The 65,174-nt window shown below is 39.8% G+C and overlaps 2 protein-coding genes and 1 long non-coding RNA gene across 3 annotated transcripts; 2 read left to right on the forward strand and 1 right to left on the reverse strand.

The window, feature by feature from the left end:
* Nucleotides 1-11,428: 11,428 nt before the first annotated feature.
* map1b (microtubule-associated protein 1B) lies at nucleotides 11,429-38,687 on the forward strand. Its single transcript, XM_061263737.1, has 7 exons — nucleotides 11,429-11,622; nucleotides 13,987-14,088; nucleotides 27,418-27,500; nucleotides 28,568-28,708; nucleotides 28,956-34,812; nucleotides 35,053-35,291; nucleotides 35,663-38,687. The coding sequence occupies exons 1-7, from the start codon at nucleotides 11,442-11,444 to the stop codon at nucleotides 35,816-35,818; spliced, it is 6,759 nt and encodes a 2,252-aa protein (XP_061119721.1). The 5' UTR covers nucleotides 11,429-11,441; the 3' UTR covers nucleotides 35,819-38,687.
* A 1,962-nt stretch (nucleotides 38,688-40,649) lies between these two features.
* mrps27 (mitochondrial ribosomal protein S27) lies at nucleotides 40,650-58,377 on the reverse strand. The gene is made up of 11 exons (XM_061263198.1): nucleotides 58,239-58,377; nucleotides 57,701-57,778; nucleotides 55,612-55,682; nucleotides 52,616-52,674; nucleotides 50,885-50,999; nucleotides 50,024-50,102; nucleotides 49,724-49,839; nucleotides 48,716-48,818; nucleotides 48,035-48,177; nucleotides 45,488-45,646; nucleotides 40,650-41,364 (listed from the first exon to the last, which is right to left on the reverse strand). The coding sequence occupies exons 1-11, from the start codon at nucleotides 58,333-58,335 to the stop codon at nucleotides 41,125-41,127; spliced, it is 1,260 nt and encodes a 419-aa protein (XP_061119182.1). The 5' UTR covers nucleotides 58,336-58,377; the 3' UTR covers nucleotides 40,650-41,124.
* A 177-nt stretch (nucleotides 58,378-58,554) lies between these two features.
* LOC133141407 (uncharacterized) lies at nucleotides 58,555-60,685 on the forward strand. Its single transcript, XR_009710098.1, has 4 exons — nucleotides 58,555-58,666; nucleotides 59,842-59,933; nucleotides 60,339-60,430; nucleotides 60,590-60,685. It is a non-coding gene; the product is annotated as an uncharacterized LOC133141407 (long non-coding RNA).
* The last annotated feature ends 4,489 nt before the right edge of the window (nucleotides 60,686-65,174 follow it).

Genomic DNA, 65,174 nt, shown 5'->3' on the forward strand with positions numbered 1-65,174 from the left:
ATTATTATGGGCCCTGTAAGGTTTCCCGCTACTGGTACACTCTGGAGTCATTCAATACCAAGCCCTTGGTCTGGTTTTTAGGTTGCAATATACAACACACCACAAGAGAGCAGTATTCTTCAGTTTTTATCCAAGCTCTTAAAGTTATTTTTGACCACATAATAGTGACATAAGCAGAGCCATCTTCCATTTCATTACTGTGTGAAATTATACTCTGTCCTGCATTATGTGCTAGGTATATTTTTTGAGATAAGGGCATCTGCCAAATTCCAATAATGTAATAATAATAATTATGCAACAAATAATTACTTTGAACCTCCAAAACCATTTGTGCATTAATAAGATTACTAGAATCAAACTGGATAAATGAGTTAAAAATAGCTTTTTTACTGTTTAAAATTTGAGGAAATTAGTCATATTTAACACTGTACCATTTAGAGGTCAGGTTTGCTTCTGTTCTGTTAGATATTAATTATAAAATACTTTTTAACCAGGGGTGCCCAAAATTTTGCACATTACTGTATCTATACAGCACAGTACGGTTTATTGGAAATTCAATGAATGATTTTGTGTAATGTATTTATATACAACACAGACATTATTTCATAATGAATATCCTCCCAGTTCTGAGGTACATTTTACTGACACAAAGTAGAGGGATATCCTTCAAAGAAAATGCAATCTGCGGCCCCTTGGAGAAATCATCTTAGTCTCTGAATAAAGCACAGCTGATCAATATGTATCCTCAAACTGTAATTAATGAGCCATTACCTGGGACTAACCCCAACAAAGAGTGGTGTTCCAGGAAATAATGATCATCCTTCCCTTGTGAATTCCCTTATGATGCACAATTCCCTTATACAGCAGCCCCTTCATATCACAAAGACAAGGAATTCTGAGAGGGGTTCAGAACAATAAACATATTTAAAATAAGGTGGATAGATACGATGTGATTTATATGATTTTCTTTTCTTTTTTTTTTACACAAACCTCCCCAATCTTTCCTGCCCTTCATAATTCATAATTACTTGATATTTCTGAGATGCTTGAAGGTCTTTTGGTCTTCATGTTTTTAATGTATTGTGTATGTATTATGTGTTGTATAATGTGATATATAACTACACAGCAAAACAAAATACATGCCAGGGGAAATATAGATTTATTTTCCAAAATGCAGCTTTAAAAATGATACTGAAAGAAATTGATGAAGCACAGAAAGCCTTGATTCCCTTTTTTACTGTTACACACCACATCTCTTATTTCTCCTGTCTGCAAGAACGCTGTCACAGGGGTGTGTGATGGACCTTCTGGAATACTTTCACAATGGTGTGTGACAGATCTTCTGGAATACCGTCACAATGGTGTGTGACAGACCTTCTGGGATACTGTCACAATGGTGTGTGACAGACCTTCTGGAATACTGTCACAGGGGTGTGTGAGGGACCTTTTAGAATACTGTCACAAGGGTGTGTGACAGACCTTCTGGAATACTGTCACAAGGGTGTGTGACAGACCTTCTGGAATACTGTCACGATGGTGTGTGACAGACCTTCTGGAATACTGTCATGAGGGTGTGTGACAGACCTTCTGTAATACTGTCACAAGGATGTGTGACAGACCTTCTGGAATACTGTCACGAGGGTGTGTGACAGACTTCCTGGAATACTGTCACAAGGGTTGTCGTGTCTAGGAAATGACAGAGTCCAAATCTTCAATTTGTCCAAAAACATGTTCACGAGGGAAAAGACGACACCACGGCAGCAAGTTCTTCAGGAAAATCAGACTTTATCAGCACACGTGCATAAAGCCGGATCAGTTCTCCAGAACTGAACCCCGACTGTCATTTTTACACCCATTTTATACAGTTACTCCTCCTACAACCCCTCCTCAAACCTCATTGTGGCAAATCACCCACACTGTTCTTATCTTAACTCCTCCCAAAGCTCCTCCCACAACGTCATTGTGGCAAATCTCCAACGGTCCTTATTCTCTGCCAGCTCTGTACAAAGTTCAGGGCATTCTGCCAACTACAAACAAAGTTCAGGACTCCCCCCATCCTCACTTCACCCCGCACCTGCTCTTGGCAGAGTGGAAAACTACCAGACCTCATAAAGTTCTGGATGCCCCCCCTCTAACACACAGGTCATCCATACACGTCACTCTGTATCTTTCGCTTTTATAAGACGAACTAAGCAGCAGTAATCATTGAAAATATGCAGACATACTAAACATTTGATTAATATTATCTTCTAATATTCTTTTCTAATATACAGACATACTAAACATTTGATTAATTATTCTCTTCTAAGTGAGTAAATGTACATTGCATTCTTTGCATTCTTTGCTCTCATTTCAACAGTTTTCACTGTGGTTTCTTGCGTTTTCATAAGCTCAGCTATAATTAATGTTCTAGGTTCAATTGATTTGATAACAAGCACCGTACATGGGATATAGTGATTATAAGTCACTTGAATATAGATACACTTCTGGCATAAAACATCGAGAGTCCTGGAAAAATCAGCTGTACAGTCATATCTCGCTCTGTGTCCTTGACTACACAGTTCGAGATGCCTCCCCCTGCCAGCTGGCTGCTTTTAAACTCCGGTTACATATGGGTCACTGTGTAATTCTAGCATAATTTAGCAGTTTGAAACTATACAGGGTACATATCATACTTTAATATGGATATATTGATACACTTTTAGCATATATCGTCGAGAGTTTTGGAGGAACCAGCCTGCTCACTGAGGTGGAGTCTGATTTTGACTTGTGATTGTTTATCATGCTTTTGTTTTGTTGTTTATCAGGAGGGAGATCTTTTGTTCTGTGAATTTTCCCCTACAGGGTGTGTGATGGACATTCTGGAATACTGTCACAATGGTGTGTGACAGACTTTCTGGAATACATTCACAAGGGTGCGTGACGGACATTCTGGAATACAGTCACAATGGGATTGTCACGTTTCAGGTCTGTCTCGCCATGTTTTATGTTTGTTCATTTTGTCTTAGTCTTGTATTGTCTTATCATGTATTATGTTAGTCTAGGTTTGTCATGTTGTTTAGTTTATTTCTTGTTACGATTTATTTTCTCAACATGTCTAGTTATGTTTCGTTACGATTATATTCCTTGTTATGTTGAATGGTTATCGTCTTAGTTTCGTTTTGTGTTATGTTTTGATTTATGTTTATTGTTACATAGACTGGTTTAAACATACACTTTTACATGTCTTTCCGCAAACCTTGCGTTCCGCCTTTTCTCTCTCTCTCTTTCTGTCATTCACTCCCTAATTGTTTTCATTTGTCCATTTACTAAAACTACTAACGCTAGATCAGGATTGGGTAGAAACTAACAAACTAATCATGTGTTCATGTTACCTTACGTTTCTCGTGCATGTCATTTACTAATTTACTAATGCTAGGGCAGGATAGGTTTATTACTAACGATTACTAATTACCTTGTTAAACTTGTCATCCATCATGTCTACACCTGTCTACACCTGCATTTATATCCCAGTCGCGCTACTGTTCACTGCGAAATTGTCTGCCTCTAGTTTACTACGCAACTCTTGAGCATTATTTCTGATTGATTCACGTTTAGATCCAAGCCTGTTTACCGACTATTGTTTATTGATTTCTGTTTCGTTGACCATCGTTAGTTTTTGACCACGTCCTCGCCTACCGTCTTTGTACTTTTGCCTCGCTGATTGTTTTATGGTTTCGACTTCTGCATCGCCCTCGACTACGACTCTGCCTGCCATCCGCCTGTACATCTGCCCCGCTGACAGCTCTCCTGCTACCGGACCTCCCTGCACGTTTACCGACTATGAGTTTGCCTCTTCCCTCGGCACCGTGCCTTTTGTTTGTTTATCGTCTGTTTGGCTGGATCTACGTGTATGGACTTTGCTTGTTGTGACTACGCTCCTGGGATTCGTCCAAAATAAAGCCCTGACGGGACTTTATTCCATTATTGTTTCTGAGTCGTGCATTTTGAGTCCGCACCCGTCTCAGGGATGAGGTCACAGAGAAGGCTGTGAGTGGGGTGTCATGGTTTTATCTGCATCTTTCCCCATCCAGTGGAATACAGTAAGCTGCTGCTGTACATGTATGCTGCGTTAGCTTATTCCTACTGTATATTGATTATTGTAAGAAGGTTAATGATATAATTGCATTGTAGGTGTATGTTGATTATATATGAGAGTATTTACTTTGAAAACGTTATAGAACGGTCTCTGGCAAAAAATATGAATATTAATGGAAGTGTAGGCTATATCAAGCTCAGTCTATACTTGGGCTATATTACATTTGATTTAATGCCTTGAAGCTATTACATTACATTACATTATTGACTCTTATCCAGAGCGACGTACAGTTGATTAGACTAAGCAGGAGACAATCCTCCCCTGGAGCAATGCAGGGTTAAGGGTCTTGCTCAAGGGCCCAACGGCTGTGCGGATCTTATTGTGGCTACACCGGGATTAGAACCACCGACCAGTCATTTACCTTAACCACTACGCTACAGACCGCCCCTACACGTCTCGTCCGTAAATTAATCTGCTGCTCCCCACTCGTAATCGCTTGATTCAGTCCTCCCTGTGTGAGGGACGGCGGAGGTCTCGCCAGGCGGTGCAGAGAGGAGAGGGGCAGACATGCCACATGGCAGAGGAGCACTGAGCAGGCAGCTTCGCCTGTCTAGCTCCACGCTGGCTGCCAGATCTGCCTTCCCCTTCTAGCTGGACAGGTTTCCTCCTTGCCGCCTGGGAAGCGTGCTGACGCGCTCATGGCAGCCCCTTCTCCCCCTTTTCCGCAGTGTGCTGACATCCCCCGCCGAGGATGTGGGCTATGGGGGATGATAACAGGGAGCTGCTTGCCTCCTCTCTTTCTCTTACGATGATTGGGGAGCTCACAGCTCCGATCTTGCTGCTTCCAGGGAGATGCACGTCTGGCACATTTAGGAGCCTCATCCTCTGACTTGTCAGTGGGTTTGCTCGGTCTGGAGCCCAGGGGAAACCTAGCGTTCGGCCGGTCTGCCTCATCTTTGGCCTCCCGTTTGTTGTAGTCTTGTTCCCGGGATCAATAGGAGGCCTCTGCTTCCCCTCGGCAGAGAGCTGTCGAGCCGCCGTCGTGTTTGCGGGTCTCATTTCTGCTCCGTAGCCCCGTGTAGGGGGCGGAGCCTTCTGCTCATGGCGTTAGGAATTCCTAATATGTCCTATTAGGAATTTTGGAATCAGTAGCTACTGTATAACTCTGGAGAGAGTATCTCTACAGGTCTATTCAGCTGCCACTATTGCACTGGGTAAGCAGTTTTAATCCATTATGGAAAAAAATCACTCAGAGATCACTCGGTGGAAATGTAAAACTTCAGTGATGCTAATGTATAATAATCTGTGCCCCTCCAATTTCATACACAGCAGTTCCCTTTCTCTGAACACATGACCAAATGTGTTCAAATGAACACATGTACAATGTAAAACCTTTCAATAACATTTTACCACCTTTTCTTGTTGTTGCGGATCAAATTGCACAGTTTCACTCGGTAACGCTGTGTGTATACAAAAGCAGCACTGTCATAAAGTGCACATTCCCAGCATTACATTTTGTATGTTTTCCCTCATTTTCCCTCACAAGATTGCCAAACAGTTGTTCTAGTCACCCTCTGTCAGTCTGTGATGAATGTTTGATATGCAGCATCAACACCCAAGTCCCAAGTGGGCTTAAGATTCAAATTGAATAGCCTCTCTTTAACCTGACTTTCATCATTTTGGTTGCTCAATAATGTGGGGAACATTTCCATTTTTCTTCTGACAAGGACAAATGAGTCGTAACTTTGGATTGCACCTGTGAGAAAGAAAAAAAAAAAAAGCACATGCAAGAACCACTTTTACAAACTTATTTGTTCTTAAATTGAGAGAACTTGGAATAGTCACCACTTTTCTCCTACTTTAAAAAAAAGTTGGAACAATGAGTGACCTAGCACAGGAATCATATAAGCAATGCATTCCATTCATTTTCTATGGAGAGTGCAGTAGGTTTGTAGAGCTTGCCTGAGTGCTGTGGTATCTTCGGCGGTTTTGTATTTGCATGGGCTACATGCAAATGAAATGCACCCAGCACAGCTCACCAGGCTCACACAACCCGGATCAAACCAGGCATTGTGAATTAAATATGAATGAATTCACCAAATGCATTACTTATTTCTTGCCTCAGAAGTGTATTTTAGTGGTTCTTTTATGATAAGAATATGAAAATGTTCTTACATGAGGCACATTATAATGAGAAATGACAGCCTACGGACTGATTACAACAGGCCAACTCATGCAAGACACAATAGGGTTAAAACAAGAAACAGAAAACTGGAGTAGCATGACAAGGTCTAGCTATTCTGACTCATTAGTCTTGTGGTCAATTCACTTACCTCTCCTTAAGTCCCCTCCGTTAAAAGAAGCCATCGTTATTTTGGGACCTGTCATGAAGTTCCAGCTCCTGTGCTTCACACGATCTCAGGACATTTGCTTCGATAAAACCCCCCACTACTTGCAAATCTGGCATATATCATGGCTTATATTATGCTGCTGCAGTCAAATTGATTTTGTCTGTTAATAGAAACAGTAACCATGGCGATTCAGAAGAAGCTTTGTGTGTAGCTCCAGAATGTGATTACATTACATTACATTACATTACATTACAAGGAATTTTAATTTAAATGACATAATACATTTTTTTTTCGATGATAGTTACAGGCAAATTGAGACAGAAAATTGCTATAATACAGTAGTCTGAAATGTAGTATCAGTGGGCGAGATTGACAATATAAATTATTCTGAGATGGCAAAGAGATTCTCTCAGGTATAACTATTGCTGACCTTTACTTACTTGCCGGTTCAACAGCAAAACTTCTGTTTCAGTGCTTGACAATTGTTTTGTATAATTTATAGAGAAACAGCTACAGTATACCTAGATGCTTTGATACACTATGAATACTACGTGAAAATACTACAATTCACTATATTGCCCTTCTCATAATTCACACTAATCACGTGTGCTGAATAGTTATAATTTTCTGTGGAGAGTGTTGTTGAACAGGGAATGATCTCTGCTTGGCCAGGCCTGCACAGATGGGACAAAAGCTCTTGCAGAGACCAGAAATATTCAATCAAATTTAAATAAAGATGCAAATATTTGTGAAGTAGCTCTATATGTATATGTACCTACTGTGGTCATTTGTTTATGTTGTGCATAGGAGAAGTTGTGCTTGGTAACCCCCTCTATTGTCCCAATTAAACTATGAAGTAGACAAGGGGGTGGGGCTGAAATAATGACCTATATGATACATACACTACTGTGCAGAAGTCTGAGGCACCCAAGACTTTATTATATATATGTTTATTTGTTTGTGTGTGTTAGTATAAAAGAACACATTTGAACCAAATATTCATTTTCCAAAAGATTTAATTTTATAGAGACATTTTTGTATTTCATTGAAAAAGTAACATATTACTGTAAATAATTGACAAAAACTTGATCAAGGTTGTCTGAGCTCAGAAGCAAGGAGCCAACCAAAGTCTGCAGAAGAACTGTGGCAAGTTCTCCAACATGCTTGGAACAACCTCCCTGCTGATTGTCTTCTAGAACTGCAGGACAGCATTGGCTATCTCAGAGAAGTGATGCAGTTTTATCTATTCTGCCAAATTACTAAAATGTAATGTAAAATGTATTGTACTTTTATTTAGGACCTTTCATTTAATTATTTTTGAAAGAATCCTATCTGTACACAATGTTATACAGGTGCCTAAGACTTTTGCACAGAACTGTACATGAATGAAGACTATGCAAAGGGGCTGATAATGTGTTTCTCAGGCTCTACTGTCTAGTTTTTGAAGACAAATACTTGTAATGATACAAGTATTGTCTAATACAAGGGAGATAGTAGTAAGCATATCAGCGGAGACAGAACAATGGGCTGCTTGAGGATTTATTAGAAAATATTAGCCATCCCTGAAGGAGCTAATTCACTTTCAGTCATGTTCAACTGGGGGGAACGCATTGCAACAATAAAATAAAGGGATGTCACAGTGACATACATATGTATATATATGGTTGCTGCTATTAAGTGTAACGGTTTGTCTAATTAGGTATGTTCCATTTGTTTTCCAGTTTTTAATTGATGCCATTTGTTGGTAAAATACCAGGCATACTGAGAGTCATCATTCAGGCCTGAGGTGATGATTTTGTACATTTGAAATATGTCTGTATGTTGTGTACCCGTGGCAAGGTTGTTTTTCTATTTTCTGGTTGACTGTTGCCCGAATTAGGTTAATGTTGTAATTACTAGGACAATTATCCTTGTGTCCTGTTGTCTCATAGTTAGGCAGGTTTTCCTGATCCATCTGAGGAAAGATCGGGAACCCTTGTTTTAAACGCTCAGAAAAGTTTAACCTGAGTGATTGAATGTGATCAGGGCCCTGTTTTTTGGGTGGAGACTGCTCTTGTGTAATAGTCATACAGTGCAGTCCATAAGTATGTGGACAGTGGTACAATTTCTGTTCTTTTGGCTCTGTACTCCAGCATATTGTATTTGGAGTGAAACAAAAATGAAACAAACAAAAGAGCAGGCTGTCCCCCTTAATATGAAGGCATTTACATCAATATTGAGTGATCTGTGTAGGAATTGCATCCCTTTTTATACATAGTCCCTCCATTTTACAGTAGGAGACCAAAAGCAATTAGACAGTTGGTTTCTCAGCTGTTTCTGATTAGTCAGTGGTAATTCTAGGCTTTTGAGACATGGGCTAATAATAGGGCTACCAAAATAAACAGTTTGAAACATCCTGGAATAACACATACAAGTGAGTGATTGTATTGTAGCTATGCATACAAAGAAGAAAAGAAAAAAACACAAAAACAAATATATTCTACTAACACATTTATAGGGGAATACAAATATGCCTCTTTTAAGAATGCAACCAATACAAGAACTGCACTTGAAAATATCTTTAACTATTTAAGTTCATGATAAACAATTCATTAAAATATAATTCTAACCGTGAGGAATCACATTCACAAAATTGATTATTTTGAATTGTTTCAGAATTATATCATCATAAGGGATCACCATAGAAAATATAGCCCATTCTTGCTTTGAGGTACAATATGTTCCACCACTTACCAGTATTTGAATATATTTTTTAACAGAACCAGCACATAATATAATGTAATATTCTGGGGATATTACAGAGAATTTAAATCTTCTCTGATAGCATTAAAATCTGTCTTAGTTGAGTGAGCCAGGTGATTTGTAATGACATTTAGCTAGGGCAGTCATTGTCCAGCTGAGACACAGCCTTCACTTGGCAGAGACATTGACATAACAGTTACGAGGTTTAAACACTTAAAGCTTTTCGGATTCTCCTATCTCAATCACCTGTCAAGATCATGAAGTAAGGTGTCACCTGTCATGATCGGGGATTCTGGTTCTGGTTCTGGTGAAACACATGTAGATGTCTGCTTGAATGGCCTACTCATGCTCAGTTTGTTCAGGTCAGGTTTGTAGCTGCCATACTCGGTGAATGCTGGTGATTAGAACAGCCCTGAGAACCATCTGCTTTATTCAGGATATTATAACAGCACTTCCTTATGATTCCCTTGTTTGCAATACAACCCCTGCAAAAGCAACCAACAAAAATTCAATGTTATATATAACATATAATAAAGATAAAATACATAAATACATTTTGTGAAACAGCAAAGTGATTAGTAAACAGTGGTAAACAGATTAGTAAAAATACCAGTTGGTACAACCCTGCTGAAAAAAACTACACAAGCTAGGTTTTGAAACAGCTGGTAGCTGGTTGAATAATTCAGACCAGCTCCATACTCAACACGGTTTGACCAGCTGGTAATTTCATCGCTGGATATTACACCGGGGAAATGAAAGAAGAGAAATGTATAGTATTCACACTAGTGTCAACTGCCATTCAGATTTAATATTAATTTATTTTTTGTGCTGGTTCTTTTATAAATATATTCAAATACTGGAGTGGGATGTAGACCTGCAGACTTTCTTTCAAATAGAAACAAAATACATGTGCCATCATACAGGCAAACCTAAAGCCAAGTAAATTATTTATAACCAGTATTTAATGAGCATTAAGTTGGATGAACACCAACCTTAAAGTTGAATATTTAAGGTGATAAGTAGGTAAAGATGTCACTGTGTAATATATCATAATGTATAAAAGTATGGTAGGTTGTATAGGATTTTCGGTGGAATTAAATAAATTGGGTTTGTTATTCTGTTTTGCTGTGTTTTTCCGTCTGGCTGAAAAGGTCATAGAGTTGAAAGCACTGATTAATTCTGATTGCATCAGGTGCATAAAACAATAAAATGAAATGTGTCCTTTAATAGCAAATCACCCACCAGACATGCAATGTTTTCAATAACAGCAGGCTGTAAATTAAAACAATTCCTGATATTCAATTTCAAAATACCAGGGAGGCTTTCAAAGGAAAACACGCAATTTATCTGAAATATCCATTTATAGTGCAGCCATGCATATGCCAAAAATGTAAAATAAAAATAAACAGTATTTTAAGACAAATACAAATATATGGTAAAAGAAAGTTTGTCATAAAAACCTTTTGTGACAGTAATGCTCTGAATCATCCAAGGCATATTTAGAAAACAAAGGATTCACTTAATCCGGCTTTATATCCATGACAAAGGATTGGTGCAGTGTGCCACTGAACAAAGTTAATTGGGGAGTAATCCTGTGACCTGTGTTCTTTGCCCAAGCCCTTCCGATTCAGACAAATAGTTCACACAAAGACTATTGCTTATGCAGGGAACCAAAATGTAATTATTTCATTTCACAAAATGTTATTATTTATTTTCACAAAATGAGGTCCTGCCATTATGACAGTCCTGGATTGCACTACTGGCATGAGACCTGTCAATCATTACATGGATCCTAGTAAATCAATTACAAATGTCTAAAATGATGGTGGCTTGTCAACTCCTGGGGAAGCCAATCTGGTAGGTTTTACAGATCTCTTTCAACCACAAATACAATAAACTGTGTTATTTCATTATTTGAAAAACTATTTACTACCTCTAAAACTGCATTTTTTGCTTATATTTCAGCACTGCCATGTAGCAATAAAAGCATGTTTCATTTGTGAGAGGTCGGGGAAATTAAGACATTGTAATAATTTGAAATTGTTTACACCTTTTAAAATATCCTGCCATTTGCTTCTGGTAGGTTTGATTCGCTGCGGATGACATCAGCTGAGAGCATGAACACCGGCTTCTAATGGGTCCTCTCCTCCCTGTGTCCTAGTCATGACACAATGTCTGCGGGTATAAAAGCGAGAGCCACTCCTTCGACGCCTACTGTACGCCTGGTGGTAACCGCTAGTTTCGTACAGTAGAAGGACAGGGGTTTGAGGATGGCGACGCTTGTGGAGTCGGCCGATACCGAGCCTGCATTCAGTCGTAAGGCGATGGCATCTCCTACATCTGCCAGCCTTTCACACCGATTTCTCGACAGCAAATTTTATCTGCTTGTGGTTATCGGAGAAATTGTTACAGAAGATCACCTGAAGTGCGCCATTGCAGATATAGAAAAGGGTGAGTAGGCTAATAGCATAAATGCCTTCCGTTTCAGATAGGCTATGTTTAGGCTATTTCGCCGGCAGTGAATGTAAAAAAGCCGAAGAAAATGCCGGCTATGCCGGCTAACCCATCATCATGTCCCTCAGAACAGAAAATATAATTTGATTGTGAATGCGTTTGGGTGTTTGGTTGTAACCTTGAGCGCATATCGCATCAGTCACATACTATTTTGCTGTTTTTATTTTGTCATCTTTAGGCTATATCCTATTTTTGCTACAGCTAACTTCATATTAACTAACATTTCAGCGTGATTTTATTGTGTGTCATTGTGGGGATGGAAAACTGGTACATAGCCACTCCCTTTTGATAACTGCTAAATCTCCGCTCCGGGTATCGCAGATTAAACAGCTGGCCTTGGTCTGAAATTTAATTTGTACCCCAGTAAAGTATTTCCACTCGAGCTTTAAATTCAGGGAGGACCAACTATCTCCACAATAAAACGTAGTTATGCTGGGTTGCTGTTTCAATTCTCCATGATAGTCGATGTAGAGAAGTTATTGCACGGTAGCTATAATTCATGAATCAGCATCTTACAGCTTTTCCAATGCGTCAATAGTAGACCAGTTGTTTTCACTGACAGTTCAGAACACTTAGAATGGCCCTGGGAATATTGGGCAGCTATGCGTTTTGTCTTCACTGGCTGCACTCGTTCTTTGTTCCATAGTTCTGGGTTTTAATGCTTATTATAGGCTATTGCAAGTTGTCTCTACTCGTTAGCATTACATTGCAAATAAACAGTCATGAATGGAAATATTCAGAACAGGCAAACGTCCAAGGCACGTTTTTTGTCTCTTACTGACCAAAATGAACTACGTTTTCTTGATGAAAAGTATCTGTCAATCATGCATAACAATAATAATTTATATACAGCTTAAATTGCTCATATTGTCATAATTACCGCATAACTATCTGTTAGGTGTGTATCATATAACTTTAGGGATATAGGAAAAAAGCACTTAGGGTAGTTTAAAATATATTAGTAATATAGTTGAATTTTGGTATGTGATTGACAAGGTGCGTCTTAAATCATTCCATCTCTCCATCCTCACAACTGAGGCGCTCTCATCCCATACCGGCATGTGGGCGTGGCTCAGTCCGCACTGCGGTCCCCACGGAAACTCGCAGTGGACCACTCATTTTCGAGCAAAGGGCGTGTCTAAGAATCTTATAGGTCAACTGGAATCTTAGCATCGTTGGTTGGATCCATTGTGATAGGACGAAGTAACACACAGCACACACAGACACTCACTCTATATTTATATATATATAAGCGCACTGGAAATGAATGACATGTCATTGCCAAATCATAACATAATGAAATTCAGTTTTTTATTCTATTTGTATTGAACAAATTATGTGATATCTTGCACTGCGGAATTGATTTGACAGCATAGTTTCCATTCTTGTGGACCATAAGTGGAAATAGTTGAACAGTGCTGAACATGGCAGCTCAGACCTTTAAGCATTTTATCACCTGCTGTTGAAAATTACAGTGAGTGAGCTGCATATTGTTATGAAATTATGATACATTGCAAAAAAATAGTTATGTGCAGTATAATTTATGAATGGCCCAGTAACAGACTTTTCTTTGTTTCACCCCTCTTCCCCTACAGCTGACAATATTAAAGAATAATATTAGCTCCTTAGGGCTCTGGGTTTGATGACCTTAGTGTCTGGCGCCATAGTGACTGTAGGGACTGTATTCATACTGTATGCCTTTGTGGAGGAGACGCTGTGGGGGATTGCCTCATTGACATTTAGACTTATTTTTTATCTTCTGCTGCTGTAGCCTATCAACTTAGAGGCATTATGCATTGCACTATTGACACATGCTTGGCTGATAAGATAATCGCATAAATAAGTACGTGTACAGGTGTTTCTAATAAAGAGCTCCAAGGGTGTATTTAGGTATATTGTGATTTCTCACAATGGTTATATCAATCAGCTGTGCTTTGGAGTACTGATTTTCAAATAAAGCAATGGGATTTAAACCAAAATGACAACTAGAAACAAATAGTTGCCACCATGACTCAGCTAAAGTTCCATTATTGCTTTAGTTTCCTTGTAGGGAAAAAAGGCCTAAATCACTTCTAGGAAAACAGATTAACTACTGAAATATTATCCTCAACACTGACAAATCTAGGTGATATTGAGCAGTTGGAAAAAATAGACCTTGCAGTGATGACTGTAATGCAAAATCTATAGGTGATATTGAGCGAGTGCCAAATAGTGCCACATTAGCACAACCATGGAAGGAGCACCACAGATGACATCAGCAGTTTTGAAATGATGATGTTCTTTTTTAACTGGTCCCCACAGGGATCCGTTCATGGGACACAAACCTCATCGACTGCAACTTGGACCAGGAACTCAAGCTCTTTGTTTCTCGGCACTCAGCACGGTTTTCAGCAGATGTACGAGGTAAGGTTACATTTTAATCACACTCTTCACTTTCCACGCTCTTCTGGTTATCTGAGTTCATGCTGCTACAGTATTTTGCTTTAGAACTATTCAAATTCTGAGAAATTTACTCTGGCCAATGAGATGACAAGGCACAACAACATACATGTATACCTGTGAAATATTATTTCTCAATAATAGAAAAGCTACTGTAAAGATACAAGGGATCATGCAAATATAAATCATATTCTTCACACAGCTCTATCCTACACATGAGAATAGCTTGGACAGAAAACTTGACAGCACAAAAAATGAATGACATGACAAGATATTTCAGCATTGCCTATCCAGGGATGGGCAGTTCTGGTCCTGGAGGGCAGGTGTATGCAGGTTTTTGTTTCCACCAATTATCCTGGCTAACTGAGCTAAGTGGCTGCCCACACCAACACTGGTTCACTCGTAGATTAGATCACAGTAAAACATGTCATATATAGGGACACAATAACGGTCTTCAGCTGTCATTCATGTGCTGATCAAGACATATAGATAAGATGCCAGATGGTGGAAATGTAAGGGCTAATTTCATAAGACCAGAAGTTGGCATGGAAACCAGAAACAGATATGGCCCCTATTGCCCACATCTGACCTAGACCATAATGCTCAGCACAGAAACAAAGGAATCAGACACATGCCTTGTAACAGGCTACAAGTGTGGTGTTATGGCAAACACTGTTCATAATCACACTGTGGACATTCTTTTTCATTTTTACATTTATTTTATTAATATAAATAAATATATAAAAAATAATATAAAAAAATAATATAAATATATAAAGAGCCTTAAAATGGCTCCATGAAATATTGAGAGAATGAAAGAATAAGGACCAATCCCAGAAGGATAGGGTATTTTTAGTATGTTGTAAGATCCTGTTAATTGTAACCTAATTCTGTGTCATTAAGGAGTTACAGAGTCAGGATTACAAATAAATAGGGTTTAAAATCATCTTAAAGTATCAATCTGTTCTTAGAGTGATGAGATACTTGCATCTTCAAAATAAGGCATGCAAATAATGTGATCTTTATAACAGTGGCATTTCTTTTTCTATTTTTAAAATATATATTTCTGGAAATAAATTATTAATGTGGTGCCTGCCATGGGGTTGGGCATATCCGATTCTTAACCTAAATTGGAATGGCCAATCTATCTGCAAGCTACATTCATGCGCAAACCCCACTGCCAATTCTGGAGCGTAGACATCCACTGTTGCCCACCAAAAATAAATTCTGAGCCTTTTCACATTAGACTAGAAGCGAGTTTGCATAGAGTGCAGTCGGGGGAAGTCCAACATTCATATGCGGCTTTACCATGCAGCCCATGGGTGGCTGATCACCAGCGGGGTCTCTAGATAGTAATGAAACATAGACCCCTAACCCTTAAGAGAACAGTCCCATACCCTGGGCCATGCAGTCCCCAGGTGTGCTTCTATCTACGCAGCTACCAGTTGACTCGGTTTAGATTCTATCTGAGATTATGGGGATTACAGTGGAATTTCAGACTAGATGAACCCAATTTATATTTATTACAGCATGAACTGAGTGACATTAATATGGTCAGGAAAAATTGGGAAATGGTAGCAAAATACAGTTCTTTTCTACTCAGTCCGGCTATAGTTGACAATGGTGCTTTGGCTCTGAATCTTGACATAATGATTGTTTTCTGTTACTGAATGCCTCTGAATAACCCTTTTGCGATGTTGTGAACAAAAGATTATTCTAACTGCATTAAAAGCATTAATAGTGGCTTGCATGGAACTGAGATTTCAAATTATTCAGTGACCGAATTATAACCAAGAGGAATCCGTGGTCATCTTAGGACATATATATATTTATAAATCTACCTAATAAATATACATAATGCTCTAGTAGCAGTATTTATGAGCCGCACCTCATTCAAGACAATGGAACGGATCTGTGGTTTCTACGAATAGTGGACAACGTTACACAAAATTAGGATTTTAAATAATTATTATAGTGAATTTTACTTTTCATATAGATGGCTCATATTACTATATACTGTAGCATGTTGGATAAACCCAGAATCAGAAGGTGTGGGTGTGTGGCACAGATGAACAGTGTCCTTGAATTATCAACAAATATATAGCATATTAATGGTATGCATTTGTAGATTAATTGTACATGTTATGGCCTACTGTAATATCTGTTATATTAATTGTAATAAAAGCAGTCAATAATAACATAACATAACATAGCATAATGATTCAGCCATTTTTCTTACCACTAAAGTGTAGGCTACCTAATGAGCTAAAAACTAGATAGTATCTATCACTGTATCAAGCCTTGTGTTGAAAGCCCCAGAGTTTCTGCCTCTGCAAAAAAGGGAAAGGCACATAATGAAAACATGAAAGCCTATGTCAATGGGCCATAATTCTTAAGTGCCATTATCATTATTTAAGGATTGAGGCATCTGTTTTACATCAGATAACAAAGCAATTAGAATGTATTGTGTGGTGTACTGATGCGCTCCTATTTTCCTCTCAATAACAAATATGAACAGTATGTATTTCCTGGAAACAGGCTACAGTGACTGTGTCGTTTGAGGGGGTGTAAAATGGGCCCCTAGAAGAGAAAATGCCTGGCTGAGATGCATGTTTATGTGTATACATGTTGGCCCTTAGCAAGTTAGACAAGGACATATTGAGCACGAAACAGATTCAAATCGATGAACTGTGCTTCTGCCGTAAGCACAATTAGATCAACAATTTATTCACACCTTTTTATGTCAGCTAATGGCTGCCACCAACTGACTCATGTATTGAATTCTGCGGATGTTACAGATTTTGAAATGCAACGCTTAAGCTGTGTGCATAATGCAAAGGATATGTTCAGACTTGCAGTGTATAGTTGTGATCACCAAAGCACATTTGCAAAATCATTGCTAATTTGCAGCAATTTTGGGTGATGCATTCATTCTAGATAAATGGCCACCCAGCTGGAGATCATGTTATTGCTTGGTGGAGCCAGACATAAATGAAGGTTAATCTTCACAGAGAGATTACCCTGTTGGCTGCACAGACCAAGAGGGGGACAGTGCCACCATGTACATGAATCTGAAATCGCTGCTGCAAACCTCTGAAATCCTCTGCAAGATTGTTTTTCTGACATTACTTTTTCTTACGCTTGTCTGACTTCGCCCTTGAGTTTGAAGTGCTGTGCCCTGTGATGGCACAGAGGGGAGACCTGTGCCAGAGGCATCCCTGCGCGTATCTGGGTTTGTATCTTTCAGTCAGAGACTGCAGTATAGCAGGGGGAAATCATGGAAACATGCCACTTTAAGCACAGCACGCACTGATGATTGAAGCTAGTTGATGTGATTTTGTTGAAGGAAAACAAAGGAAAAAGAGTTAATAAAAATAAACATAGATTTTTACTACTTTTTGCTAAGCATAGTGAAAGGTAATACATTTGAATTGTTCCAGTCTTTCACCGCTTTGGTCTGAACACTGCCCTCCTGCTTGGGTCAGGACATATCACAGTGCATTATGGGATACCTGTGCGAGTGTAGTGTCCAGTGTTCGCATACTATGATATTCCACTGAATGTATTATGACATCTAGTTTTAGCATTATATTTCATGCAACTATGTAAGTAGTATTTGTATGTACTAATACTATGTTGAGATACTAAATAGTAAGCTAGTATGCTATTTTAGCTACAGCTATAGTAAGTACAAACCCTGCTTCCTGGTCCTCTTGGTTGGCTGAATTGCACCAGGCAAGCTCAATCAAACACAGCAAAGTACTTGAATCTAAAACAAGGTCTGGTGTGTTTGTTGCAACGGTTCCTGGTAACCTAATGTTCATAGGGGCAATGAGATTAAGACACGGACTAGCTGCACCCGGCAGTGGTTCTGCAGCCACAGACTTTAACCTCCCAGGGGAAGGCTTTACTGCATGGCCAGTAATACACTCCTTAGGAGGGATGTCAGGCATGCAGAATACAAGCTGACAGGACTGCAGATCTATAGGTCTCTTTCCATCTGCTCTGGCATCTCAGTGTTTCTGGGTAAAGCAAATGTAGGTGTCGGGTCCAAAAAAAAAGAGTGATTAGCTTATTCGGACTTTGCATTATACCCATGCTTGCCAGTAATACATTTTTATTCATTAAATGTTCAAAAAATAGCAACAGATTTACAAAAATTCCATCAATACATTCTTATTTATTGAAATGAGTGCAATTATGCTTAACATTTTGAGAGTTAGAGAAAATTGGAGCTACCGCTACGATAACCAACGTGATTCAAAGACGGTACACACAGCTGCATTATTACAGCTATGCATTTCTTAATATTTACAACTGAAGGGGAAAAATATTAATACCAAAAGTTTTGACTATTTTTTCTGATGCGATTATTTGTTTTACTCGATTTTTGTCATTTTCCTTCAAACCCATATATTTTACATCATTAGTATACAATATGGTTTTTGGCTGGCAGGGCAGATTCATAATAATGTAAACTGATACCTTATTTGGGCCATAGAGCTAAATCAGGACGCGAAAGAGCTGGATTGGTCTCATTTGCTCCGATATCATAGATGTTGGCACATTTCATGTAATTTCATAGTCTAAGGAATCATATAGTCATAAGCCATTAGAATTTATTAGGTGGCATCAATCTTCAGTTGACATTGTTGTGGTTATGTGAGTGTCAGGAGAGACAGGACATTGATTCATATTGGAATAATTATGCATGATGGTCCATTGAAAGAAATGAATGGCAAGGGTAGTTTTTTATTTGTTTTGTCCTAACTGTGTATATTTCTTGGTTGTACATGTTCTTGTTCATTACAGTAATGAGAGTAAGGACACAAACAGTCACAGCAAAGTGTTCAGCGTAAAGTCAACATGGTTGCTTCTGTACGTACTTAGAAACTCTGTCAATGCTTTTCGTTTGAATAAGGATTTCTTATAGGTCCTATAATCTCAAATGTAATCTAAAACCTTAATTTAAAATTTGCTTTAAAAAAGTACCTTCTTAAATTTGTTATGAAACTGTGTGGACCAAGTTTGGCATTAACAGGGCTGTGAATGCATTGAACTGTAGCTGCATCTCAATTGGCTTCATTATTTGTTTATGTTGACCTGCTTAATGCCTGCCTGAAGGCTAGCAGAACTCATGGAAGTCAGTGGATCTAGTCATAAACAGTCCACTGGCTTTAGTCATCCTGTGTGACTAACTATATGCACTTTACTTAAGCTGTAGTAGTGAGTTAATGGGCACCCATAAATCATGTTTACTCCTTTTCAAAAGTGAGTTAAGGACTCCCAAGAGTTAAGCATATTATCGCATCAAGGAATACTCTTTACTATGTATGATCGATCGCCTGAAAAGGTTAGTAAATGTTGCTGGAATTCACATAGGATATAGTGTAACTATGATAATGGATTGCTGTGCAATGTCAATGTCATATGTTTTTTGTTATAGACTACATTAGGAAATTACACAATTTCCTATGATATATTGAACTACACTCAGAAAAAAACACACCTTTATGTTTTTAGTTAAATGAGGCCAGACAATTCAGTGGGATATTGTGCTGCTATGGCCAAGGCACCAGTCCGCAGTGTTTCCGCCTTACGCAGCACAAAAAACCCAGACCACTGACTGTTGGAACAGCCAATACTATAAAATTATGGTTATGGTTGCACAATGTATTAAGTATATGGCACTTGTATTAAGTACAAGTACATCACATACTGCATACTTAATAATTTTATTTGCAACCACTGTATGTATTATGCATCAGCAAAATTAGAGTAAATTATTTTATTTTCCTTTGTGGGGATGAAGTGTATTACCAGACTCTGAGCTAGTGGGTCAGGGTACTTAATTCCCTGACCTAATGGCCAATACATTTTTTGACTTCCCACAGTTTCATGAGATCTGTATGTAGAGGTTTTTTATAGAGAGATTTGGAGCTATGTGTTGGCACATTGGTGCAGTGGATAACAGCATCACCTCACAACAGTAACGTCCTTGGTTTGAATCCTGACTGGCCTGGGGCCTTTCTGTGTGGAGTTTACATCTTACTGCTTTTCAGCTCTTCATCCCTCTACTGACCTAATTCCTCTCCCAGTCTCCATCCTTCTCCAATACCATGTAAATGTGGGGGTACATTTTGGGAGGAGTTGAGGAGGAAGTATTGCACTGGTGTAGTGAGATGGACCCGACTATGCCCATACAATCCCAATGTTGTTTTCAATACAGAATGCGTTTTATTACAGTTATTCATATTACTTTGTATAGATACTTGGTGTAGTGGACACATCCCGCGGTGATAATGTATGGTTATTAAAAATATTTCCAGCCACTTCACAGTCACTTTATGCAACAAAATAACTGCAACATTGAATAATGCAAATCTATAAAATTAATCTTATTACTATGCCTCACACTGAAATACTATACAATTTGTATATACATTTATATATGTATACAATTTAAAATTTGTTAGGTTTAATATAAATGGGTCTTTCTTAAGCTATGTTGATATTGTACTGTCTTGGTGGAGCTTTCAGCTTTTTCCCATTTCTATTCATGTGATATAATCACATCGATAAATGAAGGGGAAATCTATACCACCCAATGAACAAAATGCTTTGTCAGCCATTTTCATCAGCAGACACTAATTACAATGTGGCCTTGTTCTCAGACAAGAGGTCATTTATTGATAGTCACCCAAAGGAAATGCAGCCCATCTTTTTCATGACACTGTCTTAGTCATAGTCGTTTTTACAAGCTCATTCAAATATTGTTATTCCTGTATCACTCCCCTGTAACCCTATTCAATTCCGTACAACTCATATTTTATCTTGAGTTATATTGTACGGGAGAGCAGCATTATCAGGGCCACACAGGTCTTTGTAATTATTTTCTAAAAGCACCAAAATACAAGGGAATATTGAATCATTCACATTTAATATAAAACTAGTGGAATTAGTTAAACGCATCATTAAACACATGTCCATTTCTGTTTCCTAAAGAATAACGTGTGTGAAAATATGCATTGAAGTGAATACAATTGGTGAACATTGATTGCATATACAGTACTGAAAAATAAATATAATCATGAACCTTAAATATTTGCAATCAAATAATATATTCAGCATTACCAGCCACAAATCATTACTTTTCTCATAAACCCTCCCACTAAATGCATGAAGTGATGGTTCTGCAGTTTGTATGGACCTGCAAATAGTCCATGGTGTCTGCTGCAGCAATGTAGCAATAATTGAGAGAGTGAGATAGTGAACCTCTGCAGCAGCGTTGTTAGATTTTTATCTGTTGATGTCCAGCTGAATACATGGTCCACTCCAAGCCTCAGCTGTGCACTGTTGGTTCTTGTAGAGACAAAGGAATGAAGGCAGTTTAAGATGTCCTAGAATTCCCGGACCTTGCCAATCAATAACTGTTCAATGCCATTGCCTTTTATGCGCATAAGCCACCATGTTGATAAGGGTCATCGATCCTTCACTTTGAGAGATCAGCTTAATTTGCAGTGTACACTGATTAAAGGAACAGCGGGGACCAAATGGGCAGGGTTTCAAATGTTCTTTTTGCACAATGAGCCGGAATAAGTCATGTCGGATTCTGAGTGCTGTAATATCCTCCCAATGTCCTTGATGTAGACATGAATATAGTGAGGAATTGTAGAAGAGGAATTGTAAAGATATCAGTGTGTGTGCTGAGACTACATAGAGAAGGGACATACTGAAATATGTCAAATAGGGACACAGTATCTGTTGTTTCTACAAACAAGAGAGGGACTGTCCTAGCATAAACTGGCAGACATAATTGTATATTTAACGTGACAAACGGCAGATCATCCATCATTGTGTTGCAGGACTTTTAAACGAGGCAGTCCAGACCTCTACCGTGCCAATGAGCAATCAATCCTGTCAGAGAGGGTGAGGCCATTAGTGATTCAACAGCAGATGGCTATATAATATGTATAGATTATTTTCTTTACAGACAGAGTGGGTGGAAGGCTATACCAATTTAAGATACATTACTGTAGTTAACCCTTTTATAAAGAAGCAACACTGACACACTAAAAGTAAGGAGCTGCTATCCTATTAATTTCATAAACACACACACACATGCACACCCACACACACACACACAATTAATTGTACAATTATGATTTACAATGACTTGATGATGATGTTCTTAATGTTGTTGGAAGCTTAAGAATGAAAAATGAATCACTCTTGAAGTGCCTACAAAGGATCACCTTGTAACTCATTGTGGATATGCATGAAATAGAAATGCCATTTCATTAACATCTTAAAAAAATATTTGGGTGTCTCGCTGCCTGTAGAGCACTAACCGCATGCTCATTGCGAGCCGTGACGTCGGCGGTTCGAAGCCGACCGTCCGATATTTGTCGCATGACTTTCCCTCTCTCTCGCCCTCATTCTTCCTGTCTCTCTATACTATACTGTCCAATAAAGAGAGCATCCCCCATAGATAAGCAGACCAGTATCTGTCTCTAAACAGCTGCCGTGTTTAGAGACAGGTGTGAAACCCCAGTATGGACATTGGCTGCCACAAACAAGAGGGACAAGATGCTAGTGTACAACAATATACAAATATACCGATATACCAACACAGAATCTGTTTTTGAAAAGTGTGTGTGTGTGATAAAATAGGAGGACAAAAACTAGACTTGATGAAATAGTAGATTTGCAAGCATCGATATATTTTCAGTTTTAGGTGACAGAGAACTGTATTATGCAGTAACACAAAAGGGGACTGATTGTGCTGTTGGCCACAGACTAACCTGTGGGGATTTACACATTTAGATATTTATTTTAATTGAACTGAGAGGCATAACAGCTGTGCTTCCTCTGCATTCTTACCATAATTACAGTAACTGCAACAGCTAAGCTCTTTATTTATTCATTTTCTCAAATTTGTGATTGTACTGAAAGCATTCTCATTTTATCTCACTGATAAGCAATGCATGAATTTGTAAATAAACCGTAAATAGGCCAATTCCGAAACACTTGTGCCTGGACATTCAAATCATGAAGTCTTGAATTGTTATGTAATATGTAGATATATCGGGTGATTCATTGTATACAGTATTTTCAGTCTCCTATGAATACACTCACAGGTTTTGCATCATTGGAGGATCATATTAGAGTCTACACTATTATTAGGTATATATTCAGATCATGCTGACTGTCCAGATACTCCTGTTCACAGGACTCCCCTTGTCACTTTATTGGAACTATAATGACCCATTTCTCACTTGGCCTCCTCAAACAATCTCTTGGAAATGCAGGTCAGACCAAAGTGAATTTAGTAGCATAGCTCTGTCATCTAAATGTGCTTCATAGTGCACACACAGGGGCATGCAATCCCCTGTGGGGCTCAACCCAGACACCAGCTGACTGAAAGCACCATGTCCGTCCTTGAAAAAGGGCCAAGACAGCTTGTCAAAAGCTAAATAAAAAAAGAACTGAGATATTCTGAGCACTATAAATAATTTAACTTTGTTTAAAATTTGTCCAGTTCACACATTTGCAACTGGTTTGGTATGGCTCCTCTGAACTTTGTTCTGCGATTTCCTGATATCTCTATTCCTGTAGGATTTCTGACTAACTGGCTTCTTTGGACATGACTGGTATGCAAAGACCACTTTTTAACACTTTTTACTTTTTAATAAATTTTCTTCTTTTTTTGGAAGGGGGAGGGGTTTCTTCAACTAAATGTACAATAAATTGCAGCTATTGTGTTTGTTTAAGGACAAAAAGCCCATAAATTAGAATTAAAGTCAAATACTGCTACATTGTCTGAATAAATGTAATGAGAGTGTTCTTGGTGATTATGTTCAGGAGAATGGCAGGTGCTCAGAATGGCAGGTGCTATGGGAGGTCTCTCAGTGCTGTACCAGGGTAACCAAAAAGCAGTTGACCCAGACGGAGCCGGGCAGATGGGATCTGTGGCCCCTCGCCATGGACTAAGGGAGAAACACAAACCCGCCTGCCACACAATGCACCCAAAAAAAAGAAGTGGGTGCGATGAGCTCATTTTCAGCCACTTAGAGAGCTGGACCCTATCAGTGTGCAGTCACGGCCAATCAGGTGACACTGAAAGCGCTACTCCAGCAGAACCCACTGTAGCTTCTGTTTCCCTTTGGTGGGAAGAAGGGGGCTTTCTGCATTCTCATTATGAGTACAGTGCATCAGGTAGTCTTGTTGACTGAGTCGTTTTTTGTGATTGATACCTTTCTCTTTCACATTGTTTTGAAATTAAACTCAGAGTCAGTTGTTTAAAGTGGGATCATTGTCAAAGGAATTCCTAATTCTCCCACTGATCTCTGAAGCTAACTCTCCAAGGAAGGCTGATAATACATTATCAGAATGTGAAGGACAGCACCTGTGCTTTTATGCTAGAGTGTTTGAAACACAACCTAGTTGTTTCTTAGATACCTACAATTTTGTAGAAGTGAAGAACAAAAATGTTGGATCATTGTGATAAAAGGTAATTCACTGTGTAGTGCTAAACTGTTTACAGTATTATCAAATGATGTTTTCAGTATGCCAACTTTGAATGATAAAGCAGAGCTAGGATTGAAATGGAAAGCCCTCTTAATAACAGTCCAGCTGAAGCACAGCTTTAGTAATGTTTTGTGCTTTACGCCTCTATATTATGTGCAAATACAATTCAATATTGCAGCTGTTTTAGTGTTAATACTAGATGAGCACATTCATCATTTTGACAGTCTGATATGGAGATGGGAAGATAAATTAAGTTAGGGTGCTGTTTTGAAAGCTCACAGTTTATGAATCCAGTCATAATATAATATAATATTATGACTGGATATGAATAATTGGATATAGTCCAAAGACATGTTCTTTAAACTCACAATGCCTATAATCAGCCATGATAAGAAATGCAATTTATGCAATAACTGATGCACACACAAAAATGTCAGGCTTTTTAACACACACACACACACACACACACACACACACACACACACACACACACACACACACATATATATATATGTGTAGTATTGTTAGAAACATGGATATGTAATATGGTAATAATTTTTAATAAGAGATGCTTTTTAGTTTTAAGATTTTGGACCGTATTGACAACAGGTAGAAATCCCAAGTATACATGCACACATAAGCTATGCAATGACATCATGATAATCATTAAAGCAAACATTGCTTACCATTTTGTACGTATTTCAACAATTTAAAAAGGTTTAAAATTCCCAGTAGTTTTCTTATGTATTGTCTATACTGTACATGCATAGTACATCTGCCACACAGTCAATGTGATTGCTCTGCTATGGCAACTTATTTACATCAAGGCAAAGATCCATTGAAAATATCTGATAAGGATGTTGGTTTTCGTAAATGTTCCTTATATTACCAGTGAGCCAATGCCGTAATCTGTCTAGTTATCAGGCTGATTAGCCGCAATGTTGCTTGCTGGTTAGCTAAATTATTCCCAGTTATGGGAATTGTCAAACCAAGTCAGTCTGAACGAAAGTGACCAATTGTCACATTTCTGCAGCATTTTCACCTCAGGCTAAAATAACATAATGATGCCATGCCATCTGGATAGATGCACAGAGGTGGCAAATGACACCTTTTTAGCTGCCTAACAATTCTGCTTCAAACATAGGGAAACAGCAGGTAGATCATAATGCTACAATTATCTGCAGCCGAACAATACAATAAGGGCTAATATTATGCAAAACCAACAAATCACATTATGCTTATTATGATAACGAGAGAAAGAAAAATGTATTTTTACATAATGTCTACAGTACCTTGAATCCAGTGGAATTTGAATGTTGTGAAAATGTATTTAAACATTGTGGATTAGTTGGCAGAAGATATAATAGATATCAATTATGGCCAAGAACTGAGGTTAGAATCCTGAGTAATGGTTAATCATTTATCATTTTCACTTCCAATGTTTCCCCTCATTGATAATGTATAAGTGTTTTTGAATGTACATTACAGAAGCAGTAAGCTGTAAAGCTATGGATTGTGCAGTCTGTGGGAACTAGCCAAGCGGTTACTATTGTGGATTATATGATGGCACATCTGGGAGTGCCCAGCAGTTCTCCTGTGTCCATTAACGCATTTGGAGCTGTGTATTTAGGCTCAATGCACAATTCCCTGCAGTGCATTTTCTGTGGATTCTTAGAGTCATTTCTGGAATTATATTACAAATTGGGATCATAAATATATTTTGTTATAAAGATTAATTCCACAATCGTAATTATGGAGTCCATAACCAGGGAATACATTTACACTGCAAATATTTAAGGTACCAATTATATAGACATGCATTATGTCATTACAGCTAGGCAGAAGTTGCCTCAAAAGAGGCAAACAAAATCCAGAATTCTAAATGGGCCTATTCGATTTTCGATTTTTTAAATACAGTTCTAAAACAGTTTAATATATTTTAAAACATTTATCATCAATTGAATCATTATTGCTCACAAATACTAACAGTGATAAATGCTGTATAGTGACACACAGATTTAAGTGATGCCTTTTGCTGTGCGAGAACAGTCATCAGAGGTAACTTACAGATCTAGCTTACTGTCCAAATGAGCATTGCAATTAAGCCACATCCTTCTTTGCTTCTTTTTCTTCATTTTTCTTTTCAGTGGTTTTCTTGATTTCTTTTTTAACCACCTTTTCCTTGGGTGCTTTTGATTTGATATCTTTCTTTTTCTCAGGGGTTTCATTTTTTTAAATTTCCTCTGGCTAAATAAATAAGTGAAAAGTAAACCAAAAGTAAGTCCTTCCTGTGTAGAATGCTTAATAATATAAGATTAAAAATGGCTAAATAAAAAAGGTGGTTCATGCTCCTGTTCTTGTGCTTCTATGTTGAGCCTCATTGTCCTGACTGATGGCTGGCTGGTGGCAGGCTGGTAATTGGATGTGTGCATGAAGAATAACGTGTTAGGAGCATTCTCCAGGCCCCAGACTGCTGACACTTCTGTTTGCATAGGTCACCCAAGCGAGAAGCTGCAGGCTAAAAGTCTACCATTTCATTTAGTTACAGTGCTGCTTCTCCCACAAAATGTCATTAGAATATATTATAAACCTTGTGCAGTGGTGAGGCACATGGTGAATAAGTATCCAGAAGAATTATTCCAATATATGACAAAACATTTACTATTCAAGATAATCTCTTTACAAATATGAAATATAATCATTTTTCCTCATATTTTGTAAACAAGAATGAAACAAAGCAGTTCTATTTTTTCTCTATTTAAGGTCAGAAAATCCTGCACCACAAAAGCAATGTTCTGGAGACAGTGGTACTTATCAATCCCTCAGATGAGGCTGTCAGTACTGAGGTAAGTGTCACTGAGAGTGCAGCATTTCTGACTGCTGTACAGATAATTACAATTGATCTCTCAGCAGTATTTACACACACACACACACACACACACACACAAACACACACACATTATAGTCACATTATACAATTCTTTATGTCTATATACACTGTATATATGAAGTGAGTACTTTTAACTATTTTTTAGACACATTGTTTTTACTTATTATGTCTTCTGCTGCTATATCTAGAGACTGTTGTATGTGAAAATCCCAGGAGATCTGCAATTTGAGTTACTCAAACTACCCTGTCTGGCACCATCAATCATTCCACGATCAAAGTTACATTTCCCTATTCTGACATTAAAAAGTAAAATAAAAATGAGAGATATCATAAACTGGAAATTTAGCAACACTTCAGAAGAGCTCTGTGATTAAAATGGCTTTATAAAAAAGTTTGAATCTCAGTTACTGTGTCGTTCTTTAGGTTTAAATTGGCATTTAAATGTATTTCTAAGCATGTAAAATGAATTAAAATTGGTAAGTTGGTAAAACAGTTGTATAATTGCAATGATGCCCTCAAAGTCATGCCTTACCATGAGATATTGGCACTGCTGTGCTGATCTACATCACTTGGCCTTCTGCCACCTGCCTGCGACCACAGCACAGCACAGCAGTGCCAGTACCTCATGGTAAGGCATTGTGTATCATTGCATAATCAATTAATGAGCAGCCACCTTCACCAACACCTGTGCTCCATATTCATAATAATATCACACAGCGATACAGGTTTGGATGTTTCAGGCTGTCCAGGATAGCCAAGGCTCAAGGTTAATAATGTTTTACAGTTTTATTCTGCATGTGGGAGTATTACATGCAGCATATTAGTGCAAACAGTACTACAATGATAATTGTATGTTATACCTGAAGAATCAGTCAAAGCAGAGCTATTCAGTTTATTTATTTATTTATTTATGAAGCGTTATTTATGACACTTATTAATACTTTCAAATTGTACAAGAAATTTCAACCTCTGTGCAAACAATTTGAGTATTTACTTCTCTTTTACGTCTTCCTTTATGTCTAGGTTCGGCTCATGATCTCAGACACTGCAAGGCACAAACTGCTGGTACTATCAGGACAATGTTTTGAAAACACAGGGGAGCTCATTCTTCAGTCTGGGTCTTTCTCTTTCCCAAAATTCATTGATATCTTCACTGATCAGGAGGTGGGTGGTTAAAAAATGGTATTATCAGAACACTGGGGCTGAACAGTGTTTATCACGTTTTGTGTGTTTTATGTATGTACTGATAGATCCAGAAATCAAGTTGACCCAATTAAGAAATTACACTGTTTTGTCTTTTCCTGTGACAGTGAATAAAATGGAAAAGCAATGCAATATGTGCAGTCTACAATGCTATCAATATAATTAAATTGACTATTTAATTCTTAAGACATTATTCCTTATTCAACAGATTGGGGAACTGCTCAGCACTACACATCCAGCTAACAAAGCAAACCTCACTTTATTCTGCCCTGAAGAAGGCGACTGGAAGAACTCAAATCTGGACAAACACAATCTACAGGACTTCATCCATATGAACATGAGCTCTGCCTTAATACTGCCAGAAATGGAAGGCCTCTCTGAGTTTACTGAATACCTGTCAGAGTCTGTGGAAATCCCATCGCCATTTGACATGTTGGAGCCTCCGACCTCTGGGGGATTCTTGAAGCTGTCGAAGCCCTGCTGCTACATCTTCCCGGGTGGTCGAGGAGATTCTGCCTTATTTGCTGTCAATGGATTTAATATGCTAATCAATGGGGGTTCAGACCGCAAGTCCTGCTTCTGGAAACTGGTCAGGCATCTGGACAGGGTAGACTCCATTCTGCTGACACACATTGGAGATGACAACTTGCCTGGGATCAACAGCTTGCTGCAAAGGAAAATAGCAGAACAAGAGGAGGAACTGTCACAGGGCTCCACAGCCAACAGTGACTGGATGAAAAATCTCATCTCCCCAGATCTTGGAGTTGTGTTTCTTAATATTCCTGAAAACCTTGAAAACCCAGAGCCCAACTACAGAGTGAGAAGAAACATTGAAGAGGCTGCCTTCACCCTGCAATACTTGAACAAGTTGTCTATAAAACCTGTAACTCTTCAGAGGCCTGTTGGAAATGCTATAGACCCGATTATTTTATTTCAGAAAATGGGTGTTGGGAAGTTGGAGATGTATGTTCTGAACCCAGCTAAAAACAGCAAAGAGTTGCAGTACTTTATGAAACAGTGGACCGGGAGTGAAAAAGACAAAGCTTCAGTGTTGCTTCCAAATGGCAAAGAGACAGAGATGGCAATTTCTTATTTAACCTCCATTTCATCTTTGATGGTGTGGCATCCAGCTAACCCCTCTGAAAAGATTGTCCGTGTCCTGTTTCCTGGCAATGCGACACAATATAATATTCTTGAAGGCTTGGAAAAGCTCAAGCATTTAGACTTTTTGAAACAGCCTGTTGTGACCCAGAAAGAGTTATCTTCAGATTTGGCACCAGCACTGAAGCAAGCAAAATTGAAGCACAAAACCGATAGCAAGGAAAGCCTAAAATCAACCTCAAAGCCATCATCTAGTCGAGGAGTCAAAAAGGAATCCAAGGAAGACGTACCAGAGAAAGCAAAAACAGACTCAGAGGCAGCCCAAGAAAAGACACCAAAGGTTGAGAAAAAAGAGAGACCTTCTACAAAGAAAGAAAAGGCAAAGACAACAGAAACAGATGCTAAGGCAAAGCCAGAGGAAATAAAAAAAAATGAAACCCCTGAGAAAAAGAAAGATATCAAATCAAAAGCACCCAAGGAAAAGGTGGTTAAAAAAGAAATCAAGAAAACCACTGAAAAGAAAAATGAAGAAAAAGAAGCAAAGAAGGATGTGGCTAAGAAAGAAGAGAAGGTGACCACAAAGAAAGATGAAAAGGTTAAAAAAGAAGAGAAAGTAAAAAAGGAAGAGTCCAAGAAAAAAGAAACAAAGAAGGATGTAGCAAAAGATTCTCCAGTGAAAGAAGGAAAGAAAGAACTTAAGAAAGATGATATCAAGAAGCCCTCCAAGGAATTAAAGAAAACCCCTTCTGTCCCGGCAGATTCCAAAAAGCCTGTGTTAAAACCAAAAGTGCTAAAGAAAGAAGACTCATCAAAGAAAGACATGGGTAGTCCTGGAAAATCCAAAGATAAGGGAAAGATCAAAGGCTCAAATAAAAAATCTAAGCCCAGTGAAGCCAGTCTTAGTGCTGGTGCTGCTGTTGCGGCTGCTGCTACTGTTGGTGCATCTGCAGCAGCTTGCATTGCAGAGACAATTGAAGCTGAAAGATCATTGATGTCATCTCCTGAAGATCTCACAAAAGACTTTGAAGAGCTTAAAGCAGGTGATGCTGGTGGGACTATGCCTCACACAAAGCAGGACGATTCAAAGCCTAATGATGAGATACAACATGAGGAAATAGTCCTGGGTAAAGAGGACTCTAAGGTCGATGAGCAAGTAGAATCTCTGGATGAAGGAATAACAACTACCGAAGCTGAAGGGGAAAGTGGAGTGACCCCAGACGAATTGGAACATAAAGGAAAAATTAATACTGATGCTTGTGAGAAATTTGAAGATGAGGGCACTGGATTGGAGGAGTCATCAGAAACTGGAGACTATGAAGAAAAAGGAGAGACTGAAGATGTGGATGAACAGCAAGATCAGAATGAAAGGAAAGAAACATGGGATGACCTGGTTGGCAGCAAAGAGGAAGACCTGCAAGAAGGCAAAAAATCCAAAGATAGCCTGGGTTCCAAAGAAGAAGATGACTTGGAAACATCTGGGAAAGATAGAAATGAAGCAACAGAAGATAAAACTGAAGAAGGCACACCAGCTTTGAAAGAAAATGGTTCCCTGCCAAAGATGTCTGATCCTCATTTTCCTTCAGACGAACATAGCTTGATTCAAAATGAAGCCCTTCCGGATGCCTCTGTGAGTGAAACAGCATCAGATGAAGAGAATCGAGATGAGCCCCTCGAGGAATATACAGCCACATCTGGCCACACCCAATCTACACTTGAGATTTCCAGTGTCCCAACACCAATGGATGAAATGTCAACACCAAGGGATATTATGAGTGATGAAACCACCAATGATGAAACTGAGTCACCCTCTCAGGACATGGCTAGGTTTGGAGGGGCTGTACCATCAGGTGGTTTTGACAGAACAAAGCTTTCTCCACTTCATGACAGCCCAGAATCTGATCATTCAAAGAGTGATGCCACAGAAGGCATGGGTTATCATGCATCAGCTTCTACACTATCTCCACCATCATCATTAGAAGAGGACAAATCTTGCAGACAGCCTCCTTCTGAAGACATGTCAAAAAAGAATGAGGGAGGGTACCGATTATCACTGGACATACCAGAGAAATTCAGCCAGGACACAACGAGTCTTAGTCCAAGTCCACCCTTTCCACTTGTTAGGACACCTACCAGTGATCACAGTGCAAATGCTGATGTAACACCAACTGCTATTGCTGCACCAATTGAATTAGGAACAACTCTTTCTGGAACACTACAGGAAGTAGAGCCCACTAACAGTCCAGATGAGAAGACTTTGGAGGGTGCCTCTTCCATTCAGTCTGCTCCTGAAAGTCCTGGCCATACACCATATTATCAGTCACCTGTTGATGAAAAGGTGAGTGCACCACCACCTGAGACTTCTGTCAAAGTTCAGGGACCAATCATTGTGGAAGTTACCAGTGACAAAGAGGAATCTCCCACTAGAGTCAGTCCAATGGATGAGCCTGTCCCACATTATGCATCACCTGTTGAGAAGGTTCTGTCTCCTCTTCGTAGTCCCCCACCACTGGGAGCTGACTCATTAACAGATGGGTCTCCAAATGCAGATGGAAAGCCACACTTTGAGCTGATTCAGTCCTCAGCAGAGGTGAGCGATGACAAGAAAACATCATCACAGTCTCAAAGTCCCTTAGCTGACAGCGCCTCAACTTCACCCACAACTCCACAGCCTGAGCAGAAGTCCTCAGATCTACCAGGAACAGATAAAAGTGACACTGGTTTCCAAAGTGACAAACAAGAAAAAGGAGAGGAATCGGGGAAAGCAACACGAGATCTGTCACCTGTATTAGTAGACTCCAGCTCCACTGGAGCATTTAAAGAGGAGAGTAAAATGTCCATATCAGAAGGAACATCTGAAAAGTCAGGAACTCCAGTGGATGAAGTTGTAGCAGAGGATACATTTTCTCATATCGCATCTGCTTCAACTGCTTCACTTGTTACTAGTTCATTTCCAGAGCCAACAACAGATGATGTATCCCCGTCATTACATGCTGAAGTTGGCTCCCCGCACTCAACTGAAGTAGATGACTCACTCTCTGTGTCTGTGGGTCAGACTCCAACAGCATTCCAGGAAACTGAGGTCTCACCATGTAAAGAAGAGAGCCCCAGGCCAATGTCAATTTCCCCAGATTTCTCACCCAAAACAAAATCAACAATATGCTCCATGCAGGAGCCTAAATCTCCAGAGCAGTCCACAATGTCCATAGAGTTAGATCAAGAGTCCCCTGTTCACTCTTTAGCCCTTGATTTCAGCAAACAGTCTCCAGAACATCCAGTAGCCAGAGGAAATCAATATATTACTGAGAATGGCCCAACAGAGGTTGATTACAGTCCTTCTGAAAGACTTGATAAGCAATGTCTGTCTTCAGTGGATACAATTTATTTCAAAGAGAATTACTCATCTCAAGCTGCTTTGGCTTCTCCTTCAGATGGCTCCCAGTCCACTCCTTCTGTTAATACACCATCCCAGATTTCAACACCATTCAAAGAGGAGGACCAATTAACTGCCACAGACCCCAATAAAATTTCACCATGTTCCACTAAAAGCTCAGCTTCCCCAGATAGTTTATTGTTGAAAGCTGAGGAAACTATTGAGCAGTTAGATAAGTCCCCTGCCACTCCTAAAATCTCATCCCTCACACATTCTCCTCTTTCCTCTGACTCATCAGTGGTTGGTCCTGATAATGTGTCAATTAAATGCATGGGGTCCACTCAAAATCTCGAAAAGACCCCCAGTCCAAAAGCAAGCCCCCTCAGCTGCTCACCACCATCGACGGATATGCCATTTAGTTCTGAAAGCTCTGTTGATCAGAAAGGGCTATCATTGCAAGAAGATGAACCTAAGGAAAAACATGACAAGTCACCTTCGCTGCCAGAAGCCGGATCTCCTCCTTTTTCAATGTCTTCCTATTCTTGCTTTTCACAGAAAACAGAATTAGTATCTCAGGTATCAGGAACTAATCCGTTTCTGTGTGAGGAACCTACTGGTCAGTCTAAATCCCCAGTGAGTCCGAAAATTCCTTCTCCTTCATATTTACCACTTTCATCAAATTTGTCTGACTTTCAGGACAAGTTTAGCACACATTCACAGTCATCATCTGCATCTTACTCACAGGCATTTGAATCCAGTTTTTCTCAAAGTGCGGAACTGAACAGGGACAAACAAGAAGACCAGAAGAGTGCAGATGGTCCCCCAGAACCGGATTACTCTAAAAAGAGTCCCTCTCCACAATCTAGAACAGATGTTGATTTATGCTTGGTTTCCTCTTGTGAATACCGGCACCCTAAAACAGAGCTCTCTCCTTCATTCATAAACCCAAGCCCTCTTGAATTCTTCACCACTGAGGAGAATACTCTGGAAGAAGAAAAACCTTTAGCTAAATCTGGAGGAGATCCTCCACCACCTGGTGGGAAACTCCATGCCAGACAGTGTGATGAAACTCCACCAACTTCAATCAGTGACTCGGCCCCTTCACAGACAGATTCAGATGTACCCCCTGGGACTGAGGAATGCCCCTCCATCACTGCTGATGCAAACATTGACTCTGAAGATGACTCTGAAACTCTTCCAACGGACCGGACTTTGACTTACAGGCATGCAGATCCTCCCCCAGTCACCCTCCGTGACTCTGCACCCTCTCCACCACATCCTGACGTCTGCATGGTCGATCCCGAAGCCTTGCTAGCCGAACAAATCTTGTCAAAACCTTCAAAGAAAGAGGGGAGTGAAAAAATTAAGAAGAAAAAAATAGGAATGAAGGCTAAGTCTTCCTCACCAGCAAAAAAGAGCATTACAAAAACAAGCGCTGGTAAGGACTCATCAGACAAATTTTCAAAGACTTCATCTCCAAAGAAGAAAGACTCCTCAACATCCAAGTTGAATATGAATGTTGGTGGAGAGGGAAAAGATGCCAAAAATGCATCAAATACCTCTGCTTCAAAGGGTGCAAAAACAGCTACATCAGGTAAGCCCAAAACTTAATATTGCATGTCCAATATTTCCATGTCCAATAATAGCTATAATTACCTTTTTGCCCCAATTGTGGCTAGAATAGTTTCTTAGTTAGTGGTCCTATTTTCTATCCATCACTACATGACCGTAAATCTACCTGTTTTGACTAATCATTTGTTGGCACTGGGGCTATTTTTATTTACATACGCTTCCATTCTGCTTATATCATGATTTCTTTTTTGCTGGATTGAAGGCTCTGGCAGTGGTAAGGCCACTGGAGGAATGTCCATCCCCGACTTCCCCCCAATGTACCTGGACTTGGTATATATACCAAACCACTGCAGCGCTAAGAATGTTGATGCTGAGTTCTTCAAGCGGGTGAGGTCTTCTTACTATGTTGTAAGTGGTAATGACCTGGCTGCACAAGAACCCAGCAAGGCTGTTCTGGACTCTCTGCTGGAGGGGAAATCTCAGTGGGGCAGTAATATGCAGGTATGACACCCACCTAAAATGTTATCATAAGCTTGATAATTGTTGAAGTCAAGGGGTATGTAAAAATATGTAATGTATTCGTAAAAAAAAAGTAAACATAAAACCTGACAGGGGTGAGAAATATCAAAGCAGAAAATCCACACTGTTGTTGTTCTTACTGTATGCTGAGATTCTGAGTAAATAAAAATAGCAAATCATACATTGAGCAGATATGTCTAAATAATATAAGGTCACCCTGAAGGGTGTGAGGGGGCGCTCAATGTGTGCATTGACTTTTTTTATTGAGATGTAAGGGGTTTACTTTTTATCTCACTCTGGAAGCTATTCCAGGGAAGGGCTAGCTTGTGAATTGTGACTGTTTCCAATGACAGGTCACTCTGATCCCGACCCACGACTCAGAGGTAATGAGGGACTGGTACCAGGAGACCCACGAGAAGCAGCAGGATCTCAACATTATGGTGCTGGCCAGTAGTAGCACAGTGGTCATGCAAGATGAGTCATTCCCTGCGTGTAAGATTGAGCTGTAATTCATAATCTCCTGAGCATTGCACAAACTCAGTGCTCTTACAAAATCCTCAGTGTAAAACATAGACATACAAAATATTAGGTGTACTGTGAAGTAAGGGAGGGAGGTGTACGAATATGCTGTTACTCAGCTAAGGCAAACACACTTTGTAACTATTGAACATTCTCCAAACCACCAGTAATTATTTAAAGTACATTGTTGAAACACAGAAAATATGGAACATTTTCTAGACTGTTACCATCATACTGCAAACTCCATCATGAAGCATGTCCACAGGTCTACTCTGTAGAATGGTGTGTGTAAACCTTTTTTGTTTTCCAGAAAAGGGAATGTTTGAATAGATAAAATAGTTATTATTACACAAGGCATGCTTGCAGTTCGTTTTAACCACATTTTCCAATGCAAATTTGTTCACTTTTAGGACATGTTCATGCTCATTAGCACTGTTAACAGTGGTAGAATAAGTCAGAGAAATATAATAACTAGAAGGACTCTACCCCCAATGCCCACCCGCCCCTCCCTCTTTCCAAACCCCTTCATAATAAGTGCTTAACTATAATCTGTAATTGTGTAATCCTGTATGTACAGTAGAGGCTACTGAAATTCGACATTTTCAGCAACTATTCCTAATGTGTACCTCTATTCAGGATGTCAAACTGTAGGTAACAGTATCCTACACCTCAAAGAGCACTAAAACCTATCTAGACAAAATAATTATTAATATTGGCTTTTACCCTAAAGCATAGATCAAATAATAAGGGTATACACATCTGCCTTAGAACGTTACCTGAATGTACGTATAAGATACATTATGCACGTAATAGAGAAAGAGAAACAGCAGGTGCATGAGTTGAAATAAGTGGAATGATAGTCAAAGTCAATTGCCCACTATCAGAATTGTCTTTTTTAAGACTGGAACAGCTCTGTGTATCTGTATTTTGTGTGTACTACAACCATGTTATTTGATTGATCTCATCGGTAAAATATTCTTAGCTGATTGAAGGTCCCAATGGAATGTCATTTAACAGCTTTGGGATGAGACCATTGAACACATTGGATCATTATAACCTTGCAGGTTTTTAATTACTTTGTGAGCCTAATGGCAGGAGTTTTGCTTTTTATTTGTTTGGTAAAATCTGGCCATTCAAAATGCATTAGTATTAGGGAAAACAATTAACATCACAATACAGTAAGACCTCACCTATTTCTTTTCCCCAGTGCATAAGGATAATGCCACAATAGGCATATTCTTATAAGCAGTAGTGATCGGTCTATTTTTTTCAGTGGAAAGTAAATCAACCCAAGGCAGACATTAGCATTGCTATAAATATTAGCAATATTGGAATTGACAGTTATAGTTCAGTTCTCAGATAACTGTCATCCCACACTAAAGCCTCATTTAATTTTAAGTGAGTTATTATTTTATTTATGTTTTGCACAATTTATTTCACTAGATTCTTATTTTAGGGACCAGACTATTTTTTTTTGTTGTTGAAAAAAACCCTCATAAAAACATTTTTAGCCTCTGGAAAAAAGTATTTTGATCCATCAATGCCTTGAACAGACAGAGAGGAATTCTACAGCTGCTTTTTATGTAGTGGTTTAATGTCAGATATGCTCATTACAAATGTAAACACATATTGCAATAGGTTTCAGAATGTCCTTTCCCTGGTTCATCTGATGGTATATGAACTTAATCTAGTGGGTACATTTTCTTTTCTTGTAATGTCAGAGAGGAAAAAAAAACTTGAATGTAGTGCATTTGAATGTGGTGCATTTGGTTTTGTTCATGAAGTGATATGTTTCCCAAGCCCTTTGGACTTTTTCTTTTTAAAATGTACTATACTTATAAATAACTTTGTGGCAGGGTGAATTGTTGGGATAGATTTGCATGTGTAATGTAAAATACTGAACATTTCTTTTGTAATGCGGGGGAAGACTGGAACTGCCAGCAAAAAGTAAATAAATAAAAAATAGGGCCATTGTAAAGCCACAGTAGAATATAAGAAACTCATTCACTGGCTACTATTGGAACTACAGCTGTCATCACTCCTGTACAAACCAGGTGTTGATCATTATTAAGATTTTAAACATGATCCACCACAACCAAAATGGTGTCCACATCTTTGGACACTGTTCTTCAGTTAACTGCAAACACTTTTTCCAGACCTAGGCAGTCACCAAACTGTATCCTTCATAAACATTAGAACATCATTATCATTAAGCTAAGTCAGATATAGCAGAGCTTAATTTAAACTTGACGATGGCATGGGGAGATTAGATGGATCAGTGTGTGTAAGCTACAGGATTATAACTGAACTTTTCATTTAATATATAAGGATTTGCAAAAGCCATGAGCTGAACAGAGATAACAGGGGACCGTAGCAACAATGAAATTACATTGTTAAATATTGAACATTTCAATACAGGATAGAACTCAAAATCAAATGAGTTGCAGCATTATATTTCAGTCAAAAAACAACTGGACTTTTAATATTTGTATCATCTGCTCTTCAGTACACTGGACCTGACACAAGAGTTATACAACAACTTGCAACAGTACCTTTAACCACACGCATGAGCATCCGGTCACATCACAGCTAACAGTGACTGCAGAAGTCTTGACGTTTCCTCTCAGAAACACTTCATGCTATTCTTTCTCCTCCTGGGTGAATGTTAATGTATGTCTGCAGCTGTGTAAGGTATATGTGTTGTAATCTTGCATCCTTCCTATCCTTTTCCAAATCATAATGTAGAGCCTAGTTTCGAGTAAAAGTATTACTTCGTGCTTTTCTGATATTTGTGTGCAATATCTCCTCCCACTGAGGTGTTTGATGTAAAGGGAACTACCATTAAAAGAGGGGAAAACATTTGTTGTGGAAATTCATTTATCCAAACATTCATGTTTTGTTCTTTTTTGTCAACAACTAGTATTTTTCAGTAACAAATATGTTTTGGCATGTTAAGTATCAGATGCAACCTTAAAATTCTTCAGCAATGTTACTGCCCGTTGAGTAACCTTCATTAAGCACATAATTATTGATCAAGGGAGCTGCACAGACCAAAAATAACTGAAATCAAGGGGTAGGGGATCTCTGAATTAAACCTATTGGACCGGCTATTTAATAAGCAGCACTCACCGAGCACTTTATTAGGTATTTATTACTTATTTTCTAGGCTTCTACTGCTGTGGCATCACGATGCATTGTGTGTTCAGATATGTTCTTCTGCATACCACTGTTGTAATGTGTGGTTATTTGCGTTACTGTCACCTTCATGTCAGCTTTGACCAGTCTTACTTTTCTCATCTTACATCTCTCATTAACAAGGCATTTCTGTATGCAGAACTGCTGTTTACTGGATTTTTTTTGTTTTTTGCACCATTCTTTGCAAACTCTATACTAGTGTGCGTGACAATCCCAGGAGATCAGCAGTTTCTGAAATACTCAAACTACCCTGTCTGCCACCAAAAATTATTCCCCGGTCAAGGTCACTTAGATCAAGTTTTTTTCCCATTCTGAAGGTTGATGTGAACATTACCGGAAGCTCCTGACCCGCATCTACATGATTCCATGCATTGCACTGCTGCCACACAATTGGCTGATTAGATAATCGCATGAATAAGTAGGTGTAATAAGGTAAAAATGTTCCTAATAAAGTGCAGTGAGTATATTTTCTGCATATATAATCAGCAGAAACGGATGTTGAACACTATACGCTCAGAGACTTTTAATTTTTTAAACACAAGTATGATTATTATAAAAACAGTATCCAGTGTATGTGAATAGTATCCAGATTTCCATTCAAATGCATTTAAGCAAGTATAATGGCAATAAAGGAATTGTGTAGTGCTTGCTTAAATATGATGAATAAATCACTTTACCTGCCTACACGCATTTTGTAACAAAGTGAATCTTTTGCATGTTTTTCACAAACGTGACTGTAAATTCACTGTGGCAGTCAAATGGAAAAGCTATTGTTGCCTCCACAAATTCTTACAATCATCGGATTCCATCAAATGGTCCAGATGTTACTCTTTAATGAATAAACCACATTAGCTGAATAGAAAATACAGCTATAATTCTTGTTTCCCTCAGCTCAAATTAAGACGGGGCTGCATTCTCAACACTCACTGAATAGCAGGCCAGTTCATAAAGAATTTTCATAATTATAAGATTAGAAATCACAGATCTTATCACTGCATCTTCAAAAACATGGACATGCTCATCACTCAGATAACTGCAACATTGACAGATGCAGCTCACATGGCACTTTGTCATGCTAATGTAAATCACTGAGTATTGAATTAATAAAACCATGTTATAAATGCCCATACACCAATGGATCATGCAATAGGGAAAGAGCCAATGACCAAAAATGCATTTCATTGTTTGTGGGTGAATTGTTTTGCAGCAGTAAAATGCATACAGCAGGCTCTATGATTACCAGCAGCCCTGACTGGCAATGCACAAGAAATAAACAATATAATTACTGAGATAAACTCAAAATGGCATGACAGCAATGCCAATAATTATTTTATTGTAATCTCATTGTACAAAATATGGGGTATCCTTATATGCATACACCATACCATGGTCACGAAGAACATGGAGTATATGTGAAAACTACTGTAGTTTATTAATGTTTAAATGGAACCAACCAAAACATTGATAAAGTACATTATTTTTCATGTTGCCATTTTGAGTATCTCAATATAAGTATTTTTGTGCATTGGCAGTAAGGGGTGACAATAATTCTGGAGCCCACTGTATATAGAGTAATTTCATTCCATATCACTGAATTCAATGGAAAGTCACATCATGACAAACAGATTTGAAGCAATCTTTTATTACAATACAACAATGTTGTGATTGTGGACCATTCAGTGAAAAAAGGGAAAAGAAACCATCATTTACTCTCCCCACAGTAAGTGATGCACAACTCCAGATGTCAATCATGAAAATATTTTAAACGTTAAGAGATATATACAATTAACAATGTAACAACTAAATAAAATAAAAACTGCCCAAATATACAACACAAGTGAATTGCCGATTTGCATATTCTTACTGTGCTGTATATCACATTTGGATGAAAACTGTTCACAAGGTCACATCTGTATTCTCTTATGATCATCATTAGCAATGATGAGGTCACACACACCAATCTCTGGACTTGACTTATGGCAGAAGACACTAAACACTGAACTGCCCTGTGTGGACGGGCAGCCCTATGGAGTTCCAGTGGCTTGTAATGGTAGATGCGTGGCAGACCTGCCCCTGACCGTAGGCTCACACGTACACAGGGCTAGGCAGAGGCTTTGGCGGCCTTTCGAGCCTGCTGTTCCTGCCGTGCCTTCTCTCTGAGCTCCTGCTCCCTCTGGACCAGCATGAGGCGCTCCTCCTCCCACTCCTGAACCTTCCTGGAGTACAGCTCCCCATCCGCCTCTTCAGCCGCACCCAGCTCGGCCTGGGCCAGAGCAGAGACCAGTGCCTGGAGCCCGCCGGGGTCAACCCTGCCCTGAGACTGCAGCTCAGTGCTGAGGGCCTGCTCACGAGAGGGACAACACACACACACACACACACACACACACACACACACACAGACACAGACACAGACACAGACACAGACACAGACACAGACGCAGACACACACACACATACACGCAGACACACACACACATACACGCAGACACACACACACACACACATACACGCAGACACACACACACATACACGCAGACACACACACACACACAGACACGCACGCGCACACGCACACAGACACACACACACACACACACACACACACACACACATGCAAACACGCAAACACACACACAGACACACATATTATTGTAATACATGTCCTCCTCTTTGATTGATATGTGTGCTTTTGGTGTATGTAGCAGTCAATCATTCCACTACCATAGCACATTCAGGAGCACTCAACCCATTTCCCAAAATGTCACATTCTGGCAACAATATCAGCCATGACATCATTCTTCTGTAGAACTGAATTTGACACATAATCTACCGAGGTCTGAAATGCATACACGCACAGAATCTTTCCATGGTTATGGTGAGCCTGGGTAAATATCAGCTTGCTCTTCTTTGCAGTCTCAGATTAAAAGCTAAACTGTATGAGACAGACTCCACTTCCCATCACATTCCATGTTTGCACATTATTCCAGATAACCTTTGTGTTATGCCCGTTGGATAATATTTATATCTGGGCCTTAGCCCATAATCTTCATTTTGATGTCCTCAACAGAAGAATTCACGAAACGTGGACCAGCGCAAACACAGAACATCTTATTAACACACAAATCAATCTACAGAAACTGCCACTTGGGTAAAATGGCCAGATTAAAACAAGACTGGGAACTCCCAATTCTCACTTCTGGCGGTTAAAAACAGGCACACAGTCACATACAGGTCATGACAGGCTTACAGCGTCTGCCCCAGTTTAATTAGCTATAAAACACAACGAGGCTCGAGGGACCATGCCTCTGCAGTGGCCTTCAGTGAGACAGATGTCACCGGGGGCTGAGACTGGTGCCTGCTGGGTTGATGGAGGACCAGAGTAATTTATGTACTGCTGTCAGAGCCCAGGCAGGGGGTGAATGCAGGCTCACACACACAATCCAGCGGTTCACAGACGTGGGAGAGTGCGTGTGCTGCACACACACTGGATTCATGGCTTTCATTACTTCTGTGTGAGGACTGGAAAAGGGTACACCCAGGCGTACAATATAAAATTCAAGAAATAATCAAATTTGAAGTTAATTATGTGGTAACAGCATATGTATTAATGCCTAATCAGTTCATAAAGTACCTTCTCTTATACTCATAAGGCTATGGATAAGCACTAATATTGCTTAAATAAGGCCCACGTTCACAAAATGTGCAGAAGAGCACAGAAGAAGAGTTACATTAAAGCAACTACATTTGGAACTTGGAAAATAAGCCTGATCATTCCACCAAATAAATAATATATAATAATATATATAGACTGCAATTTGTAGCTCATTTGTGCATAAGGTCTATTGACTAATTATTTCCCTTCAGCAGATAGGCTAGAGCTCCACTGCTGCTGTGTGCAGTACACTGCATGCTCATATGCATTCAACACCCCATTCTGAAAAGCTAAAAATAGCTCGCTACTGTGCTGCATTTTGTGCTGCACTCTCTCATCTTAAATGTGCTGCACTTTCCTTTCAGTCCACTCTACGTACTGTAGCTTCCCTCTTTCTATGCAGTATATATGGAAATCTTATGGATTGACTAAAGTCTTCAAATGTTAGAAAACCCTAAATCTACACACTATACAATGGCAAATTATTTATTTGCATAAATTCGCACTTGTGTGATAAAGCTGCTATACTTCAAAAAAATGTCATTTTATACAAAATAATTTTTTCATTCTACAACAAGCCAAAGCAAATGGTGCGATCCTGTCAGTTCCAGCCATGCTTATACTATGTAAACAGCCATTATAAAGTGACATCTGACATGAATGCTCATAATTGAGACAAATTTCTGCTGCTCTGATCCTGGTTATGCAGGAATGTAATAGAGCCCACCCTCGGAGAGACAGAATTGGGATCCATTTAGAAAGGTCAAGAGGACCATAAATCCACTGGAACAGGAGACAACAATACATAGCCAGAGTATACTGTAATTCACAGAGGGAAACGCAATGCAGAGGCCTGATGCAGAAAACACAACCAACACAAAACATACTTAATGGGCTCTAACTGGAGGATAAGCCTCGGAAGAAATGAGTGAAATGATATTCTAACGTTTTACAAGCCGGTGAGAGCGGTGACCTTTACAGTGACCCAGTGAACAGCCTGAAATCAATAGCACAACCCCCATTACAGACACAGCCTGGCAGCACCTCAGAGGAGGCTTAGTGGGAAAAGCAGGCAGAAGGGAAATCATTATAAACCCGTAAATGGGATCATTCTCCCTGAAAAAGAGATGGCCATTTGAACAGTGTCATCAAAGGGCTCAGTTGAGCAGAATGAGTCCCAAAATGAGATGCTTGACAGTTACTAAATATACAATATATACAATGTACAATGCGCATAACGTGGTTTAAATGAGCATGTAACACGTCACATCAGCCAAGACTACTACTAATCAAATCATATATCTTTTTAACTAAGCCATCTTAGGATGTGGACAATTATGGTAAGTATAGTAGTAGTTAGTAGTGTACGTATATCACATTAAATCATTTTTTAATTGCTCTCAATACATTTAAACAGCTATTATAGCTTGCATACAACACACCATCCAGAGGCCTTGAATTCCTCATAGCTGGGAATGATAGCTGAAATAATGTGCATCTTTTTCGTAGGAACAGAATCTTATGTGAATAAGCCCTTCTCCTCCTGAAGTCAACAGGATATTAATAATTCAACAATATTCACATCATCTCCTTCATAATACTTATATTGGCTGTCAGCTCAAAAAAATAGAGTTGGTCATATTGTAGGGTATTGTGTTTTATTCTGTATTTACAGTTTTATTATCTGTTCGTGTGAGCTGAAGACAACATTTTGCAGTTTAATTTTAAACCTCTACTTGCATGCTTCAGAGATGTGTTAATGCGTTTTCCCTTCCACCTCACTGATGGTTCTAACAGCTGCAGATTGTTCTGCAGCTACACTCAGACAGCCTAGTCTGAGCTGAATAATTACATATAAAATGGATTAAGCTTCATACAACCTGCCCCAGGAGATGAAGTTAAACGACCCACGTAACCGGAGTGATAGTCCAGTGTATCCCACAAACACATTTAAGATTTTCTGTAGCCATTCTAAAGCCAAACAAGTTTTCCCCATCATATACAACCAATATTTACATTACATTTCATCCCCATCTGCCCAAAACCCATTTATAGTTATCTTCACTAAGAGACAGACAGAAACACAAGAGCTGACACGTTTCATCAACCTGCTTCGGAAGTTAAAGTAGTTAGACAGTGAAGCAGACCCCTGGTGGGAGAACTGCACCCTTCAGTCTAGTCTCTCTGCTCAAATTCAGTCACATTCTTATTTGGGTACAGGCAACAGTAAAATGCCTGTGCCTTTTGCGGAAGATGAACTTAATTTAATATGCATTCAATTTGTCTATGAAATGAAAGGGGCAGACGCAGTGCAAAACACAACATTTAGCATGTACAACAGCAAAAATGCTAAATAAAGAAATAATCTAAAATAAAAATAAAAAGTTATTTAATTCTCACTAGATAATTATCAAAAGCCTTGTAAGTGCACCCTATAAATGCAGCACAGTCAAGTTCTCACAGTATGGAAGTTAATAAAAGCTTGCAACCGCTGTGTTACCATGGATATCAGTCCCGCACTGATACGCAAGTTGTAGTTAAAGGCAGAGGCTGTGTAATATGGTTCATATAGGAAATGTAACTTGGATTCTGCCATTTACATGGCAGCTCCATTTACCATTTAAGTAGCCATGAATGGCTATGGCTCATTATGTCACAGCTGGGCCATTGTGCCATATCTCTTCAATTAGGTACTATAGATGAAACCCTTGGGACACATTATATTCAAATATAGTAAATGACAGAATGCTCCAAAGCATTCTCAGTGTCACCACTGCATTTGAGACAGAAATGTTTGTTAGCGCTCACCCACCTGGAACCTTCCGGCATACTCTGGAAGTTTCTCCCTCTCCAGCTGGTCTTCCTCATCGACGCTGGCGTCCGGCACACCTCCGGCGTCCTCGTCACCCTGGGCAGCGTCGACCTCAGACACGGGGCCCGAATCCCGCAACACAGCCTCCAGACAGTCCAGCTGGAATCGACAGAAGATAAATCTCATGCAGCCGACTGGCAACCGGGTCCTTTCCACAGACGGCGAAGTGCATTACCTAGACACAGTAGTGTTTGCAGGAGAAAAACCTGTGATATAGGAATGGACTCCATGTATTCAATAGACCCTTCAGAAAAGCAGTTATCTGAGAAATGAATGCTGGCACCACATGCAGTCGTTGAAAATGGACTTGATTCAAATAGCAATAGAAAATAGCCAAGAAAATAAAGAGAAGTATGCTAACACTGGCAGTGTCTACACAGGCCAAGTGTCACACAATAAAATACAACACATAATCAAATCTCCTGCTCACTGATCAGCAGATCTTTGACCTTCAGCTGAATTTTTCCGCATGAGATGATCAGATTTATCCAAAAGGGAGTAGAGTGTGCGAGACTGAGAGGCGAATGTTTGAAGCCAAGTGGATGACGCAGTGCCCACTCGTTCCACTCTGATGTCAGCTACATGGAAAGGAAGGGATTAGGGTGAAATATATGTTTGCCTCGTCTGCAAAACCACAGAAAAGCAGAGGAGATGGCCGTTGTCACGGGACACCTTGGGAGGTGAGACTGAAGATTTATACAGTCTGACCTCTGTGTGAATCAGAAAGACAAACTGCTCCAGGATACAGTGTGCACAGGATGGATGGGCCAATTCAGTCTGGCCAGGATGATGGATGGGAAAGGCACAACAGGGTTCTAGTAACTGTAAACAGGCTAAATGTGCAATGATGGATATCGCAGGATATTTCATAATTCAAGAACAGTCATCTGCGTTTCAGTTTTGGAATAAAAAAAATCAGCATGACTGCAAAAGTTAAAAAGCCCTGTATGAAATAGCAGGTGTTAATATTAATCATTTTCTTTTCAGTGAGATCACATTCCTCTTTATAGACTCTTCAAAGACACTGAATGAGCTGAAGTTTTAATACAGAATCCAGGGAAAGCTGGTTTATTTGAGTATGCATTCGGAGGAGTCTCTTTCAGGAACATTAATAAAGGGGAAACTTGAGTCAAATACCCTGTAATAGCTTGAATAGCGAAACCAAAGTCCACAATTCAGAGGCCAAAGCCTCATCTTCAACATCGAATCCCATGTGGAAAAACGCTGCTCTGATGGGAGAGAGGATTACGCTCTCCCTACAAGGACATTTAACTGAAATAAAGGCAGACTGCAGGCATTTTTCAGCCTCAGACAGACCCGGATAAATTTAACTGGGAACCATGTGGCAAGTGCCAGCAGTAAAACTTGGCAGTGTTTCAATAAATTAGTCTAGAATAACAATGCAGAGCTTTTTATTCGCTCAATGCAGGTCCTAGAGACCACATTGTTCCCCGGAAAGCCAGTGCGCTGTAAAAAGTGCAACGTCATTGTTAAATATGCCCACAGAAAATGATTAAAGTTTTTGTCTGTGATCCAGACACTCTGGGAAGGCAGCCAATGTCACACCGCATCAATCACAGCCACAGAGATTTTTATATTTCCACAATTGCTTCCCTTACACATTCTCAATCCTGCCGGCCTGATTTCCCATTTTAATCACGCTACAGGGCCACTGAACTCTTGGCCTGGCTTTGGTGAATTCTACCCAGAGCTTTTTCAACAGCCATTTGAGGACAAGAGGTTAGGCCAATACCAAAACAACAATAGAGACACTCGCTCTGAACAAGAAAACATCAGGGCCCGCTGCCTGTCCGTCTGATTGACTGCTTGACAATGGACCAGACTCCTTTAGTTTAATGATGTATAGTTAATGTGCGCAAGATGTTACTATTTCTGAACTTCATTCTATTGAGCATCTCCTCCTGAAATATCTTCTTATGTTACAAACTTCCCGCAAGAATGCTTTCGGAAATCAGCCCTGTGGCTCATATTACAGAACAAGACAGGAAGCATGTAAATACATACATAAAATTGTTAGCACTACAGAATGTTCAGCAGTTAGTTTTATTATTAGCATTAGCAGAATAGCCATCTTTGTTCTCCACAAAGCAGTCGTCCATGTGGCAGCAGTGGAGTAATGGCAGCCACTGTACATTCATCACAAACACAATGTCAGTGCAGCAAGAGAAAACATAGCACATCAATAACACAGCTCTTTATGAGCGCCTTCTGCTACTCTGGCAAATCAAGTTAGGCATTAGACATAAAATCTCCCATTCATCCACTATCAGACACACACACACACAGCCACAAACTCACATAGGCAGAACAGAAAACTCTTCCTATTATCAATTCCTTGGTGCCAGGAACAAACAAATTGAATAGAACAGAAAACCTAAACTGACATATTGACATAAGTTCAGGATTAAATACTAAATATTATAGAAAAGAATACGGATGTGGGTGATGAAACTCGACAGTGCATACCGCTTCTTTGGAGAGCTTGACGTCCGGTGTCCCAGAGCACACATTCTCCATGACAGCCAGGGCCCGGTTGAGGTAGCCCGGGGTCCAGATCAGGGGCATGTGCTGGAAGACAGCGCGAATACCCCTGGCCATCTCCACTTTACCTGCACACAGAGGCATGAGCTCAGACTCTGGGTCAATACACCACATTATTTATTTTCTGTTGTAATCTGCAACAGTAGCATTTCAATGCTTGCTGGAACTCCAATTATTGAATGAAGACATCAATGCACCAATGACATTATACTGCTGCATTTACAAGTCAGAGGCATGTGTTCAGGAACCAGCTTTCTACATGACTGCACTAAGGCGGACCCTTTCACTGAAATGGCAACAGCAATCGAGCTAAAAACAGGCATTTCTGCCCCGTGCCTGTGTGATGTGCATGCAAGCAGTATGCAGGACATAAAGACTATGGGAGTGCAGTATCTGCATCTGCTCAGCCAAAATTGCAGTTCTCTTCCTAGCTATAACTGGTAATTTTCCACTTCCAGTGTACGCTACGTCCACTTCCGGGTTTCTATCCCAACACAGACACAGGTTGTTTAATTGGTTGAACAGATACAGATACTGTCCACCCCTAATGCAGTGGATTAAAAGCCTCATGTCTGTCACGGTGAACAGAGAGGAGCCTGTACACACCCAGCAGGGCACAGCCCAGGAGCTGGGCGCTCCGCCCGGAAGAGTTATCCTGTTTCAGCCCCGCGATCAGAAGGGCCGCTCCCACACTCCTCTCCTCCTGCCACTGTGAGAACAGATGAAATCACACGCAGATGATGTCAGCCGTCCACCTTCCGAGAAAAGCCTGCCACCGCACTGCTATTCTAACATGACCCTAGTCTTCTCAGTATAGGGATGCTGTGCTGTAGGAGATGCTGTTTCTCAGATGAGACATGACTGATGTCCTGGTCAGTTTCTAAACCTGGCTGTTTCAAGGTCACGACCCAGTTCTGTCACAGTTTAGTCACAGTTCTGAAAACCAGTGCTTTAGCATAATACATGACCTGACAGTCCCCAACAAACCTATCATCTTCCATACATTTTTAATACAGAGAACTACATCTACTACCACTACTACAGGCACCAAAGGTATTACCAAAGGTATTTATTAGACTTAATAAATGCTGTGGCCTATCCATGTAGAGTTATGATGCGTTGTGTGTTCAGAGATGCTCTTCAGCATACCACTGTTGTAATGTCTGGTTATTTGCATTACTGTCACCTTCCTGTCAGCTTTGACCAGTCTGGCCATTCTCCTCTGACATCTCTCATTAACAATGCGTTTCTGCCTGCAGAGCTGCTGCTCACTGGATTTCTTTTGGGTTTTTTTCACCATTCTTTGCAAACTCTAGAGACTAGCGTGCGTGAAAATGCCAGAAGATCAGCATCTGAGATACTCAAACCACCCTGTCTGCCACCAACAATCATTCCACGGTCAAAGTCACTTAGATCACATTTTTCCCCCATTCTGATGGTTGATGTGAACGTTAACTGAAGCTCCTGTCCCGTATCTACATCATTGTATGCATTGCACCGCGGCCACACAATTGGCTGTTTAGATAATTGCATGAATAAGTAGGTGTAATAAAGTAAAAAAGTTCCAGTGCTTGGTGAGTGTATATTACCAGCAATACAAGCGATGATGCTTACACTGAGTTCCGGTTTGGTTTCCAGATACTTGGCCAGAGCGTACAGTGATAAGACCTGTGTGGAGGGCAGGTCAAAGGCTTCCAGCAACATTGCCTCTTCCACAACCGCCCAGGCACCTGGAAAACAGGCAGACGCAATGGGTTAACCTCCCAGAGGAGTCTCACTGTAAAACATAGTACTGCAATAACAGAAGAGCAAATGCTTAAGCAAAGCTGACAGGGACTCAAACAGACCCTCTCAGCACACTACATAGACTTGAACATGCAATGCAAATTTATTCCAAAGCAAACAAAGTCTCACCCTTATAATCTTCCTCTTTTAAGAAGGAATCTATTAGTAGATTAAAGGTCAACTCATCTGGGAAGATTCCGTACTGCACCTACAGCAGAATGTAAAAATGATAAGATTACCAATAAATCAACACACATTTAATTTTCCATTTTAATTAGAAGTCAGGTTTTACATTACCAAGTGTTTTTCATCCAAAATTATTATTATAAGATAAGCAGCATATTATTCAGGGGCTAAGGTACATGACTAGGTGGTTCAAGCCCCAGTGTAGCCACGATAAGATCAGCAGAGACAAAACACCTTCCTTGAGCAAGGGCCTTAACCCTGCACTGCTCCAGGGGGTATTGTCCCCTGCTTAGTCTAATCAATGGTAAGTCACTTAGGATAAAATCGCCAGCTGGGGCGGCCTGTAGCGTAGTGGTTAAGGTAAATGACTGGGACACGCAAGGTCAGTGGTTCTAATCCCGGTGTAGCCACAATAAAATCCGCACAGCCGTTGGGCCCTTGAGCAAGGCCCTTAACCCTGCATTTCTCCAGGGGAGGATTGTCTCCTGCTTAGTCTAATCAACTGTACGTCGTTCTGGATAAGAGTGTCTGCCAAATGCCAATAATGTAATGTAATGTAAATAACAAATATTAATTATTATTATTATTCATAAAGAAATCATGAAGATAAAGCGCTGGGAATGCGAGTCATCTGTGACATAAATCAGTACAGTGCCATACTGTACAATAGACAACATACTGGAATATCTGTAATATCTGTATCAGTAGCAAACATGGGGAGGTGACCTACACAGGGCAGACTATCGGGGGAAGGTCAGTGCACTACACCCAACATGTAGCATATTCCACAGACTCCTACAGTACCTTGTTTTTGATGGTGTACAGGACCTTGTCACGTGCCCCATATTTCAATCCCTTGCGGACCCAGCTGTGGATGGTCCAGTCTCGCAGGTACCAGCAGTTTGGGCTGTGACGGAATCTACACACACCCAGAGGAGGGGCAGTCAGCACGGCATTCATCAAAATCCCAACCACTCTTCTGTCTGTGAGGAGCATCTGAATGAGGCCCTGTGGTCTATCAATAACTCACCACTGCACTGCAGACAGTGGGCAGCCTTGATTAGCCTGCACCAAAGGTATGGTGCATCACATGCTAATATCAGAAGTGAAAGTGGCTTATGAAAAGGAAACTCCTAAAAACACAATATTTCACAATCCTCTCTCTAAAGCTTCTAAATATGAATGCAGACCCGCTTTGCTCACATAGCCATGCCATCACCATGTTTAATTGATAAGCTCTGAGTCTGCTATTTCTTAAAATGCATTCCAAAAACTGAACACTGAAAAACAGTAAGAAAGCACAGCTGATGAACAAAATGATAAATGGGTGTGACACATTTTCGAATATTAGAATGTAAAAATAACACCCAGCAGAACATTTCAGATGGTGTTGTGAGGACTGAACAAACATCATTTTGTCTGACTGGAGATTTAGATCATGTTCCACATCCAGACTTGCTATGAGTGAACTCATCAATAATCCAGTGTTGTAAACTCCAGTCTCTGATTGGCCAGGAAGAGAGCGCACACTGATGGTGTGAGCTCCTGTTGCTAAGGCAACACTGGGGCAAGGCTTCCTCGTGCATCCGGTGGTAGTGGGGCTGGGATAATACTGCTTTGATTTTATCACCACAATGATAATGTTACTGACTGGCAGATCATATTGTATGCCAGCCGGGCTCTCCTTGTGTTGTCCACTAGCATTACAGATGCATTTATAGAAAGCTATTACCATTTTTTTCCACAGTCAGCGATTAAATAAATATGTCATCAAGAAATAGTGAATGCCTGCCAATTGATCCAGTAGATTCCGGGAAGCGTCTGGCATTATGTCAAACTTGAAAATGGAAAACAAGCGGCCTTGTCAGATCATTTGTGTAGTTCCTACACAGAATTAAGGGGTTTAAAGTGTACTTGCAGACACAATGTATAAATGATTACACGCACTGAATGACTGAATGACAATCAGGTCCCATTTGGCCACTCTTGCGCGCAGGGGATTCTGGGATGGGAAGCTGGCACACAAAGAAAGCAGATGCTACAGTAGCCCAGGTAGGACACTGCCAAGCCTGACGATCTGCCTGTGTCACTGAATAACACAACCTCCACAGTGCGCTTCTACCACAGCCCGCAGAGGACAGCTGCAACACACAGCATCTGAACTCTGCTTCTCTAATCCTCATATTTGCATCTCTTGTCTCTGGATTTTGGCTTTATATAAAGAGCTCTTTTTTTTATGTTACACAGAGGATATGATTTTTTTCAGTTGCAGCAAAAGAGATGAAAGACTTTGCAGTCTTAACAGAAGAAGAAATATGCAAAGACATCTCAACTGCCTCCTTTTGCTGTGTGTCACTAAGTACTGCAGTTCAAAAGCCCCAAATGACTGAGTGCACAGCTGGCATGTTCTTCTCTCAAGAAACCCCACTGAAGGACAATTCAAAATTACTGTAACAACTCAAATGTCACCCTATGATTACAGTAGAGCCATGCCTCCAACAGCAGTATAATAGCAGAGCATTATGCCAAACTTACTTGTAAAGATAATAGTCCGCCTGGTCCACTTCTTCTTTTGATGATATATTGTCGACAAACTGCAAAAAAGAAAGATATTTAAATATAAATATGAATATATAAAAAACCTTTTCAGGGAAATGCTGTGCATTACAGTAGGTAAGAGCTGACACAATGGCCAGTCACACAGGTTGAACACGTGGTGATCTCACCGCATAGTGATGATTAAAGATGATGTGACTGCAATTTCTGTAAAAAGATACATTCGGGCCTATTTCTATTTTTGCCTGATTACCCATGGAAACATGCTGCAGATATTGTGTGCATTGGCCTGAAACTGTTCTTTATCCATATGGAGACTTCCTCCTCTTTTAACTGCTCAGAATCTCAGAAATTCCCTGTTCTTGCAGTATTCCCTAAGACAGAGAGAGACAACAAGGTAATGGCCTTGATAACGACATAGCGATCCAATTACTGACAATGTATTGAGCCCCCCCCATCTTGGAAACGGCTCTTGGAGCCTCATCATTATGTGCACCTAGCAACAACAACCCAGTATGTTCAGGGATTCTTCTCTGTGGTTTAACGAGTGCTTTGCTGAGGGCCGTTTGTCCTGCGACAGGTAGACCACGCCCCGGGCGCAGTAGGCCAGCAGACGCAGCAGGCAGGACCAGACGATGTCTGGGGCTGTCTGGCTGAGTCACCGCCCCCCCCCCCACAGCCCCTGCTGTGCCCTGAGCAGTGCTCGCCAGGCACAGTGACACAGCTAATTCAGAGAGGCAGAGAGGCAGCTGGTCGCATGAGGACAGCTTCCCGCACTCTCGCCTTAAATTACCAACCGCTCCGTCGATAACCTGCCGGTACTGGTGCGCTTTAACGTCCCGGCAAAAGCAGGGTACTTCCATTTTCTCATATCCTCTATCGGTATCGATTGCCCTTTTTTAGCTGCGCCGTGTTCTTGAAAATGCGGCCTGTGCAGCCCGCCCCCTTTAGCTTTGTTTACCTTGCATTTGAATAGACAGACCCACGTTATACAACTGGAGGAGCATGGGAAATGGTGCTGGCTGTCAATCATTGGTCAGAGACTCACGCTCACAGTGTGTAAAAATCTTTATTCCATTCATGATCTGGCTCTTTAAAGCGGGGTTCAGCTTGCATTGTGCCTGCAGTGTTAGCGCAACGGTAGCGCAGGTTTTGTGTGTGCAGAACCATGCTTGCCCAAGCTGCTGTGATCCCTCATCCTATCGACCGCTGCTGTCACGCTCTCCCTGTGGCCAGATTACATTGCCCATCTAGCTTGTCCTGAATATTTATTCCACTGTTTTCAGCGTCCCCAAACCTCTTCACATCTCATGTTACAGCAGTCCGTCAGGAAACATTTATCCTTTTAAGAACCTGTTATTAGTGTTGCACACAAGAGGATAGCTAAAAATATCTGCAGCTCTGTTCTGAATGCAAATCCTGATATAAACCACACAAATTCATAAGGGCCTTGGCTTTTGTGTAAACTGTATAGTAAAGTGAGAGCCTTTTTTAGGTACTTTTTGGCTAAAGTTTGCATTCCTACATCATACCAAAATGCTGTGTTTTTGGGGAAAAAAATAATTTATCCTGACTTAAATCTTACAGGAAATAGTGAATTGTTTGAAATGTTATTATTAGGATTTGTAATAATATAATAATTCATATAAGATTTATAATTCATAACATGACTCTGCAAAACAAACTTTTTTTCATTGATACTTTTACGGATTCCTAAAACATGACAGGTACACATAAAGAAGAGAAAGTATATGCTCTGTCAGGTTGATGATAACATTGCAAAGGAAGTCAAAAAAAGGATCCAATACAGCGGCCAGCTGAGAAGGATCTTCACACAGAGTGAAAAGGGTTAAGATCAGGTCAATGAACTTGAAGGTCAGGTCAAGCAACAATGACAGAAAGGTCAAGTCAAACAAGACTGATGGGTGAGGAGAAAAGATGTTTGATTCTCTATTTCAGAGATGAAACGCAGCATACCGCTCTTTTGTGTCTGAAGCACAAACTGCAAGTCATCGCGGTGGATAGGGACACTACTTTCCATTGCTTGAGGAGGCCACACGAGGTAAACACAGGGATGTATACTGATCCTCACACTAGTGGCGAGAGAAAAGCTGCTCTATAAAAACTTGACATGTGGGGTTGTTCTCTATTAACCATTGACAGTCACAGTGAAGTAGCTAGAGTAAATATCAGATTTCAAAACAATTTACCCATTTATTATATGTAAACAATAGCTTTCATGAAGACATTTAAAAACAATCTATAAATGCCTAACTGTGTATATTCCACCCTGAGACTGAGAATGTAATCTGATGAAAAGCTACAATATTATTTTCAGTCGTTGTGAGGCACATAAAAGACAGCATTGACTGCTAATGCCCACATTTTGTTCAATGTGAAATCTTTAGCCAAACACAAACCTAGCTCCTGCAGTAATCCTGGCACAAATTTCTTTTAAAAAATAAAACCAGCTCACAAAGACAAATATGAACACAATACTACAATGTTAAATGATTTTAAGGACACTTCAATATACAAATCAATTAAATTACTGCCCACATCAGTGCTATAAATCATATGGATTGTAAAGGAGGGCATCTTGCATTGCCCTGTACATAAAGCTATCCTCAGTGATGCATTTATTGATTCTAATTACAGCGGCCCACAGAACACAGTTCATCTGAAGAGCTCTACAATGCCCAGGAGACCAAACAATCAGTCTACATCTTTTTCCCTCCCCCACTGTGCATATAAGCCACAATCTTCTCAAATATCCATATACAGCAAAATAGGTAGAATACACTGCTCTAGAATTTCTTATTTATTAGGAACTTCCCAAAATACTGATCAGCTGTCCATGTGAATTCTGAATGCCTAGAAAAAAAATGTGTGTGTCAGTTCTGGTAAGGTATCCAGACTTATAGATTTTCCATGCATTATTATAAATAGGTCCAGGGGCTTCGTAATTCTCTTACCCGAGAAATTGTCAGAGAGCTGACAGGAAACTTTTTTTCGTAGGTCCTGTCCATCAGGGCTGCCAATTGAGCTTTGGGAAATAAGACAGACAATTAGGAAGAATTAGCCAGTAACCAACTGATCACACCACTTCTTTTTAGAAGCACTGCAGCATGTAACTACAAAGGAAAGTATATACATTTCCCATCTGACACACTGATAGAGACAGCTTTGCACTCCTTTTACTGCTGGGAGATGAGCAAAATGCACAAGGGAATGGTGCATGACTGCCACACTAAAGAATTCTCATCTTATATTCATGCTGAATCAGAGCAATAGCACTCAGTATAGCTTTACCGTACAGAAGAGTAAGCACAAGCATAGTGTCAGACACTTGCCAAATGCGTGACTGCCAATGACAGCTAAAGTATCAAATCATGTAAGCCTGTCAATTTGATAGGATCAGCATATAACTAGTTTACCTTACAATGACAGGATGGGTTTCCCCTCAATACATTAAGAGGAAGGAAATGAAGAGCCCAGTCACACTCCAGTGTGGCTCAAATGGCTTGCGCTAATGGCATTGACACATTCAGAGGAAGGGATATAGACTTCAGACAGCCCACCGCCACCCTAATCAATGGGCTGACTCCAGGGTCAAAAGGCAGCTGAAGCCTTGCCTCCATTTTGAAGGTAAAAACCTAAGCACACGTTGCACAGATGCCATTAAATCCACACAACAGAGGGTGTTCCCCGCTAGCCAGTCTGAGTGAAGACACAGCCCTCAGGTCACATGACAGGAAAGAGTGAGGTTAAAAAAAAGGCCATAGACTGCAAACATCAATCACAGTACTCTACAGAGTCCATCAGGCACCAGAAGATTCAGTGTTGTAACCTGACCTTCCAAGAACCCGGCGTTGACAAGGCAATGGCTAATTTAAAAAATATTTTTTTTTATTTTTTATTTTTTACCCATTGCCTCTAGGCTAAAATGTGCAAAACGGGAGCCCTATTATCCAGGAAGATACTGAAAGCCAAATAATCAATTTAGGTTTGGGTCCTGAATCCTGAACAAATGTCAGCATATTCCAAGTAAGATTACATTCAAATTTCACTTTATCAATAAATTTCCTTGGGCAATTACAGATGTGACAGATGGAATCCATGTGTATGCTTGCCATTTTCCCAAATTCCTGGACAAATAACACACTATGTAATAAACCACCAGTTATCTGACAATGCAGTCAGCCAAGGGATGTCACTCAGTCTGCTAAATCAAGTTATAAAAACAAATTTAAAAATGTTCCTTCCAAAATGGCTAAAGTATATCTAGCACCAAAGAAAATTTGTCGAAAAGCATAGGCAATGGAAAAAGGGACATACTGTAGGCTATGCGCTATTTTGTAAAAAGAGAAAAGGTGTTTCTGGTCACAGGTTATTGGAAAGGCTGTTAACATCCATCCATCCATCCATTATCTTAACCCGCTTATCCTGAACAGGGTCGCAGGGGGGCTGGAGCCTATCCCAGCATACATTGGGTGAAAGGCAGGAATACCCCCTGGACAGCTCGCCAGTCCATTGCAGGGCACACACACCATTCACTCACACACTCACACCTATGGGCAATTTAGACTCTCCAATCAGCCTAACCTGCATGTCTTTGGACTGTGGGAGGAAACCCACGCAGACACGGGGAGAACATGCAAACTGCACAGAGAGGCCCCGGCCGAGGGGATTCAAACCCAGGTCCTCCTTCCTATGAGGCGGCAGTGCTACCCACTGCACCATCCATGCCGCCAGGCTGTTAACATTTTTTTTTAAGTGAAATACAATGAAATAGGAAGTATGCAAAAATCGTTCCTGTCATTGTGCGTTTACCACAGGCATTCAGCATCACGATGAAACAAAACGAGGTTGACTGACTACAGTATCTAACTGTCAATGTAACACTGCCCTCTGCAGTGCAGTCTGAAATGCAGAGAATTCTCGAGCTTAATATCTCTCTGACTTTTGTTATTAACGCAACGACCTTTACCTGGTTCAACATGAGCTTACGGTAGCTATATTAAGTGTACTTAAAGAACAGTGTATGCACATGCATGCACTTACCCAGACTGTGAGGGTCTTCCTTTCTCTGTTCCCATATCTTCGCATCCAAATACGATGCTGAGAGAAGGCATCGTCTTACTAAAATAAGCACATCCAAAAAGAGAATCATGGGACATTCTGGGTTAAAACTCGCTTGCGTTCTGACACATCTTAATTCTATAGTTTGCAATATAATCTGGTCAAATGTACAAATGTTGCTTAGCTAGTCAGTACAGTTAGCTACTAAACAAGCAAATGGGACCATCTACTACACATTCATTGTTCTTAAATTATAAGCTAGAACATTCTCTGAAATTGTGATATATATATTTGTTCCCTTGCTACGCTCTTTTTTATCGACAGTAATGTTAGCTAATAATAATAATGCTAATAATGTTAAAGATAGTTAACATGGTTGCTAAATATTGACTGACAGCCTCAACGTTGGAGTCAAAAGCTGACAGATAATTGTATTTTCTTAACATGAAACATCACGGACAAGTAACCAAATGTGTAGATGAAATTAATGTAAACTTGTAGGCTTTCCGCAATTCATTACCTGTAAAAACCGGTGTTTTACATTTTGCTGAAACTCTTGCAAAGAGAACACACCGCTGTAGCATGGACGCAGCCATCTTGGAATAATACATTTTCATATGACGTAAGGGGTAAAGAAAATAAAGAACTGTTCATCTTCAAGATGGTTAATCCCCAAAATATATTCATGAACTGTTAATAATAATAAATATTTATTTACAAAATATAAGATATGGATCATAATTGTATTAATTAATAACCCGATACTTATTGAAGGGTTTTTAAATTGTAAAAATATGTTTCCTCTTTCGCACATTGGTGCAGTCAGGGGACAATATGGCGCTTAGAGGACTGAGTGGCTGTCTCCAAATTTTACTGCATAATGTAAAAACAAAAGGAGTAGCCTAATAGTAACCCAACAGCCAGACTGCTGTGCGTGCAGAGTAGGAGGTAATTAATCAATCCACAGAACCTGACAGTTAGCTGACTTTAGTTAACCAGGTAGCTAGTTCAACTTGATCAGTGGTTCCCAAACTCGGTCATGGAGTACCCCTGTTTATGCTGGTTTTCGTTCCAAAATTGCGATCCTAGAATTTTAACAAGCTGTTAATTAATTAAGTGCTTTTCACATTTAGAGGGATTACGTACCCTCTTAAACCACATTTTCTCAAATAGCTATGCATACCAAGAAGAATACAATTCCCATGTTTATATTATGTTTATTGAGCTGTATTGTAACCAATGCATACATTTTGCATAAAAAGTAGATTAGATTTTAGCTGATCAAATTATTAGACTGGAGTGAATCAGTAGGTTCCTAATTGCCACTTGAAACATAATGAAGACTTCAAAGGCAAAGCAAATGATAACACTGCAAGCCTGCATTGTGTTGATACGTTTAAGGGAAAACATTGCCAATGAAATTAAACACATTTAACAAATTTGTTGGAATTATATTTGCCATTTTATGAAATATTTAATTGGATTCTATGTTCAATAGCATATAGCCTACAATATACCGTATGCACAATGTATTATGGTTATGATTTTGTTTCATGAGTTTGAACAATGCATACGCGTATTATCTTTGGTATAATGAAATGAGTATGATAAGATTATGTGTGTTTGCGATAAAAATGTACTTGCACATTTATCTTTTAAGGAGACATGTTACTTTAAATGCGTAAGCTTATTCTTATTAACAAACAAAAAACATTGTCAACAGGGGGAGCTGTTGTTTAAAAATGTGTTAATCGAAAATCAAGTGGAAAATAAGGAATAATATGCAACCCATGTGAATTTCAGTCCCACTAGGCACATTGATTAATAAGTAATTAAGTAATATATCAAATGTTTCCATTTTTAATCGGTTTTATTATTTATTGATTTTTTAATGTTTTAGTATAAGAAAATAAAATTAGCTTGAGAGCTTCATTGTATATTTTCCTCTGCATTTCTCCAATTGCTTGTTTTTTTTTTTTTTTTTGCTTCTAACATTTTCATAATGTTAAAACGTTAGGCAACGCAGTCAGATAACACATATGAACAGAGAATGAAAGAATGCTAAGTGGCTTAAAAGAAGGTAAAATATTGTCCCCTGTCTTGAACTGTGTTTCCAACAAAAGCTGGAAAGATTTCAGCACCTTCGGCCCCAGTGACCTCCACAACAGGATGTCCTTTCTGCAAAAGGGTGCCAGAGATAATCCTGGACATTGAGGTGAGCCAGACTGGTCTGCTCCCTGATGGATACCTTACCAGAACTGTCCATTATCAGAGCTTATGCTATGCTTTCACATTGTCCACTCTGCTCCAGAGCTGAGAGTTATGACTTAATAGCAGTGTTAATGGGTGCCGACTGGTTTTTATTTTAATATACTGTATATTATCATTGTAGATAGTTGCATTAACTACATAGCGCTTTTCTCACATTCAAAGCACTTAATTGTTGACTAAATGCACCAAAGCCAGGTGCGTTGATATCCCAAATTGTATTTGAATGTATAAATTGTTTGGTATGTTTCTAGTGGGTAAATTGATGATAATATGTGCAATTCCAGCCAGCCAGTGCATAAGGGTTAGCCTTCTATGTTTAAAATTCTCTACCTCATACCTCCTATTACAGGTGCACTGGAGGTGCTGACAAGCATGAAGGACCAGGGAGTGCCATTTAGGAAGGAAGCATTCACTGTGGCTTTTGATAGCTGCTACAAACTGGTGAGAGACACACAAAGGCTGGTTGTGGAGGAATACATTAGGCAAACACATTATTTTTTGTGGATGAATGGCTTGAATTTCTTGTCTAAGGTAATTTTGAATGAGTGGATAAACAGTGATGGCTTGGATGCCATCTAAATCACCTATTCTCATCAACAGAACACGCCACAGTCATATAAGGTCTGAACCATTCTATTGGAGGAGGCCTTTGATCAGTGCAAGGTTACTGTTTTCTGGTGGCACCGGCTCTCATACAGGTGGGTCCTCTGTACTTCTTAATCATTTTTGTGAATTGAATATTTTTGTTCACAATTCAAAAAAAGCAAAATTTACGGGCCCTGTCATTTTCAGAAAGATCTGGAGAGAGCAGAATCTGTCTCCAAACAGATAATGAGCCCTGACACTCAGATATGCAAGAATCTAAAAGTAACTCTGCCTCAAGCATGCATACTATGAACTCAAACTGTATGTATTGTTATTTTGGCTATGTTTTATTATTTTGCACCGTTAGGTTAGAGAGGTCATTATGGTGATTTTATGTCCTCTTTTCCCTGTGTTTCTCAGTAACTGTGCATTGATGATGCTTTTTTTGTGGGTTTTTTCTGTATTGTTGTCTCTTTTGAATACTTCCTCTTCAGTTGTTTTTTTTTTTTTTTTTACTTCCTTCATCTTTCACAGTAGCACCAGATTAAATGTAAACTAAGAAGACACTTGACTGAAGAGGCTGCAGCTTATGGAGGGCACTTTGTTGAGTGGTTGGTTGGCATGTGCTGGAGCAGTGGAGGATGCTCTCTCCATCCTCGCGTAAGCATTGATGCTATACTGCCCCACATTTGTGAAGAAGCCAGAATTTTCTCAGACAGTGGTAAGACATTGGCTCAGGTGGTAAGAGCAGTCGTCTGGCAGTCAGAGGGTTGCCGGTTCGATCCTGCCCTGGGTGTATCGAAGTGTCTCTGAGCAAGACACCTAACCCCCTGATGAGCTGGTTGGTGCCTTGCAATCGCTGTTGGTGTGTGAGTGTGTATGAGTGAGAAGGATCGTACAGTGCTTTGGATAAAGGCTCTATATAAATGCCAAGCATTTACCATTTAAGAGCGAGAAGACAGGAGAATATGTCCAATAGCTATATTGAATCCAAGTGGTTGGCATGAGATCAGAAATACGTATGTGATTAGAATGTACTTAAATGAACATTCTTCTGCTGCTGTGACAATCACTGCTGGCAACTGAAGACTTTGAATCATAAAATAAACATTAAAAAGAGGGTTCAACGCTCCAAATCAGTGCATGGGAATGTGTTCATGCTTTAACATCTGGAGCTGTAGTTCCCGTTTTCAGACGGACGCGCTGTGCCTTCAGACGGCAGACAGCTCCGTGTTGTGTGAGCCGGTGGAGCGGGCGCTGACCAGCTGACAGGCCCCAGCCTGGAGGACACCAGGAGGAGGAGGCCCAAGAACAGCCACAGAACGTCCACCCTGCTCTTAGAGTGACTGTCCCCAGCCTCTGTCCATCCTTGACTGGGGAGGCCCTGCCCAGCTCCTCTCCCAGCCTGTCAGTATGCTATCTATACGCACCTGTCTGACGGAGACACCTACAGACCTATCGACCGTCGCTCAGTCCACACTGTCAGAGGCCGCTTTTAGAATCCTCAGCAGGAGAGAGTTGGACACAAGATGGAGGCAGAATGCTGAACGGCACGATGAGGCTGGAGAGGAAATGGATTGTTAGGCTGAGAAGGACTGTCTCCAGAGATTGTGCCTCATGATTCTCATTTTGTTTTAAGAGGGTGGATGTCCTTAAGCAATGATATTGCTCTTTACTCGTCCCCCATTCAAAAACCAACAACACTGTCTGGTTGCTGTTAATTTTAATATTTCTATATGCAGGTGTCTGTTGCAATTAGTTTTGAATCTCTTCTGGTTCACTTACAACCCCTGACATTTTACAAGTTTATGAATCAGAGGAACCCTTGAAATAATCAAATGTCATTCAGGAGTGCACAATCCTTATCTTTACTTAGCAATCAGATTGCTCCAAATTAAACACGACAATTTACAGTACACCAGTTTGAGACATTGGTAGGGAGAAGTATCCTAGTGGAGAATTGCGAAAGAATTGCTCTATTTATGCTAACATCCATTTCCACTCATACCAGTTATATGGCTCAGTCCAGCCTAAAATATAAGCTGTTGTTAAAAAGGAGAGAAACGGTTAGAGATGTTTATAACACTTGATTGCTTTAAAAATGAGGTTTTCTACGTATTAAATTGTTATTCAAGTTTAAAATGTTAAAACATATCGGGGCTTCTTTTCTTCTTTTTTGGGGAATGGCTAAGCCAGATTCTTAAAAATGCTAATTAAATCTTTTTTGGCTTCAAGTACAGTTGAAGCTAGGTTCAATGGTCATGGACCGGGCCTAAATTCCTTCTTCCTTCAACATTATTGAACTGAGTGTACTTTTATACCTTTGGCAAAGAGCCTGCGTCACCACAAAGGAATGTTCCAGAATCCCATGGACACATTTGAGAGGGAAACTTGAGAGGTAAAATTTCATGTGCTAAACTTTGGTTCAAAAGATCTGTGCTGCAATGCATTTTGCCAGCATCTTTTCTGTCGGGGTGGTGGTGGCTGGTACAGAATTCAAATGATTCCAAAGTAAGGCATTTTCAGTCCACATAACCTCAAAAATGTAAAAGCTGTGAGATTGAGCAGACAGCTGAAAGCTGTGTTAAACTGTATGACTGTGCCAATACATGAGTTTAGACACATCCTCATAGCAGCAGACACAATGGAACTTTCAAGTTTACACTCGCCAAGAGGAAGACCACTGTAGACAAACAGAAGTCCAAAATATACAGGCATGATGAAAGCAGAATTACACATTTTCAAGCAAATTTCTGTGCTTCCTTTCTTTAACCATTTCTGTCACTGGAATGGAATGAATATAAAACAGCAGACAACTACTTAAAATGTAGAAAACGCCTTATGACATACAAAATAATTTTTTAAAATCATTCTGATCTCCAATGAGGCTGTTTGTGCCCCGGTTGAACAAGACATGTCACTTACAGAAGAGGTGGTTTGCCACATCTGCTTTCTGTTCTTGCCGCATAACACCTTTTCCCATAAAGGAGACCGTTGAAAAGACCTCCTTAATATCAACTCATCTCAGGAGTTTCACTTCACCTTGGGCCTGAACACTATGACCTAATTTGGCAGTGGAGTGGCAGTGTGTGCTGCCTGTTCTCTGCGTTTAAAGAGGACCTGTGAAAGGGAGGCAGAGCACCCAAAGGCAGAGAGAGGGAAAGCGGAGGAAATGAAAGTGTCTACACATGATCAGTCTCTAAGAGCACTGGCAAGAAGCAAGAAGATTTAGTGTAATTTAGGCCCCTGTTTTTAAATGATGGGAAGTGTTTGCATTTTTTTTTTGATCCTTTATTTAACCAGGGGAGTTCCATTGACAACATGTTTCTCTTTTTTCACTTTTTTATTTGTGTGCTTATCTGGCTGAAGACATTGTACAGCACATCATTGCTTCCCTAATGCAGTCCAACAGCGATGTACCGCGTCCTTAACTTTTGACTTTTTTCAACAAACAGCAGTTTTATTTTAAGTTTCCAGAAGCTGAATAATTCTGGGCTCCAGAATTTCTATGCCCCAAAAAATACTTTCAGCTAAAGAATAAAGCTATTATTGAAATACACTTTATTTTCCAACATATGTAAAATAGTGTGCTTCATTAATAGTTTGATGGGGTCAACCAAAGTCTTACATTTCTGAAATAAGACATATTTTCCAAAAAACAGATATAACACAAATATTGGTACCCCTGGTTTAATACTTGCAAAAACTTGTGCAAAGATGACAGCCATGAGTATTTTCCTATAAATTGTGATAAGGCTAGAGAACACATTTGGAGGGACTTCTGAGCATTCCTTGCTATCCTTGAGTTTGCGCTTGCAGACCCCCTCTCCAGTTCAGAACATACGTTTTTTGATGGGATTTACATCTGGAGACCGAGATTGCCATTGCAGAACATGGTTGTTGTTTTTACTTAGCCATTTCTGTGTGGATTGTTATGTATTTTTGGGGTCATTGTCCTGCTGGAAAATTTACATACGACTAAGTCTCAGCTTCCAAGCAGAAACAATCAGACAGATTTTCTGCAAAAATGTCCTGGTACTTTGTTGAATTCATTGTGCCATTGATCTCAAATAGTGCCACTGGACCACTGGCAGCAAAACATCTCCAAAGCATCGATGACCCACCATCATACAGTGGTGTGCAAAGATTTGGATACCCCTCGTCAAAAAGCCTTTTACAATTAATGTCTAAATGAATAGAAGCGAACCTGACCACTAAATAGTACAACCTTAAACGCATTTCTTAAAATTTTAAAGCAAGATTACTTAAAAAAAAAAGAAGAAGAATTACAAATAAAGAATTATTTTGTTGTTCTTTCTGCCATGTTGGTCTTTGTTGTTAAAGTATGTGTTGAACAGCTCACCCTGTATCTGCCACTCTTTCACAGCTCTTGTGCAGTGATGTGTGGGTTCATTCTATGTGAAACCTTTCTTGGTCTTCCATTACATTACATTATTGGCATTTGGCAGACGCTCTTATCCAGAGCGACATACAGTTGATTAGACTAAGCAGGAGACAATCCTCCCCTGGAGCAATGCAGGGTTAAGGGCCTTGCTCAAGGGCCCAACGGCTGTGCAGATCTTATTGTGGCTACACTGGG

This window comes from Conger conger, chromosome 12, assembly GCF_963514075.1.
Source record: "Conger conger chromosome 12, fConCon1.1, whole genome shotgun sequence".
Lineage (NCBI taxonomy): Eukaryota > Metazoa > Chordata > Actinopteri > Anguilliformes > Congridae > Conger > Conger conger.

Excerpts from the sequence above, each read along its gene's own strand:
- map1b (XM_061263737.1), top strand. The coding sequence starts at position 11,442 with ATGGCGACGCTTGTGGAGTCGGCCGATACCGAGCCTGCATTCAGTCGT. Across the intron at positions 11,623-13,986 it reads CATTGCAGATATAGAAAAGG|GGATCCGTTCATGGGACACA; the intron begins GTGAGTAGGCTA and ends TGGTCCCCACAG. Across the intron at positions 28,709-28,955 it reads ATATCTTCACTGATCAGGAG|ATTGGGGAACTGCTCAGCAC; the intron begins GTGGGTGGTTAA and ends CTTATTCAACAG.
- mrps27 (XM_061263198.1), bottom strand. The coding sequence starts at position 58,335 with ATGAAAATGTATTATTCCAAGATGGCTGCGTCCATGCTACAGCGGTGT. Across the intron at positions 52,675-55,611 it reads GCTCTCTGACAATTTCTCGG|TTTGTCGACAATATATCATC; the intron begins GTAAGAGAATTA and ends TCTTTTTTGCAG. Across the intron at positions 41,365-45,487 it reads AGTATGCCGGAAGGTTCCAG|GCCCTCAGCACTGAGCTGCA; the intron begins GTGGGTGAGCGC and ends TCTCGTGAGCAG.